The 72,089-nt window shown below is 33.0% G+C and overlaps 1 protein-coding gene and 1 pseudogene across 1 annotated transcript; both read left to right on the top strand.

Moving 5' to 3' along the window:
• Positions 1–29,448: 29,448 nt before the first annotated feature.
• LOC145957826 (uncharacterized) lies at positions 29,449–34,644 on the top strand. Its single transcript, XM_083074230.1, has one exon. The coding sequence runs from the start codon at positions 29,449–29,451 to the stop codon at positions 34,642–34,644; it is 5,196 nt and encodes a 1,731-aa protein (XP_082930356.1).
• A 5,707-nt stretch (positions 34,645–40,351) lies between these two features.
• Positions 40,352–41,193, top strand: LOC109806926 (ethylene-responsive transcription factor ERF023 pseudogene; annotated as a pseudogene).
• The last annotated feature ends 30,896 nt before the right edge of the window (positions 41,194–72,089 follow it).

The raw sequence follows: 72,089 nt of genomic DNA, 5'->3' as shown, positions 1-72,089 counted from the left end.
TCATCAAGTCATTCAATCATGAAGTCAAACATCATACACTTCATCATACAACATTCATGCAATTAAGCAACACATGAAAGATATCAAATGCATATCTATCATCTAATGTGTCGTCACACATATACCTAGGAGATATCCCTAACAACAGAACAATATAAGTGACATCCAAATCCTACCAAAACTACCCCAACTGTTTTCATGCCCAATGCGCCTGCTCGGTCACAGCTAAACAGGATATATATCCTCACTCGGGTTTACTCGAATGATGTCACTTACACAATTGGAAGTCCAGTTCCACTATCAGGTATAGTACAGTTGGGTACAAGCTTACCACGACCTTGGCATGCATTACCAAGTCACTTGTGGAGTTCGTCCACTGACTATTCGCAAGGAACCATGCACCTTCCCTAGTACTTGGTTAAGGGAATAACCCTCGACCTCATACTCTGCTCTAACACTAGCTAAGGACTTAGAGGAGACTCACTCAAACCAGTGGCCTACCTGAGCATCATTCTCACCCAAAACCAGTAGCCTACCTAAGCATCACTCTCATTTATAATAGTGGCCTATACAAGCACCATTCTCAAGAGACTCTATGTGAGCTCTTCCAGTTCGAAAATATTTCCCTCTCCTCAAGTCCTAGGCTAGACACATGCTATAAGGCATCACATGTAATAATCCATCATACACCATACATGGTCAATCCACCATCATGATCAAAATCATCCTCATATGAACATATACATACATGTCATATCTTATTAAAAAATTCATATGTATCATCACTAAGCATACATATGAATCATACACCACTATACATCATATATCAAACATACATGATTAAATCTTCAACTTTAAATATGCATAAGCATCACTTCAAAACAATCATTCATAATAGATTCACGCCCGACGCAGCCTGAGCGCGCCCGACCTAATCTCAACCCAAGAGTCCTAAAACTCATTCATGTCTGGTGTGCTCAGCTCACACCCGATGTCCTTGGAAGAGACTCATAGGAGTCTCCACACGCCGACGCGCTCTCCCTGCACCCAGCATCGTCCACAAAGAGACCTTCAGAGGTCTCCGCGCTCGGTGTGCTAACCCTGCGCCCGACGCCACATCAGTAAAACAACAACAAGTCTACTATCTGATATTGCGTCCGGCGTGGTTCCTCTTACGCTTGGCGTGAACTCATCCAAAGACCTCCTATTTCAATTCACGCCTAGCGTGACTAGCCTCGCGCCCGGCGTGAGTTTGAAATGGTTGCCTTTGATGAATGCACGCCTGGTGCAAGGAACTGGGCCTAGCGCAACTTCAAACAACAGCCTCCAAAACTTTGAAAATTTTCTCCAACACCTGAAAATCAGCAAATTTAGCCACATGCAAACACAGAAACACAATGCATAGGCTCCATACAACTCAAAAACAAATTTAGATTCAACATGCATCTAACATATGCATCCAAATCATCAAAATCCCTCATTTTTCTCAAAACCCCGAAAATGAGACGTTTCTTCAATCCAACCATGGATTCTCAAAATTCATGTATCAATTGAGTTCCTAAACTCACATGCAACCAAACAACCTACATTTTAGCTTCTCTCACCTGAAAATTGGCTCACAATGGCCAAGAACCGAGAAGAAGTAGAATTTTCTTCCGAAGTTCAACCCGGGAACTTCAATCCACCAAAAAGTAAGCTTCCTAGCTTGAATTCCAAGAGAAGATAGAAGAGATTAGTAGTCTAGAAGAGAAGAGGAATCAAACATAGAAATTTGGGAGAGAAAAGAGTTCACGGACCCAAAGTCCTTCTCTCTAAAACTTCTCTCTAAGTTTCCTTGAGAATGAACTTATGAAGTTCCATTCTCAGATAAATCCTTATATACTTTTCTCTCTAGAGTCAACTAAACTCTGAAAATCTACTCACTACGTTACAAAATAGATATGAATATTATTAACTAGTTAACTAGTACTTATTTATTTATTTATGATAAATTACTATACGTATATATATTTTATTAATTAGTACTACTTTTTATGGTTTATTAATTACCATTCGATGGTAATGATATGATGTGGTTTCGCATGAATATACGTTGGATGTATAAGGTGTACTAAATTTATCATTATTAATCGAGTAATATTATGTTTTCTTGTAATATTTTGAAATTTTTAATATTTTCTTAAAATATAAGCAATATATATACCTATATAAAAGGGAATAAGTTTGAATAATTATCTTTTTATTCTCATTTTTATATTGAATATTATTACTATTATATTTAATAAAATTTCTTCTTTCAAAATTTTTTCAAAAATAAATTTTTATTTTTCTATTGAACACTATTATCTTTAAATTTAACAAAATTTCTTCTTTCAAAACCTTTTCAAAATTAAATATATAGAAGTCACGAAGTGTCTCGTTTCTTACTAATTTTAGATAATAAAAAAAGTAATTAATACTACCTCCAAAATTGTATTTAAAACAAGCGAAATACTTTTTATTTTAATTATAAAAAACATAAATTTACATTTAAATAAAGCAATTATATATATATATATATATATATCTAAATTTTTTTGTGATGCATATGAACGATATATTTTTCAGTTTTTTTTCATAAAAATGAAGTGATCAATGGTGCTTAAACAATATAATATTGATCTAAAATATTATGAGTTATGTTATTTGATATAATTGTCACTTAAACCATTTAAATTTTTTTAAAATAAAATTCAAATTTATGATTAGTTTAAATGTATTTTTTTTTCCTTTGTAGTTTAACCATTTTTCTTTCATTTCTTCGTTGTTATGAGATTTTTTAATCTCTGACGTCAAATTTAGTTAAAAGAGTTAAATTATTAATGTTAAGATTATGTCATCATGTATTATGTTAATGAAATATTATATCACAATGATGTTTTTGTGTCTTATTAATATAATCTTATATCATCAAATTTACATCGATATAATAATATTACGTGAACAAAAATATGTTGCATTAATAATAATATCACATTAATTGTATAGCAAATGACTAATTTAAAAAAAAACATGGTTTAAAAAAAAGGATAAATATATAGTATGGATAAATATTTAAGTCTTAAATATAATATATAAATTTAATTTACAACTAATATAAAATAATAAAACTTAAATAATAAAATATCATTTTTAACTAGAGCTGTCAAAATGAGCCAGCTAGGCTCATGTGGGACAACCCACCTTGACCCACTTTAAAAATGGGTCAATCCAACTCGACCCATTTTTAATTTTCTCAAATAATTTTAGTTCGGCCCGGCCCACTATGGGTTGGTAATTATACGGGTCAGCCCACTAGCCCACCAAAAATTTAAAAAAAATTATTAACAAAATTCAAAATTATAAATTAATTATAAATTAACATAATAGTCATAAAATTGACATCATTAATAGCTATAAACCATAACTCATCATATAAAATTAAATATAAATCATGATAAAAGTCCAAAATAAAAAATTTTAATATCCCATCATACAAAATTAACTACAAATCATAATTAATTTTCTATTGCAAAAAGAATTTGGTGGGCTGGTAGGTTGCCTGGCCCACCACGGGTTCAACCTGGGTGGAGCAATTAAAAGTGAGTCGAGTTTAGATATACTCACCTACTATAAAACTTTTATTTTTTTTGCCCAACCTGTCCCGTTTTCAAGGTGGACTGGGTTGACTCACGAGCCACAACCCATTTTGACAACTCTATTTTTAACACTGGTGCAATCTATAATTTTTCATTATTTATCTGCTTTAACGAATAAAAAAAAATCATCTTAATTAACTTAAAACTAATATTACTTTAGTTTTTCTTGAGTCAAATACTCTACATTCTAACCTAAACTTAAAATTTTTTATTGAAATTTGTTGACATAAAAATCAATTGCTAACTATTAATTTAGTTGATTTTCGGATGACTAAGTTAATTTGGTCCAAGATAAATATATTCATGCTTAATGATTTGGATGCAAAAACAATTTAGTCACAATTATTGTAAGTCAACAAGGGAAAAAATTACACAACCCTTGTGATCCTTTAAAAAGTGGATAATAGATAGTTTTTGCTAAGAAAAATATCTAATAATTAATAGTCTTTCTTAGAATTTAGACTTAAACCTTAACTTTATAATACTGATTTGTAAAAGGAATTATGCTTTTCACATGAGCTAAAATTAATCTATGTACTTAACTTTTACGGTAACACTTGCCATCAAACATCTTGAAAAATTAAGGTACACAAGTTGAATTGAATTTATGGACAAGTTCAATTCAACCTATTTTACTGCTTTTTATTCATTTTTCTTATAAATGCTTATGAATACATATATATATTTTTCTTATAAATGCTTATGAATACATATATATATTTTTCTTATAAATGCTTATGAATATATATATATATATATATATATATATATATATATGACATTATTTTAAGAGTAACTCTTCATGGAATTATTCTATTCAATAATTCATAATTTATATTAAATTTTAATAATTAAATTATTAAATTAAAAGTTTAATAATTTTTCTTTTGTAAAGTTTGTAAACTATTATACTTAAAAAGATAAATTTGGTTTTGCTTTACTTGATTCGTGGTTTTTCTTTTCTGTACACTTTCCATTTTTTCTAGTACATTATATTTCAAAGTTTAAAACTGTCATAAAATATATTTTAAGATATTTTTTATTAATCTATAATCAGAGTTTAAAATCACTAGAAATGTCTGAAATTGTAGATTAATAAATAATATTTTAAAATTTACCTTCTTTCTTTCTTTCTTTCCATTAGTTTTATTTTATTATGTATCATTTTATGAACTAAATCCTGTTTGTTGATTTATTTAAAATTCACGTGTCTATTAAGAAAAATATACCTATATATTTCTTTACATAGAAAAAAAAAATCAATGTCGTAGAACCTGAAACAACATTTGCGGTAAAAAGAAATAATTTATCTTTGTCAAAATAGTTAATTTAATAATTATTTTTTTGGTGGTCTTTAATTATTATATGTTGTATATGTATAGAGTTAGTAGAAGAGGTAAAGGAGTTGAATGGAAATGGCGAAATTAGCTTTTGATCATTTGATGTGTAGGGGTGCTACAGAACAGGAAACACTAAAAGATGTTTTTCTTCTTAATGTGAAAGTAGCAATAATTTTTGGGTTTGTGAATGTGAAGCTTTTACAATGGTTGAATGGAGAAGTCAACATCAACGCGGTTTCGTAATTCTTGGTTTAAATTTCAACATCAAAGTCTACGCTGTGGAACAATATTATTCAGTCACTTTCATTTCATGAGAACACACATTCAAAACAATACTCTAATTATTTATTTGAAAGCTAGCAAAGAGGGTGGTGGGGTAAGGGGCTGTTCACACTTCACGGGTCACAGTGTTTTTTTTTTTTTTTTTAATCTCTTCATAAAGCCTTGATCAACTTGGGGACTAAGATTAGTGTGTCATTGAAGCATAGAACATTAATTATTGAGAGTGTGATAGGAATAAGCTTTCACCAACTTTTGTTCAAACTCGATCATCGACTTTGTCTTGTTCATACATCTTTTCAATTAAAAGTTGCAAAAAATTATGGATTTGATATTTTTTTTTTGGACGAGCTTCCTAAAAGTTATTGGGCTCTTGTTGGGCTAGATAAGCCCAATACAAAAGAGCTGCACTAAAAAATTGTAGACTAATGATATGTACACCTCCTTTATTTTTTTTTAAATATTAAAATATTCATAATTTTTTTATTCTTTAAATTTTAATTTTACATCTCTAACTTTTAATTTACTATTTTTTCTTTTCACACATCTCTTTCCTTTTCTTTTCTAGTTTTCATATGCATCATCTTGTCTTTCTCTAATTCTTCATCTATTTCAGTGGGTAGTTTTCGTTCTCTCGATTTTTATATTACTCTCTTGTTTTCTCACCTCTTTCACTTTTTCATATGCATCCAAATCATAGAACTGGTAAGTAACAACATTGTAGATACGTGTAGCTTTCTCGATAGTTTCTATCAAACTAGACACACATTTTTTCTTCCAACACTTCCTTTTCTTTCACCCCTCCAAAAACCTTAACATTAAGTTTAGTGTTATGAAAAAAGATATTTTTACTATTCTAGAGTACTACGCGGATAATGAAATGAACGAGAAAACTGAAAGAGGAAGAGAAAAATAATAATGTAAAACTAAAAGAATTAAAATTACCTACCAAAATAAGAGGGGTGAAAAAAAATTAAGGAGGTACATGTGAAAATAAGGGAAAGAGATATGTAAAAAAAATGTTAAATTAAATGTTAGGAGTGTAAAATTAAAAAAAATTAAAAATATTTTAAGAATTTAATTATTTTTTTTTTAAAAGAAGGTGAACTTATAAAAAAAAAGGAGGTGTATATATCATGATCCAAAATTGTATGAAATACAAAAACAAAAGGCTAAAAACCTATTTTAGTCCCTTATAATAATTATTTGTTTCAATTTAGTCCCACTTTTATTTTTTGTCTAAATTCGGTTCCTAATAAATTAATTGGTTGCAATGTCAGTTTTCCATCCAAATTATTTAGACGGAGTTAACTGTTGGCCACGTGGAAGCTACGTACATGCCACGTGGATGTCAAATTTTGTCATGCATCTAGAACCAGAACGACCCGTTCTGAAACCGGAACGGCCCGTTTCAGTTGCACTCATGGTGTGTAAATTTTGCATCTGGAACGACACGTTTCAGATGCATTATTTAACACCAACGCGTGCAGTAGAACATGCCGTTCTGAGACTAGAATGGGCCGTTTTGGCTTCCAAAACGGGCTGTTCTGGACTCAGAACAGGCCGTTCCAGAACGCCAACCAACATAGTGCACTAGTGTGATTCAAAAATCGAAAGCAAACCATTTACACATACACAAATTTTTTTATCTAAAAAATAATATATTTAAAAAAAATTATATTCTAATATATATATATATATATTTAAATTATCGTATGTATAAAATATAAATTTTGAGGAGTTATTCATTTATCTGATATTCGTCAAACTTTTGTACTTTTTATTTATTGTTTATGTTGATAAAAAAAATTAAAATTGTAAAATGACTTAAATATGTTTTTAGTCCCTCAAATTTAAGATAAATTTATTTTTGGTCCCTCAAATTTAAAATTGTTGTTTTTAGTCCCTGTAATTTTCAAAAATCTTGTTTTAGTCTCTTAGGTCACCAATAACATATTTGAAAGCGACTAATTCAGACAGTTATGCAATATCAACCGGATTTAATGTGATATTTTCACTAATAGGGACACTAATAGGTAGATTTTATGCAATAATGTTTGATAAATTTCTTAACAAAATTTGAATATAAGGACTAAAAACATATTTAAGCCTTGTAAAAATTTATATTACATATTAAAAACATATTTATATGATAAATAAATTAAACTTAATTTTTATAAGATTTAACATATTTATTTATATGTTTTTATTAGCGTTAAATTATTATTAATTAGGTTTTTAAGATTGTTATGTAACCAAACATTTTAAAAAATGTCTATGACAGATAAATATATAATATTTATAACATGTTTTTTTAACAAAAAATTAGGTTTAAATCTGTTAAATTATAATATAACATAATCTGACCTAGTTTATTTTCATCCTTAATCATAATTGTAGATATAAAAAATTGTAAAAAATAGCTATAATATATATTTATATTTTAAAAAATTATATATAAAATTTTTAATATTAAAAATATATGAATAAGTATTGTCATCACGATCTAAAATTTATGGATATAATCATTAACTATATGTGTGACATTCTGGAACCAGAACGGCCCGTTCTGGTTTCACTCCTAGTGTGTTAATTTTGCATCCAGAACGGCCTGTTCCGGATGCAAAATTAACGCACCAAGAGTGAAACCAGAACGGGCCGTTCCAGTTTTAGAAAGGTCGTTTTGGTTCCAGATGCATGACAAAAATTTTACGTCCACGTGACAACTACGTAGCTTCCACGTAGCATCCACATGGCCAACAGTTAACTCCGTCTAAATAATTTGAACGGAAGTCCAACATTGTAACCAGTTAATTAATTAGAGACTAAATTGAGACAAAAAATAAAAATAAGACTAAATTGAAACAAACAATTATTATAAGAGATTAAAATAAGCTTTTAGCCAAAACAAAATACATTCTGGGCCAGAAGCCCAAATCTCATTCATTCAGAAAACAAAATGGGATTGTTACCCGCTGATGAGTCTCCTGGACTAGCAAAGTGTCCGACAAACAAACTCCACTCGAAGGGCACAAAAAGGCCCAACTTGTTATCCCTTCAAATATGTTTTTATTTTCATGGGCTAAGCATTTTTTTAGGGAAAGTTTATGAGAGCTAAAACTTCGAAGCCCAACTGTCGACATAGGATGTTACGGAAAGTGGAAAATGATTTGGGATGCGTGAGATAAGACAAGTGTTAAAGTCTAAGTTAGTTAAATTACAATTTACAAGCATATATTTGATCATGTAAATGCCTCTGAAAATGGACGAATAGAAGAATACACTACGGGTAAGTTTGATTTTTTTATTTTTATTTTTAGTTTCAAAATTTATATTATAAAAAATTAAAAATTGTTTCTTGTAAAATAGAAATGAGAGAAGAGTGTAAAAAATATGCGCAATAAAAAACCTAAAAATACATAACTAAAACATTTCTTTTATTTGAATCTTCCATTTTAAAAATAAAAATGAAATACTAATTTTAAAAAGAGTTTTTAAAAGTAAAATAAAAAAAGATTATTTAGATAACTATATTGTTGATATGAAATATTCATTGACTTCGTTATAATTAATCTCTATTAAAAAAATTTAACTCATCACTCACCTTTAAATTTAATCATGTCTCTCCTTCCGGTCAGATTTTTTTCCATACCCATGCACAACATTGTGAAAATGGGATTTTGTTTTTTGGTACTACACATTTATCTTAGAACATAAAACTCTTGTTAATAATAGAATGGATAGAGAAGCGTCGACATGCAGTTAATTTAAATATCATCACGTTATAATAAATTTTATAAAATGACAAGATACAACCTGGTGATAAATAAATATACTTATCATTTAATTTTACCAAATATCACGTGTCATTTAATTTTGTCCTTACACATGTATGTATCTATATGGTTAAGACAAGGTCCCTTTTAACTGGTTATGCCCTAGATTACAAAATGGACAAAGGAAGGTAGCAAATAAATCTTGGTAGGGTAGGGTATCCTTGTGCTGTGAGTGAAAGGGTTTGTATACACTTGTGAGCATTTGAATCACAGAATCATGTGCCACACAATGGAGGCTGCTGTGTGCACAGCCAAACAATTCTAGCATAGTGCATAGCATCGTATTAAAAGACATTGAAATTTAATATAGGTGGAATGATGGGTGCATGGTGTAGGAAACCTAAAACCCTACAATCTTTTACAAATAAATCAAAAGACTAGTATAGTCTCTACTTGCATTAACCATTTGGGCCAATGCTTAGTTGGGAATAGTCCATTACTTTAATTTATGCTCTCAAATGCCCATTTTTCACACACCACTACAATAATTACATGTCTTTCTCAATTCTTACATCTAGTCTCCATTTACAATTTCAACACATTGTAAAATATGTGTATATGAAACAATATCTATTTGATAAAGTCATTTCACTACATAAACCTCTGTAATTTGAAAATTTTGTCTTAATTCTTTGTTAGAAAAGTACGTGCGTGCTTGTGTTAATTTTTGCTTATTTATACAATAAGTAAGATGGTACTTTAATAATATATTTAATTATATTGAAAATATAAATTGATTTGTGTTAAAAAAAAAAACTAAAATCAATAACTGTTTAAAATGTTACATTATTGCACTAAAAAATGTCATGTACTAACGCATAGAAAAGCTAAGCATTACAATTATCTCTGTGATGTGAAATAAATGGAGTTGAACTTAGCAATCGTGTGTTAGGCCAAAATCAAGTTAAATCAAATATTTTTTTAATTTAATTTACACATTTTATCAATGTCTTTTCCAACATTACGAAGGTTAGAGTCAAACTGAATTTAATTTTTTTTTAAATTTTGAATAAGAATTTTATGAAAAAAAGTTGTTAAACATTCATAAATAAAACACTGTCCCTTTATGATAAATCATTCTCCCTTAATCTTTAGTTTTTAATTTTGAAACAGTGAGGTATAGGGGAAAAAAATCATTCCACTTATATGTGTTTGAGTTAGTGTTAATTATGATTTTGACATGGCATGTTGGTGACACTCCTGTCTGTATCATTTCATAGCCATAGATTCTTAGGGTCTGGACCACTTTGTGTTAAGCGTTGGGCGGTTTGTTGAGTCATCATTCATGAAATCTTACCAAGTCAAAAATACTTCAATAATTTGAGGGGCCAAGCTCATGTTTATAAGTTCATGTCGACTCCAATGTTTTAGAAAATAGACATGATTAATAATCTCTCAGCTAAATTATACTAACATTTTATATTTCATGAAGCATCACGCAAGAAAAATTCTAACATAAAGCAGCAAAAAATGTGGTACATGAATGAAACATTATTTTTGATCACTAGATTTAATATTATAATAATCAACGATTGAGATTTGTTATTAATAACTTAGAAAATAATATTTTTGTATTTTGCAGATTAGTCCCTATTTTGGTTTTCTTGTGGTGGTGAGGGTGGGGGTGGTCACTGATGTCGGTGATGAGGACGAGGAAGAAAACGATAACGAGTGCGATAGCGAGGCCGTTAAGGGCGAGCTAGGGGCGGGGAGGGCCGAATTTTGGAGGTGGCAAGGTTTTAGTCGTAGCGGATGTAATTGACAACGGAGAAGGCGAAGGAAAGGCCCTAGGAGAGTTGAACGCCGCAAACAATAGGGAGGGGGAGGTAGCAATGAGGCCGGTGGCACCGAGGAGACGACGACGGCGACGGAGAGGCCTGCGGTGGAGATTTGGGGGATGGTGAAGGGCGGGGAGGCGGAGATGGCGACGGCAGCGATGGACTTCATGGGCCGGACGGGCATATGGAGGCCAAAGAGGAGGCTAGTGGCGATGTTGTAGAGATGAGTGAAGACAGTGCCGGTGGTGAGGACGAGGAAGACAGGGCGAGCCAGGTGCAAAGAAGGTCACACCTCCGCTGCCACCACTGTGGAAGGAGACGGCACCTCCGTTGCCACTACGCGAACGAAGCCATGCTTCCGTTACCATCGCTTGAAGGAGCCTGCGGCTCTGCTGCCATCGCGCTTTCGCTGTCATTGCCCGAAGGAGCCTGCACCTTCGCTGCCACCCGCGCGAAGGAATTCACGCCTCCGCTGCCACCACTGTGAAAGGAGACAACACCTCCACTACCACCGTGCCTTCGCCGCCACCGCACCTCCACCGTGCCTCCGCATATAATATAAGGACTATTTTACAAATATAAACAAGTTAAAAAACTTGCTATTGCTGGTAATTTTATAGCCTCATGGATGAGGCATATGCTCAACTACTTCATGTTATAAGCACTCTTCACACAGTCTCTCTCTCAAACACATATTTAAAATTTATAAAAATATATAGGTCGACATAATATACTTTAAACAATTGAGAGAGTTAGTGTAATGTTTAAGAAATGTTAGTATAACTTTTTTAAACAATTAAGCAGTTAGAGTAAAAATAAGAAAAAAGTATAAATTACATACAATCTCATAAAATTTTATAAAAATCAGTGTAATTTACTCTGTTTTTATATTTTATTTGTTTTACTTAATATTTTATACCTTATTTAATTATATCAAAAGTTTTATATAGTTAAATAAATTGTTAAAAAAAAGTTGATATGCATAAATTATAACATATATCTATCAAATGCTAAGTGATTGTGTTAAGAGTCAAAATTTACTGACATATGAGATTTAAGAAAATTAAATAAATTTAAATTTAATTCAATTTACAAAATGTTATGTAAGTCTTATTCTATTTTTATTGTTTCAATAGTTGATATAAAATTTTTAATATACTTTTTTATATCAAGAAATAAATATATTGAATGTGAAATTTGTAAAAGTGATTAAAATATATACGTGATATGATATTTGTGACTCAATAGACCATAAATCAATTGTTAGTTAGAATATATATACTCAAATACCATCTTATAAATATAATTTTACAAAATTTATAAGATAAAGATTATTTTTTATTCATATATTTTTATTTTCATTATATATTATTAACCAATAATTTATAGAAATTTTTTATTGAATATATCATTTTTAACTCTTTGAGTGTATTCATTTAGGACATATATAATAAAAACTTTGAGGATGTATTTTTTTTAACTTATTTTTACCTTTGACAACTTAAAGAACAACTTTTATATTTGATGATATTTCTTCAGGAATTCATTAAAAATTGTCATGTGAGTCGTGAAAGAACTTATTAGAAGATCTTTTATTGATAAAAAAAATTAGAAGATATTTTTGACAATAAATTTCTTCGAAAATGTGACGTTTGTTTGCATTGTTTTCATTGTTATACGATTTGTGTGTATGACTTCTATAATATCAGTCAATAATTATCTCGTCTATTGCCACGTCAGATTGAATCCTGGTCATAAAATACGGATAGTTGGACTGGTTTTCTTCAAGAACAGAACAATGGTGTACGTAATTGTATGCAAACTATATATCTATAAACCACACATTATTCCTTATTAATCCATATTAATATTTCATTCATCTTATTTTACTGATATACATATTGCACTGTTGCTCGATTTGATGAAAATCTAATAGGTTGGATTGGATTGGATTTGTATAAATAATCATTCAAACATAATAATAATAATAATAATAATAATAATAATAATAATAATAATAATCAATAATTATTATAAAGGAGACATATTTTGATAATTATTCTTTTGGTCTCAATTTTTTAATAGACTATTATATTCCTTAAAATATAAAAAAAATTATATTTTTTCTAATCTAAAATTATTATAAGGGGATATATTTTGATAATTATCTTTTGATCTTCACTTTTTATTTTACCATTATATCTCTTAAATGTAAAAAAAAATATTTTTTCTTTTATATTTTTCTAAATAATTATTTGTAACTTTTAATATTTTTTGTGTGTAATTATTAAAGGCACGAGGTGTCTCAACCTCTCTAATAATAATAATAATAATAATAATAATAATAATAATAATAATAATAATAATAATAATATATGACTAGGTTAGATCAGATCAATAATGAGTTGAAAATATAAAATTTGATACCGATTTGTGCAATAACAAATTTTGATCGGATTGAATTGGATCTGATTCAAATATTAAAATAATTCAAACCAAATTTATTAAATTAGTTTGAGTTGGTTTAGATCATATACTCTTTATGGTTATAGTTATAACAAGTGAATAGTGAGAGATAATTTGAAACAAAGAAATATTCTAAAAATAAAAAATAAATATGAGAGGAATACAAAATTTCCCTTTTACAAGCAAACAAAAGGAATCGTCAATGTTTGTTTCAAGTCAGAAAATAATAGTAATGCTTCCTCAATCCTCATGGAACTTTGTGTGCGCCGTTTGTTTTCGTTAATCATTTGGCATAGGAAACCTTGCTACTTTGTCTTCTTCATGTTTCCCATTTTTACTGTTTTTGTGTTGCCATTGGATGCATCTAATTCCAACATGTACATTAATTAATATGATATTATAGTACTAGCATTATTTTTTATTTTATGGTTATTGCCATATGACGCCTTCTTTTGCCAACTGTTCCAATTAATTTTGTGAAAAATGCTAACAAGTGCCCTTAAAACATTCAACATTGAACATTACAATATATATATATATATATATATATATATATATATATATATATATATATATATATATATTAATTCCTTAACTAATGTCTTAAGAATACTAGTTAATAAGATCCTAATTTTATTTTTTGATAATATTTTTACATATCTCGATAACTAAATTGACACAATCTATTATATATTATAAAATAAGATTTCGTTATGTAAGGAATGTTGCTTAATTAACACCATATCATTTTTTTTTAAAACGCCTTTAAATTATTTTTTTATAAAATATATAATTGTAGTACTAAAATAGACAATAAATCCAAATATCATATTCACATATATTTGCAGAATAATCAATTAATTAAAGTTAAATGCTAATTAAGAAAATACAAATTTGAGGGTTCAATTGCATAAAATAAATTATCTTTTTGTGATTTCAATTTCAAAAAGAAGATTGAGATAATTTATGATTCAAGATTTAAGGATGTTATAAATTAATTTTATTAACTTTTTTTACATGTTTTTATCTAATTATTCAATTAAATATTTGATTCACGTTAAGTCAACAGCTCATAATGTGTATTTTAGCTTTAATTCCTTAAGTAAGAAATTATCAATTTCTTAATTAAAATCTCAATTCACTGATAAAATTAATTAAGTGATTCACATTAAGACATTATTAAGATTTGAAGTTTTAAGTGCATCTTTTTTAATGGAATTTATTTTAGATTTTTAATGCACTTTTTAATGGACCCTATGTACGATTTAAATTTTTTTCTTTATTTTGCTCGATAAAAGAAACTAATTTAGGTTCTTAATTAATTTTATGTGGGTTCCAATATACCCACTTTCCTTCTTTAAAAAAAAAAAAAAACTTTTATGTAGGTTCTTACACCGTGAATGACACACTAGACTTCTCCAACCAAAAAATTTACAAAAACCATTCTTATATTTGAAAATCTATTTAAGAACTTTTATTGAAGATAGTTCAGCGTCAACTAATAATCCTTACATTAGTTTTAATAATAAGTTTAAAGTATTATTAGGATTCTTTTTTAATCATGGTTTTAAAAGTATTTTTCAAATAATGATTTTTTTCTTCTCAAAACCTATTCAAAGTAAACTATTTTAGGGATTAAAAAAATAGATATACTAATTACAAAGACTAAAATAAAACGGTGTGGACCAAAATAAAAAAAGGAAAATAAATTAGTGTAATATATTTTTAAATAATTAAGGGACTTAGTGTATATATATAGATAGAAAAGATCGGATGTGTACTTGCAATTTCATGAAATCTTTATGGTGTGTTTGGATGAGAAATTTATATAGGGTAATTCATTTATTTGAAGAATTTCAAATTCCTTGAGGTGAAATACTTTGTTTGGATGAGGAATTTACAAAGAATTTGAAATTCAAGCATTTGTGAAATTCCTTAAAATAGTAGAATTTCAAATTCTCCAAAAAAATGGGAGAATTTGAAATTCCTCATATTTGTTTTTCTTATTTCACCTATATATTTTATCTTATCTCTTCATTCTTTTAATTATTTGGATATTCAAAAATATTTTTATAATTGTTAAACATTCTAATATTAATTTTTTAAATTATTAAATATTTAAAAATGGATTAATATTTATTTTTATAAAATTTAATTTAAAAATCTCAACATATAAATATATTTTTAAAATCAATTTTACTATGATGGAATAAAATTATCATATACAACCTAACAATTTAAAATTTAAGAAATTTGAATTGACTCATCCAAATAAAATATTTTAAAAATGATAGAAATTGAAATCAAAGTAATTCAAATACCAAGAATTTAAAATTCCTTGAATTTGTAAAATTCCTCATCCAAACACACTTAGGGTTATGGATATAATTTACTTTTGTTTATTTTTATTAAATGCGTGTTCTAATTTTAATATAGATATGAGAATATAATAATTTTGTGATTAACATTTAATTTAAACAAAATCATTTGGAGGGCCTGCTTTTACTTAGCAACAAATTATATGTACCCTAGTCTCTTTCATTAGTACTCTGTAACGACCCGTCTGGTCAATATACACAACATAGCACACCAGAATACTATACAGAAATGAACAAGTATATATATATAGGATCTAGAATATATATATATACAAGGTCCAAATCCGTCTAGAATCAGAGTGTACAAAATACATCCAGCAAATGCTAACTAAGTAGCTAAATACATCAAAAGAATAAAAACTCCATCTGTTAGCTGCAGACTCTCCTCAACAAACACCAACCTAACCCTGCCCTGCTCCCATACATAGTATGATCATCGCAGTCCAAGCCACATGAAAACAACAAAGGGTAAGCTAGTGAAAAGAAACAACATACATATATAAATATGTGAATAGTAAACAGCTACAGTTATCAGCACATCAATCAGCACATCAATCAACTTAACAAAATCAGCTTAAAATACCACAACATTCAGCAATAACAGCACCGACTTAGTGGCTATAACAGCACCACATTAATGGCTATAACAACACCTACATAGTGGCTATAACAGCACCACAATAGTGGCTATAACAACACCGACATAGCGGCTATAACAGCATAAATAACAATAAAACATACAATGCGTCGTCACGCATATCAGCTCGGAGATCTCCTATAACAGCTCAGCCTTACGGCCTACAACAGCTCAGCCTTACGGCCTACAACAACTCAGCCTTACGACCTACAACAGCTCAGCCTTACGGCCTACAACAGCTCAGTCTTACGGCCTACAACAGTTTATATCAGCATACAGCACAACACAACTTACAGCAATATCAACTTACGGCACGACTAAACAGCTTATAACACAATAATATACATCAAATACAGCTTAAATCAGCATACAGCACAGCTCAACTTAACATCTAAACATAGCTCATAGCACAGCCTAAACATCCTTAATCAGCAATAACATCTAACAACATGGATAGCCAAGAAGATTGGATCAGGATAGCCAAGAAGCGGAATTCCCTTTCCGAAGCTCAACCCGGAACTTCAATCCTTCAAAAGTAAGCTTTCTAGTCCAGAGTCCTTCTCTCTAGAACTTCTCTCTAAAAACCTCCTCTCCTCAACTGCCCACAACCTCTATTTATAGACATTCCGGAGTGGCTAGAACGGCCTGTACCGAAATCGGAACGGCCCGTTTTGCACCCCTTCATCATGTGCAAAAATCACATGCAGAACGGCCCGTTCTAAAATCAGAATGGCCCGTTTTGGAACTCATCCAGAACGGCGCGTTCTCTATCCAGAACGGCCCATACTCCCCTCTAGAATGACCTGTTCTCCCTCCAGAATGACCCGTTCTCCCTCCAGAACATCCCGTTCTCAACAACGATTTACAGGTCATTTTAATAGCTTGGAACGGCCCGTTCCAGATTGGGAACGACCCGTTCTGAGCTACTAAAACACCAACATGCTACGTCACAATACCCCCCAACAAATAAGAATTTTCGTCCCTGAAAATAGACTTACTTGAGAATAGAAACAAATACCGCTCCCTGTACTACTACTCAACCTCCCAAATAGCCGCACCAGTAGCTGCATCCAACAACACCTTCTCCCGAGCAATGGACTTGCCCCTCAACTCCTTCAGCTTATGATCAACCACAGCTACTGACAACTTCTCATACGTCAGATTCTTCTTCACCTGTACATCATCCAGCTCCACCACATGACTAGGGTCATGAACATACTTCCTCGCTGGGATACATGAAATACATCGTGTAGGTTTGAAAGAGACGGTGGCAAGGTCAACCGATAAGCAACCAGACCCACACGCTGTATGATCTGCTAGGGACCAACAAACCTCGGTGTCAACTTCCTTGCCCTTAGAGCTTTACCTACACCAGAAGTCGGGGTCTCCTTCAGAAACATGTTCCCCTTCAACAAACTCTAAAGGCTTTCACCTTTTATCAGCATATGATTTTTGCCTACTCTGAGTAGTCTTCATCCTCTCCTGAATCAGCTTCACCTTTTCAGTAGTCTGTAGGATCAACTCCGGTCCCACAACCACTGACTCACCATCTTGATACCATCACAGAGGACTCCTACATCTTCTGTCATACAAGGCTTCAAACAGCGTCATCCCAATACTAGCATGAAAGCTATTATTGTACGTGAACTCAACCAGTGGTAGGACCTCCTCCCAGCTTCCTAAGTGGTCTACACAAGCCCTCAGTAGATCCTCCAAGGACTGGATTGTCCTCTCTGACTGACCATCCGTCTGTGGATGATAAGCAGAGTTAAGCTTCAACTTCGTGCCTAAGGCTTGGTGTAGACTCTGCCAAAATCTAGAAGTGAACCTCGGGTCTCTGTCTGAAATAATATCGAAAGGCACCCCGTGCAACCGTACTATTTCCCTCACATACAACTGCGTCAGCTTCTCCAAGGACCACTTGATATTGACAAGCAAGAAATGTGCACACTTGGTCAACCGATCAACAATCACCCAGATAGCATCACTATTCCTAGCTGACCTAGGCAACCCGACGATGATGTCCATAGTGATACTATCCCACTTCTATTTCGGAATCTCCATCTGCTGCATCAACCCACTCGGCTTCTGATGCTCCACCTTTGCCTTCTGACACGTCAGACAAGCCGCCACATATTCAGTTATCTCCCTCCTCATACTAGACCACCAGAAAGTCTTCTTGAGGTCTTGGTACATCTTAGTCATACCAGGATGTATGCTAAGTCTGCTCTTGTGGCCTTCCTCCAACACAGTCCTCTTCAGCTCAGCATCCTGAGGTAGGCAAATTCTGCCCTTGAACCTCAAGATTCCACCTCCGTCCAGCTCAAAACCAACAGCCTTCTCAGTTCCCAGCAAACCAAGAAGCATCACCAGTTCAACATCTTGGAACTGCTTAAGTCCAACCTGCCTCAAGAACTCACTAGTTATGGTAATCATCCCACAACTAATGTGATCCTGAGCTAATTCCACACAGAGATTTAGATCTCTGAACTCCTCAACTAGCTCCAGCTCTCTCACCATCAAACTAGGCATGTGGATGGATTTCCTACTCAGCGCATCCGCCACAACATTGGCCTTCCCAGGATGATACATCAACTGGAAGTCAAAATCCTTTAGAAACTCCATTCACCGCCTCTTCCTCATGTTCAACTCCATCTGATCAAACAGGCACTTCAGACTCTTGTGATCACTAAAGACGCTAAACCGAGCACCATAAGATAATCTCTCCATATCTTCAAGGCAAAAATGACAGCTACCAACTCCAAGTCATGAGTGGGATGGTTCCTCTCATGGTTCTTCAGTTTCCTTGAAGCATATGCCACCACTTTCCTGTTTTGCATCAGCACGCACCCCAGACCCTGATGGGAAGCATCGCAGTACACATCAAATGGATCACCAGAGTCGGGCAACACCAACATAGTAGAAGTAGTCAACCTTCTCTTCAGCTCATCAAACTCTGCTCACGGCATCTGTCCAAATGAACGGCTGCTCCTTCCTCGTCAACTGGGTTAAAGGCGGTACTATCTTGGAGAATCCCTCAATGAACCTCCTATAGTAACCCGCCAAACCCACAAAACTCTGAATATCAGTGACAGTTCTTGGATGTTCCCACTGCAGTACCGACTCCACCTTAGCCGGATCAACAGCAATCCCCTCAGTTGAAATCATATGTCCCAAGAACTTCACCTCATCCAACCAGAACTCACATTTTGAAAGCTTAGCGTACAGCTGCTTCGCCTTCGAAATCTCCAGCACTAACCTCAAGTGCTCTCCATGCTCCTCCGGGGTCCTTGAATAAATCAGAATGTCATCAATAAATACCACCACAAATTTATCCAAGAAGGGCCGGAAGATCCTGTTCATGTAATCCATGAACACTGCCAAGGCGTTGATCACACCAAACGGCATCACAACATACTCGTAGTGACCATACCTAGTCCTGAAAGCAGTCTTCGGTATGTCACCCTCCTTCACCCTGATTTGGTGATAACCTGACCTCAAGTCAATCTTCGAGAAAACCGATGCTCCCTTTAGCTAATCCATTAAGTCATCTATCCGGGGAAGTGGAATATTTGTTCTTAATGGTCAACTTGTTCAACTGCCGGTAATCCACACAAAGTCGACTACCTCCATCTTTCTTCTTCACCAACAACACGGGAGCACCCCACGGCGATACACTTGGCCGCTCCAACTGCTTCTCCAACAGGTCCTCCAACTGACCTTTCAGCTCAACCAACTCAGCAGGAGCCATCCTATAGGGAGCCACCGACACTGGCCTCGCACCTGGAACCAAGTCAATGCTAAACTCCATCTCCCTAATAGGAGGCAACCCAGGCACCTCATCAGGGAACACCTCAGCAAAATACCTCACCACATCAATCTCAGCAATGAGCCTCTCGGTCTCCACACTCATAGCAGCAAGCAAAAGACAACACTCTGCCCCATCCCTCAACAATGATTCAGCTTGACCAGCTGAATCAACAGCTCCTCCTCTAGTAGTAAGCATATGGTGAGTACCTCTCCACCAATGCTCAGCCTCCCCAACCAGCATGTAGACAGTAGATGCCAGCCTCCTCTCCTGAGAACATCCCAACACAGTGAAGATCTCCTCCAGCTCACAGATCCAGTGGTCAGCTACCTCTGGGTCTGCATCTCCTTTGAACTGTGGAGGGCGGCATTTCCGGAACTCAACTAGATCCCACTCTCCTGTGACCCCGTGGGCCTTGCTGCACCAGCTGTAGCTCTATCAGCATCCATCCTAGCAAAATAAGCATTTGGCTACTGCATAGCCATAGCCATCATCTCCATGGAACGGGCTATCTGCTCATTGGTTCTAGTCATTGTCTACAGAAGTAACAACATCTTCAGTATACAATAACTAAACCAAACAACCATCAACAGCACAACAATCAATGAAGAAATCAGCACAACAAAACAACACAGCAAAGCAACACAACACAGAGCTCAGCACAACAAAAGCCTAAAGGAACCACCCCCACGGAGTGTCCGCTAGACTCGAACTGCTCTGATACCACTAAAGTGTAACGACCCGCCTGGTCAATACACACAGCACAGCACACCAGAATACTACACAGAAACGAACAAGTATATACATATAAGATCTAGAATATATATATATATATATATATATATATATCTATATATATACAAGGTCCAAATCTGTCTAGTATCAGAGTGTACAAAATACATCTAGCAAATGCTAACTAAGTAGCTAAATACATCAAAAAAATAAAAACTCCATCTGTTAGCTGCATACTCTTCTCAGCAAACACCAACCTAACCCTGCCCTGCTCCCATACATAGTATGATCATCACAGTCCAAACCACATAGAAACAACAAAGGGTAAGCTAGTGAAAAGAAACAACATACATATATAAATATGTGAATAATAAACAACTACAGTTATCAGTACATCAATCAGCTTAACAAAATCAGCTTAAAATACCACAGCATTCAGCAATAACAACACCGACTTAGCGGCTATAACAACACCACATTAGTGGCTATAACAGCACCGACATAGCGGCTATAACAGCATCACAATAGTGGCTATAACAGCACCGACATAGCGGCTATAACAACATAAACAACAATAAAACATACAATGCGTCGTCACGCATATCATCTCGGAGATCTCCTACAACAGCTCAGCCTTACGGCCTACAACAGCTCAGCCTTACAGCCTACAACAGCTCAGCCTTACGGCCTACAATAGTTTATATCAGCATACAACACAGCACAGCTTACAACGATATCAACTTACGGCACGACTAAACAGCTTATAACACAACAATATACATCAAATACAACTTAAATCAACATCAACATAGCTCAGCTTAACATCTAAACACAGCTCACAGCACAGCCTAAACATCCTTAATCAGCAATAACATCTAACAGCACGACATATTCATCAATTACAACTCAACATCATAATTTAGCATTATCAACTAGTCAGCACGACAATATTTAACAACTACAGCTCAACTCAGCATATCTATCAGCACATTTATACACATAACAGCTTAACATCAAATATCATGTCCGCGTCCAACGCGCTCATGGTCGCGCCCGGCGTGGCACAACTAGAGAGCACTAGGGCTCAGCACGCCCGGTGCAATTCCCATTGCGCCCAGTGTACTAGGAGGCAGAGACCTCAAAAGGTCTCACACGCCCGACGTGCAAACCCTCGCTCGGCGCAGGGTAAGCAGAGACTTCACCAAAGTCTCACGCCCGGCGCAATATAAATTGCGCCCGGTGCCACCTCTAGTAGAGACTCCCAAGGAGTCTCCATGCCCGACGAGACAAGGTCACGCCCAGCGCCACACCAGAAATCCCCAAGCAATGTCACTTACTGATATCGCACCCAGCGCGGTCCAACCACGCCTGGCGGGCTTGCCCAATGGAGCCCTCTGATGGTCACGCACCCGACGCAAAGAACTGCGCCCGGCGTGATACCCAGCAACAACCATCAAACTTCGAAAATCTCTTCCAAACCTACACCAAATCAGCTTTCCAAACACATGCAATCGGCCCAAAACATCACATTTTCATCCAAAAATCCCAGCTTTACCCACATGCAACCACAATCAAGAAAACCTCAAGATTTTCATCAAACCCGAGAAACCCCACTTCTTTCAAACTCAGCTTAAAATCATCAAACATTTACACAATCAAGGAGTTCCTAGAACTCGTTTTCAGCCAAAAATCTACAAAAACCTAGCTTCCCTTACCTGAAGATTGGATCAGGATAGCCAAGAAGCGGAATTCCCTTTCCGAAGCTCAACTCGGAACTTCAATCCTTCAAAAGTAAGCTTTCTAGTCCAAAGCCCTTCTCTCTAAAAATCTCCTCTCCTCAACTGCCCACAACCTCTATTTATAGACATTCCGGAGTGGCCAGAACGGCCTGTACCGAAACCAGAACGGCCCGTTCTGCACCCCTTCATCATTTGCGAAAATCACATGCAGAACGGCCCGTTCTAAAATCAGAACGGCCCGTTCTGGAACTCATCCAGAACGGCCCGTTCTCCCTCCAGAACGACCCGTTCTCAACAACGATTTACAGGTTATTTTAATAGCTTGGAACGACCCGTTCTAGATTAGGAACGGCCCGTTCTGAACTACTAAAACATCAACATGCTACGTCACATACTCAATCATATAAGCTTTTGTGTAGTTGTATTTCATGATTAAGATGAGATAATAATGATAAAATATATAATTTGTTGAGATGTTTCAGCTTCATCTCATCAACTCATAATACAGTCTGTATATATGTCATCTTGCTTTTGTAAATATTCATTATAGTGAAGCATATTGTTGTCTATATAAATCCTACAATAAAATAAGTCAAACTATAGGTTTCATGTGAGTGGCTATTATATGTCGGATAGAATTATTTTGAAGCTTTATAAATATCTTATATATGATTAAGCCTGTATATATCCGAGCATGAATTGATTTATTTATTTTTATTCTTAACATAATTTATTAAACACTAAATAAATAGTGGAAAGCTTTTTCACAAGACTTTTAATTAATATAAGAAAAAGTAAATACATTCTTTTTTATAAATTCAAATCAACTTATATATTTCAATTTTAAAAAAATTAAATAAGAGCTAGATCTTTTATAAAAGTTAAAATACATAAATTAATTTTAATTTATAGTTTTTTTTTCTTCTTTTTTTTCTCCCTAATATATATTCACGATTTTTTTCTAAACGAGGACTGATTGAGAAGAAGTAAATGCTATGTAACTCAATAATTTGACATTGAGAAGCAAAACAGACAGAGACAATAGACATTATATAATATATGAGCAGTTACATGTTATTAATGACACTACTATAAAGTAAAGAAATAATTTTTTTTAACTAATGAACATTATTTATATTCTTAATTTTTCTATAAATGCATTCATTTTACATAAAAAAGTAAATAATTTATTAATAGACTTTTTTTTAGAGGAATTTATTAATAGACTCATATTTAATTAAGGGTATAAATTAATCTTTTAATTAATACATTTTAAAATATGCCTATATGAAAAATGCTATTAAGGAATCAAAACAGAAAAATTTATATTTAAAAATATATTTGCACATTCTTATAATTTTTAATAAAAAAATTATTTATTTTTTATTATAAAATATTTAGATTAAGATAAGGTATAATCTCATGTAAAATGAGTCAAACATTAACTTCTTTTTTTTTTGTTGAAATTTTTAATAAAATTATAAATCGCTTATTTTATTTTCAATACAAATCCATATAGAAGTTTTTTTTAATTATTTATAGATTCCTTAACTAATGTTCTAAAGAATAGCCGGTAACAAAATCCTTCTCATAATTAAGAATAAAATAATACTTTTTTATATATAAAATTAGATGTATTATTATTTTTTATTCAAAAAGTTGTCAGGTGCGGTCAAATAATTATTCGCACCAACTTAAATATGACGTCACTTAGTGATAAGGAGGTTGAGGTATAATCTACATAATTTTAAATTTAAATTTTAATATTATTATTGTAATTTTAATGAATAAAAAAAATATGATCATGTAGAAGGGACTTCTCCCTAAATTCTCAAAATAATATTTTTAATATTATAAGTAAAACCCTATCGGAAGTACACACAGGAGTTTTGTTAAACTGCATGCCAACATACGTTCTGAACTTTCGATAGTTTTTTTTTTTTTTTTTTTTAAATATCGTTAATTTTTTTAATTATATTATCAATATGAAATATTTATTAAATTTTTTATGATTAATTTTTTTTGACAAAATATAATTGAGCACTTTAAATTCTTCTCCAATCATTTTTTTTCCTTAAAAAAGAAGGTCATTGTTGGAGGGTTAGCATATCCATTATGCACATATGCTTAATTATCTTTCAATATTTTATTAATATACTAAAGATCCGAACTAAGATAAGGGCTTCAGGCTCAGTTGTTTGTGTTTTATTTTTTTGGGAGCGTTGAGAAACAAAAAAGGGGTAAAAAAAACGTAAACATAATATTTATTTTTCATTTGGATCCACTATAAAAATATTGAGTTAGAGTTTTTCTTGTATAAAAGAAATTAATAAACACTAGAAAATAATAGCAAAATAAAAAAAACAGTTAATTAAACTAATCCCAACTAGATGATGTAACAAAGCTTCTAAAGCAAAAAGGGGGGAGAAAGTAGAAACTGGTGTTGAGGTAGAGTTGAAGAGACAGCACTAAGCGTGTCCATATATAAGTCCAATATCATACATGAACAATTCGGTTGTCTTTTTCCTAATAAATGCTCTGCTGTATACCATGGATCCCCATTTTTTTTTGTTGTTGTTTATTTAGCACGTAGGAATCCCACGCTGAACTTGTTCCACGTTCACAATATATATGTATGTGTGTGAACCAGAATAATGAATTTGAGTTTGGATATAAGTAATGGGTTGAATTTTCATCTTTATTTAAATTTGATTCAATTTTTTTTATCAGGTTATTTTTTAAAATTTAAATTTAATCTGATTAAAATTCAAAAATATATATAATAAGATCATAATATATTATATTATTTTTAATATTATGTATCGTTAAAACAAAAGAAGTATATACTTTAAATTACAACATTTTTTATAATTGTTTCGGTCTAAAAAATAACAAGGTTAATCTAATTGTTTAATCAAAATCAGAATATTCAAAAGTGTATTCTCCCCCCTTTATTCTAGGATTAGGATTTTTATATATGATCATTATCTCTTTATGGCCCTTGAGGATTTTGGAATTTTATAAATGTTTTTACTCATCATCAAATATGTGATTTTGACTAGTAAAGATAAGATTTTGTGTTAGATATGACTCTCAAGTCAAATTTGTGTGGCATTCCCTAGGAATCGAGTTACTCAATCTATTAGGGGTATGATTGGTGGAGTACTTGGTCATAATCTCTCGACTAGATCCTCTTAATCATAACCTTTCAATTAGACCTTCTCATCAAAAGGCCTGGAAAGTACACTTGCCCACCAACCTCAAGCATGAAAGACTAAGTCGAAATACACTCTCAACGAATGTTTAAGGCACTCAACCAAAACCTCTTGGCTAAACCCTATGGACTAGATCTTCTTAGTTAGAACCTCTCGGTTAGACATTCTAGACAAAAGTTTGGAAAGGTACACTTATAAAGCAGATTCTTAAATAATGTTCAAGGTACTCAGCCAAACCTTCATCTAGATCTTATCAATCAAAACCTATCGATCAAACCCTCTCGACTAATGTTGTTGTTGATTGTTTAACAATTTCGGGAAGTTACAATATGACGAGAGAGTTTACTGTCCCACCTTTATTTGTTTTAAAGATTTACTTACATGACTCAATGGTCATAGGCTAGTTTTTTTGCTTTTTTATTTTATTTTATTTTTACTTTATCTTTCTTGCTTGTAATTTCTTGAATCTATCAAAAAAAAAAACGAATCTGTTTGAATTTTTTGCACACATAGTAAAACATATGTGTGCGTGGCTAACATATATGTATGCGTTTGTAGTTAAGACAAATTCCGTCCATGAAAATGGTAGTCGAGAATTTTTTTAATTTAGGAGTCAACTAATTAAAATTTTTATAAGATAAATTTATTTCATTAAATTATGAAAAGAAATTGAAATAAGCTAGACTTTTAAGTTTTCTTAAATAAATTATTTTATTGCGTGAAAAAGTCTTATATTACTTATAAGTTGGGACTAAAAATAATTTATAAACATTTTTATTTTTTAATTTATTGAGACATCTTTGCAAGATAAAATTGTAACATGTCAAAAGAGATAATAACGCAGGTATAATGATTATATTAAATCAAAACTAAAAAAAAGTTGGTGTTATATTAAAATACTTAATTTTTGTTTTGTTTATCAATTATTTTGGACTTTGTTATAACTAATATTTTTATAAATATATACATATAGTATAATTAATTAATGGAATAAAAAAATGGGTGTTAGTCAGTCTATTTCTAACATAAAACCCCCTTCACCAAAAGCCTAATCCATTTGTATCCATATCTAAATTAAACCAGTGACAAGATGTTGGTAGCAAATTATGTGGGTTTGAAAATCCCAGTAATGATTGGAGTGAAAATACAAAAATAGAAAGAGATAAGAGGGTTGATGGGATCCATAAAATAGCTATCGTTTTCAAATTCCCTATCTCAATGCTCAAAAGCTAATTGGCCAACTCGATGACATTTGGCAACAACAACGACACATGGGCTTTTTGTTTGTCCATATCAAACCCATAATTCCTCACCAACAAAAAGTCCACCCCACCCACCAAAAGCCCATAAAAAAAACACTGAAGCACAAAAAGGAAGCAACACACTCACCCTAATCCCGTGCAACCAAACCAGTGGGAAAAAAGTGAGTTCCCTCGTATGCCATTTTTTTTCTTCCTTTTATATTCATCTTATGTTATTCATCAATTTCACCGACGATTGAAAAGAAAAATTGATTAATCATTTTTAATGGATTTTTTTTTAATTACGTTCACTCGTCTACAAAACTCAAACTAAACATTACTTAAAGAGACTTAATTTAGTATCACTTGAACCAATGGAATTGTTGGTCCTCACTTTGGTCACTCATTCTTGTGCCACCATTGTCCATTACTTCTTCTTTCCCTTGACCCTTCGGACTTTGGAGAGGCAGTGGTGATAAATTTTGTGGGGTTCACCACGCGCCGTTTGTTCGTGTGGGTCTCACGGGTCCAATTTTGTTTCCCCCTCGTTTCGAATTTCACGTTTTCTTGTCATTACAACTCGCAACCATGCTTGTTAAAATGTCCAAATCATTGGAACAGATTGTTCTTTTATCCTTTGGTTTTTGCTTTTCCAATTTTCACCCTCTTCTATTCATTTTCATTTCAACGTTTGACTCGAGAAAAAAAAAAAAAAGGTGACAATTTATTAATTTGCTTCTTCGTTTGTTTAAGTTATAATAATCGAGCCTTAATTACTTTAATTGGAAAGTGTCACGTAGCTTCGGGCTGAAGCTAAATGAGTTATTGGGTGTTAATTTCAAACTTTTCAGGTGTCTTCTCCAAAATTGTCACCCGTGAGTTTGATGATGTATTTTTTAAGGTTGGATTGATAATCTATGTTCACTATAAAAGGAGGAAAAAGAAAAGTAGCTACCCAATGTGGTTAGATTTTGGCCATGATTATGGATTAAATTGAGGCTTCACTTTGAGCCAATATCTCACCTCTATTAACCAATTTTTGCAACTCCGCAATTACACGTTACGCTATACTTTTTTGACAAATCATTGGATGATAATTAGCATTGGACAAGTTATCATATCATTATATTCATAGGAGATCTAAACTCTATGTAAGTAAATTTTATTCACCACACATTGAAATATTTTAATGTTACTAAAAATATCTCATAATTAACCTAGATTCTAATAATCAAACATATGGATTAAAGGTGAGTTTGGAAAAATAGTTTAATTGATTATTTACTTAATAATTTTATATTAAATCAAATAAAACATTATTTATAAGTCGTATTGTAAAATACTAAAATTTGTTGAAATAAATTTTAAAAGGTTATACTTCTTTTGTGTGAAATTTATTGGAATAATTAACCTGAAAAACACTTAAGAAAGCCATGAAAGTTATGTCTATAGAAGTAGTTCATAAATCAGCTAAAAAATAAAAGTTAATTTTAAAAAATTAATTTATTGAATTAAAAGTGTAGTAAAATCAATTGTTAAACTAGTTGAGAAATATAAACAATATAAAGAAACATGTTTGTATGATTTATATATAGAGTGAGACAAAAAAAAATACTTTAGTTAAATATAATTTTAATTTTAATCTTTTTATTTTATTTTTTGATTAATGGGAAAACAATATTTTTATTTTATTTAAAATAAAACATTTGATTTAAAAAAAATGAACAGGGTTACAAACAAAATAAATAGTGTATGTTATTGGACTGCCCAGGTCGTAATCCGACTAGCACATCGTCTAGGCAAAAACCCGACTAGCACATCGTCTAGGCAAAAAACCACCGACTAGCACATCGTCTAGGTAAAAACCCGACCAGCACATTGTCTAGGTAAAGACCCGACTGGACCTTCTACTCGTCTAACTCCCGACTGGACCGTCACGGGGTGTGGCGACTCGGCTATAACGCCAAATTACATGCACCCGAGAGGGGATACGCCTTTTTTCCCGATAGGTCCTCTTGTAAAGGCATTCTCGGAAAAATACCGATTTGGAAAACAACCACTCACTCCCTTGGCTTCAGGATAAGAGCGGTTAAGGAGAATCCCGAAAATCGCGGGGTCCACGAAGCCCATAAACACAAAAGTATAAAACCTAGAACCCTAGAGCTAGGACGGCAGATTACACTTTTGAATGCTCTGGCTTCGCGGCTTGACCTAGAGAAAACCCTAGTTCGTCCCGTGGCCGGAACATTTTGGCGCCCACCGTGGGGCCACGGTAAAACTTTTCCTACGCCCCAAGAAATACAGAAAGACCTACACTTTACCATGGCGAGAGGCGGCAACAACAGCAATTCACAACCCCCTACCATGGAGGAGATGATGGCCATGATCAATGGCCTACGGGAGGATAATGCACGATCCAGGGAGAGAGAGGAGGCCATTCAGCGCGAAAACGAGGAGATCAGGAGGCGAGCGGATGAGTTACAGGCCAGGATAGAAGCCAACACCAGAGCGTTGGAGGAGGATGTCATGCAGGAAGTCCCAAGGGATTTTCGGCCTTTCTCGGAGGCCATAGAGGCTGAGGCCATCCCCAGGGATCATCGGATACCGCAGGTCGAACCTTTCGATGGATCACAGGATCCCAGTCAACATCTAACAGATTTCCGAGCTCAGATGCTGATTTGCGGAGGGAGCATGGAAGTCCGTTGCAAACTGTTCATGGGTACGCTTAAAAAGGCGGCGCTCGATTGGTTTAGTAGCCTCCCCGACCGATCCATCATCGACTTTGACGTTTTCAGTCGGCTGTTTATGGCTCAATTCGCTGCCAATAAGAAGAAGCCACCGATCACGTCGGATTTATTTGACCTTAAGCAGCAACGGGAGGAGTCATTGAAGGATTTTCTGCAGAGATTCAATGAGGTGGCTCTGAAAATAGCATCCTTGGATGAGAGAATGGCGGTCATCGCCTTCCAGAAGGGTTTGCGGTCTGGAGCGTTCGACATTGCGCTCGAGAGAGCTAACTGTCAAACAATGTCGGAGGTAAGGGCTTTTGCTTTAAGCCACATCAAGACGGAAGAAAACCAGATCATAAAGAGGGCAGCCGAGAACCGAGAGGCAGGGGGCAGTAATAAGGAGAGTAACAAGCATCTCCGACCGCGGTCGGACTGGAATAAGCGAAGCGATCGCTACAACGCAAAGGAGGGTAACTATCGGCAGTTCGATCATATCAGTCGCCCAAAGGCCGAATGGTCACGAAGCAAGGAGGAGGAGAAGTTTACGCCACTTAATGTTCCCAGGCGACACATTCTGCATGACGTAAATAGTGCGTCATTATTTGACTTCCCAGAGGCAACTGACCGGCAGTTGGGGCCCTACAAAACTGACTGGTGTGAGTTTCATCGGGCTCATGGACACAAGACGGAGAATTGTTTCGTTCTTGGGAGGCAAATTGAGCGCCTTATCAAGGAGGGTCGGTTGAAAGAGTTTATTGCAGGAAAGAAGGGTGAGAGCTCGTCCGACAGGCGACATAGGCAGGAGGGAGAAGACAACAGGAGAGGAAGACGCGAGGGGAGGTCTCCCCCGAGAGACCCCCCGCAAAAATCTAAGGAGGCTCACCAGCAAGCCATTCATGGAGACTTCAACACCATAGCAGGGGGATTTGCTGGTGGAGGCTCGACTTCTGCGGCAAGGAAGAGGTACTCTCGGTCAGTACTGTCGGTCTCCGAGTTGCCGAGACCCTCCCGATCAGCCATCACGTTCTCGGACGCCGACTTTGAGGGTGTATCTCCCCACGAGGATGACCCCATAGTCGTCTCGGCAATCGTCATGGGGTACAACGTGAAACGAGTGTTAGTGGACCAAGGCAGTTCGGCGGATATAATGTTTTGGGAAGCTTTCGTCGGGATGAAGATTCCGACTGATCGTCTCATGCCGTACGCAGGTACGTTGGTTGGTTTTGCAGGTGATCAGGTAATAGCCAGGGGATACGCCGACTTGGAGACAACGTTCGGCCAGGGAGACAATATGAAAACTGTCACTATCCGATATCTGGTGGTAAACGCTCAATCATCTTACAGCATACTAGTCGGTAGACCAACACTAAATAAGTTGGGAGCGGTCGTCTCCACGCCTCATTTGAAGCTGAAGTACCCTTTGCCCAGCGGAAAGGTGGGTGTCGTCTGCGTCGATCAAGATGTAGCGAGGAAATGCTACGAAGACAGTTTGAGGGCGAGGCGACAACTATATGTGACACAGGTTGATCGGGGTGTTCAGTCAATAGAGTTGGATCCGAGAATGAATCATTTCGATACCCGACCAGCCCCAGCGGAAGATGTAAAGGAGGTTACCCTGGCCGAGGGGAAAATCGTCAAGATTGGTGTATCTCTAAACAAGGAAGACGAGGAAGGTCTAGTCACCGTGCTAAAGAGAAACATATCGGCCTTCGCGTGGAGTGTCGGGGATATGCCGGGCATTGATCCCGATTTCTTATGTCACCACCTCATGGTCGACCCCAAGGCGAAGCCCGTGATCCAGAAAAGGCGAAAGTTTGGAGAAGACAAAAGGAAGGCCATAGTGGAGGAGACGAGAAAATTGATGGCAGCTGGTCATATTCGGGAAATCCAATACCCGACGTGGCTGGCGAACGTAGTGATGGTACGAAAGAGTAATGGAAGTTGGAGGATGTGTACCGACTTCACTGACCTAAACAAAGCTTGCCCGAAAGACTCATACCCACTCCCCAACATAGACTGCCTGGTCGACGGCGCCTCGGGGTACGAGCTGTTAAGTTTCATGGACGCCTACTCCGGTTACAATCAAATCCGAATGCACCCAGCTGATGAGGACAAAACGGCCTTCATAGCCGATCAGGCTACTTGTTGTTACAGGGTCATGCCTTTTGGTTTGAAGAACGCGGGAGCGACATACCAGCGGCTCATGGACAAAGTCCTGGCAAAGCAGCTGGGAAGGAACGTTGAGGCATACGTGGACGATATGGTGGTAAAGTCGGACAGCTTCTCTCGGCATTACGCCGACTTGCAAGAGAGCTTCGACACTTTAGCGCGTTATCAACTCAAGTTGAATCCCGCGAAGTGCTCCTTCGGCGTCCAAGCAGGAAAGTTCCTCGGTTTCCTGCTGACCCATCGTGGTATTGAGGCAAATCCCGAGAAGTGTTCCGCGATCATCAATATGAGAAGTCCGGCGACGGTAAAAGAGGTCCAGCAGTTGACAGGAAGGATGGCTTCCCTCTCTCGGTTCCTCTCCAAGGCGGCGGATAAATCGCTGCCTTTGTTCCAGTGCTTGAGGAAGAACAACCGCTTTGCATGGACAGATGAATGTGAAAAAGCGTTCGGTGAACTCAAACAGTCTCTCACCTCGCCACCAATACTCTCTAAACCGCAAGCCGGTCTCCCTTTACTGATGTATTTGTCGGCATCTGATAGCGCCATCAGTGCAGTCTTAGTACAAGAAAGAGGTAGTTCTCAATTGCCTATTTATTTTATTAGCAGGGTGTTGCAAGGCGCGGAGACTCGTTACCAAAAGATGGAGAAGCTAGCCCTCGCGATACTGGTTACAGCACGCAAACTGAGACATTACTTCCAGAGTTACGAGGTGGTAGTTCGAACAGATCACCCGATTAGGCAAATATTGCAGAAGCCCGACCTGGCAGGAAGGATGATGAAGTGGTCCGTGGAGTTGTCGGAGCATTCCATCAAGTACGAACCGAGAGGAGCAATCAAAGCTCAGGCGCTGGCTGACTTCGTAATGGAACTAACCTCACCAGTGGGGGAAGTTCGAACTGAAGACACACAGTGGATCCTGTCGGTAGATGGAGCCTCGAACCTTGGAGGAAGTGGAGCGGGGATTGTCTTGGAAGGACCGGGAGGAATTTTGTTGGAACAGTCATTGCGATTTGAGTTCCGGGCAAGCAATAACCAGGCCGAGTATGAAGCATTGTTGGCCGGAATGACATTGGCGAAGGAAATGGGGGCGACAAGCTTATCAGCACGAAGTGACTCCCAATTAATCACAGGACAGGTAGCCGGCACCTTCCAAGCAAAGGACCCTCAACTGGCCAAATACCTAGAGAAGGTTAAGCACCTTTCGGAAAATTTCCGAGAATTCACACTTAACCATGTACCACGAGAGCAAAACTCCAGGGCCGACCTGCTCTCCAAGCTTGCAAGCACAAAGAAACCAGGAGCTACTCGGTCAGTCATCCAAGAAACGCTGTCACGGCCGAGCATAAACGAGGCGCAAGGAAATATCCTATTCATCCAGGAAGAGCTAAATTCTTGGATGGCACCATACATTGCATATCTGACTCGGGGGGAACTACCGGAAGACAAAAAGGAGGCATCGTTAGTGCAAAGGGAGTCGGCCAGGTTCGTTGTCATCAACGAAAGGCTGTACCGAAGGGGCTTTAGCTCTCCTCTCCTGAGGTGTTTGACCACGTCGCAAGCGCAGAGGGTGATGGACGAGGTACATAGTGGTATGTGCGGCAGTCATATCGGAGGCCGAGCTCTAGTGTACAAGGTCGCCCGCGCAGGTTACTTCTGGCCATCTTTGAGAAATGACTGCGTCAACTGGGTCCAGAAATGTGATGGATGCCAAAGACATGCTACCCTGCACCATTCCCCCGCCGAGCGACTACATTCGATCCTGTCTCCTTGGCCTTTCCACAAATGGGGGATTGACATTCTCGGTCCATTTCCGATCGCTGTGAGGCAACTGAAATTTTTGATAGTAGCAGTAGACTACTTTAGCAAATGGATCGAGGCGGAACCGGTTGCAACCATCTCAGCAGAAAAGGTCAGAGCATTTCTTTGGAAGAATGTGGTGTGCAGATATGGAGTCCCTCAGATGCTTGTTTCCGATAACGGGACACAGTTTGCAAGCGCGAGAGTTCGTGATTTTTGTAAAGAGGTCGGAATCAGAATGGCATTCACGTCCGTCGAACACCCTCAATCTAACGGCCAGGCCGAGTCGGCCAACAAGGTAATCCTCTCAGGCTTGAAGAAACGTGTACAAGACTCAGGCGCTTCATGGGTGGAAGAGCTTCCCCGAGTACTTTGGTCGTACCACACGACTGTTCACTCAACGACCCAAGATACCCCCTTCAATCTGGTATACGGAACCGACGCCATGATCCCGATTGAAATTGCAGAGCCTTCAGTACGCACTACCGCTTTTTCTGAAGAAGAATCTGACCAGGGACGACGAATTGATTTAGACCTGATCGAAGAAACAAGAGAAAGAGCAAGAATAAATCAAGTAGCGGCGCAGAGAAGAGCAGCCTTCAAGTACAACACTAAGGTAAACCCAAGAGATTTTGTCGTAGGCGACCTAGTTTTGAGGCGCGCTCAACTTACACAGATGAAAAACAAACTATCGCCTAAATGGGTTGGCCCTTACAAGATTGATGATGTGGTCGGCAAAGGGGCCTACCGACTTAGAACTTTGGATGGAGGCAGGATACCGAGAACGTGGAATGCTGCAAACCTACGCTTCTATTATAGCTAGACTTTTCTCCCCCTTTGTATTAGGTGCACTCTTTTCCTAACTCAGTATTTTTTCCCCGTAAAAATATGAGGGGTTTTTGCTGAGGAGGTTTTTAATGAGGCACCACCCTCCCCAATTCTAATAAATGTCATCTGACTGTTTCCTTTTCATGAGCTTTTTCTCTTTACATGGATAAAAACTCGTGATTGTCGGCAAAAGTCCGACTGGGCGAGTATAAATAACTTGAAGAACTCGTGATTGTCGGCAAAAGTCCGACTGGACGAGTATAAATAACTTGAAGAACTCGTGATTGCCGGCAATAGCCCGGCTGGGCGAGTATAAATAACTCGATTGAAAAAACTCGTGATTGTCGGCAAAAGTCCGACTGGGCGAGTATAAATAACTCGATTGAAAAAACTCGTGATTGTCGGCAAAAGTCCGACTGGGCGAGTATAAATAACTCGATTGAAAAAACTCGTGATTGTCGGCAAAAGTCCGACTGGACGAGTATAAATAACTTGAAGAACTCGTGATTGTCGGCAAAAGTCCGGCTGGGCGAGTATAAATAACTCGATTGAAAAAACTCGTGATTGTCGGCAAAAGTCCGACGGGGCGAGTATAAATAACTTGAAGAACTCGTGATTGTCGGCAATAGTCCGGCTGGGCGAGTATAAATAACTCGATTGAAAAAACTCGTGATTGTTGGTTAAGTTCCGACTAGGCGAGTATAAATAACCCAGAACGAGCAGTTCACACAAATCAGTGACAACAATGAATCAGTGCTTAGTTGTAGGTTCAAATTACCACGACTACAGCTTAAAGTTTTTATAACAAGAAATGCTTTAGAAGTACTCCTACTTTGAAAATACTGATCGACCACCGATTGCAAGTCATCTGAATCCACGGACCAAGATTAACATCAACCTCGGCCCCCTCGCATGATTAGGGTGGTATATAGGAACGGGTAGTTCAATCAATACATTCAAGTTTAATACTTAGTTTAATTTCTGATGTTTATGGTCGGTATTTGGACGACCAGTATTCTCAACTGTGTTTTTCATTTAAGTAAATTATCGGCGTATTCAGTCGGTATTGGGACGACTAGATAGTTTGAAAGTTGATTCAAACTTGGAGTTTTCTACTTGGCATTTGGACGACTAGGTAATTTTACTCGGTATTTGGACGATTAAACTCGTTGAAATTCAATTTTTAACTTAGAAAAAATACTTGCATCTTTCCGAGTCGGTTTTTTGACGATTAGATAGTTTGAAAGTTGATTCAAACTTGGAGTTTTCTACTCGGCATTTGGACGACTAGGTAAATTTACTCGGTATTTGGACGACTCGGTGATTTTACAGTTATTTACCCTAGTCGGTTTGCTGGCGATTAGACGGAAAATTCAATTTTTAACTTAGAAAAATATTTGCATCTACCCTAGTCGGATTTTTGGCGATTAGATAATTTAGATAGTTGATTCAAACTCGAGGTTGTCTACTCGGCATTTGGACGACTAGGTAATTTTACTCGGTATTTGGACGATTAAACTCGTTGAAATTCAATTTTTAACTTAGAAAAAATACTTGCATCTTTCCGAGTCGGTTTTTTGACGATTAAACTCGTTGAAATTCAATTTTTAACTTAGAAAAAATACTTGCATCTTTCCGAGTCGGTTTTTTGACGATTAGATAGTTTGAAAGTTGATTCAAACTTGGAGTTTTCTACTCGGCATTTGGACGACTAGGTAAATTTACTCGGTATTTGGACGACTCGGTGATTTTACAGTTATTTACCCTAGTCGGTTTGCTGGCGATTAGACGGAAAATTCAATTTTTAACTTAGAAAAATATTTGCATCTACCCTAGTCGGATTTTTGGCGATTAGATAATTTAGATAGTTGATTCAAACTCGAGGTTGTCTACTCGGCATTTGGACGACTAGGTAATTTTACTCGGTATTTGGACGATTAAACTCGTTGAAATTCAATTTTTAACTTAGAAAAAATACTTGCATCTTTCCGAGTCGGTTTTTTGACGATTAAACTCGTTGAAATTCAATTTTTAACTTAGAAAAAATACTTGCATCTTTCCAAGTCGGTTTTTTGGCGATTAAATTCGTTGAAATTCAATTTTTAACTTAGAAATTGTACACAGTATATAAAGAACGAAGCAAGTTCTTGAAACACGAAAGTCAAAATGGTTACACGTTTAAGAAACACGAAATTAAACAAGTGCAAAAAAGACAAGTGCAAAAAGCAGGAAAGTGCAACATAGACTTAATCATCCTCGGGAGGATCCACAAGTTGCCCATCGACAATCTCTTTGAAGTAGCCCATGCCCCCGATATCGAGATCGGTATACAGAATTTTTATTTGGGAAGTCGCCGCGTCGAAGCCTTGAACATATTTCTTCATAGAATCCACCTTTGCGGCTTCAAGGTCATTCTCGAGTTTCTCGACTTCCAGCTTCGCCAAAGACAAGTCGTTCTCGAAGACACTCGCGGCATCGGCTGATTTATCTCGAGCTAGGCGCGTCTCGGCCAACTCGTTCTCCAGCGCCACCTTCTCGGCGAGCCATGCTTGCTTCTCATCTTCGAACGTACGGCGACCTTCCAGTAACCTATCTCGCTCACTAGACACCCACTTGCACTCGGATTTGCTCTTGTTCAAATCATCCTCCAAGGATGTGATCCTTTTCCCCTGCAACTTAGTCTCCCTCACTAAGCCGCGAATTTTGTCCTCGTTGATCAACGAAAGAGCAGAGAGACGATTTGTAAGTGACTCGACCCCCTTGGCAATGGTAAAAGCACTCATTTTTTCCAAGTCGCCTCGGTCGCCCTCAAGCCAGTCGGTATTTCGAAGGTGCGCGCTATGATTAAACTTCTCATCCCAGAAAGAGGGGAGGTCGCTGCGACCAGCCCCATGGTCAACTGGTTCCCAATTTTCGCCAAGACATACACTCACGGTCCTCTCGGCAGATTGAACTTCCGTATCGCCCTTGTCCATCTCCGCGGCTACGACCGTCTCAAGGTTAACTACCGATATAGGTTTGTCGGCTTCGCGGCGACGCTTCTGCGGGTTCTCGCCAGCAGTTCTCGACTTCCCCACTGGACTATCGGTCTCCGCCACCTTCTCGGTCGCCGACTCATCCACCGCAGAAGCTTGGAGCCCCTTTTGTCGTTTCCAGAGTTTCATCATTTCCCGATTGCTCATGCTCGCCATTTTCGCTACAAGACATAAACAAATTATGATAAAAGTACAGGTTTAAACAGACAAAAGGAATTCTCAACATTCAAAGCGACATTATACCTATATATATTTTCAATTCTTGAGGCCTACTCTCTAGGTCTAGGAGTTTCCCAGTGTTGAAAAAGGTTTTCAAATCTTCAATTTTCTTAATGTCGGCCTGATCGCTCTCGGAAAGCTTCTTGGAATCTAGTCCACCAAATGCTATTGTTCCCCGATTCCAATACAAAGGAAACCCTTCGAACACACTCTCATGACCCGGTATACTACGCACTCGGAAAAATGATTTCTTGAAATCCTTGTAGGATGACTGAAACAATGACAACAAACCCCGACCTGACACTCCGCTAACGGACACCCAGCTCGTACGTTTGCTAACCCTACTCTCAAAAAAGTAGAAAAACTTATCTGCAGTCGGAATTATCCCGATCCCCTCACACAAAATCTCAAAACCCCGTACAAAAGCCCAACTATTTGGGTGTAGTTGGGTTGGGGCGACATTCAAAGCTCGAAGTACCCCTTTTTCACAGTCGGTTAGGGGCCATCTCACTCTAATCTTAGAAATGAGAGTGGTGTAACAAAAGGTAAATTTTTCGGTTGGGGGAGGACAAATGCATACTGGTTCCTTATCAACACAAGGCTCACACGCGACCACTTCATCCCCACCCCGGCAAACTACATAGTCTCTACAGAAGCTATCCATGGCTTCGCAGGAATTTATCAAAGATTCGCATTTCAATGCATCATCCTTAACCCATCCATATAATTCCCCATAAATCGCGTTAGCCATTGTGAATATAACCTTAGTTTTAACCTAAAACTTAAAGGCTTGCAAGAAAAATCCACTAAGAGGGTAAAATAAATACGAGCGTACCTAAAGGTTTCCTCTCACAACTCCACCTACCAAAAGAGGGGCACAAAACCACCGCCAGCCGCCGTAGATTAGAACGGAGGAGAAAGCCACCACCGGAGGAAGAAAAGCTATGGAAAGGGAAATGCAAAATTTTAACAACATAAGGGGCCACCCCTATTTATAGCAACGAAGGGCCGTGTGTGAGGAGGTACTCCCAAGAGTCACAACGCGCATGAAAAAATACGCTCAAGAGTCACGAAGCGCGTGGGACGTTTTGGCATTTAATATTTCGTGATAAATGCTGCCACGTGGCACCACCTTTACTAACGCCTCTGCAACGCCGGCTTCGCAATAAATGCATGTCCCACCTCGAGTAAGGTGAAGAGACATGACCTGTCAGACCATATGTACCGTCTCGGCTATTGGCCGAGACGTTCTCTCAATTTATGTTCGGAACGACTCAAGTGTGCCATCCAGGTAATGGCCCGACTTGATCTCTTTTGGATCGGATGCCGCTTGGCCCACGACCGAGTTCATCTCTCCGATCGACTCGCCCCTAACCCAACTCCACTCGCCTATAAGGAGGGTCACTCGGTTTTTTGCCTGATGGGATCTTTGGAAACATATGACAACTCGACTTCAAGCCCTCTCGCCTCATGAGGCTCAGAGCTGAAGGGCAAGTGGACCGTTCAGGTCGTTTTCCGACCTGATTCCCTTCTCGGTCATAGGACGTTAGCGACCCTTCTCTTGGCAAATAACCGACCAGGTGGCCATGTCTTGAGCCCTATCGCCTTTTAGGCTCAGGGCTGAAGGGCAAGTGGACTGCCCAGGTCGTAATCCGACTAGCACATCGTCTAGGCAAAAACCCGACTAGCACATCGTCTAGGCAAAAAACCACCGACTAGCACATCGTCTAGGTAAAAACCCGACCAGCACATTGTCTAGGTAAAGACCCGACTGGACCTTCTACTCGTCTAACTCCCGACTGGACCGTCACGGGGTGTGGCGACTCGGCTATAACGCCAAATTACATGCACCCGAGAGGGGATACGCCTTTTTTCCCGATAGGTCCTCTTGTAAAGGCATTCTCGGAAAAATACCGATTTGGAAAACAACCACTCACTCCCTTGGCTTCAGGATAAGAGCGGTTAAGGAGAATCCCGAAAATCGCGGGGTCCACGAAGCCCATAAACACAAAAGTATAAAACCTAGAACCCTAGAGCTAGGACGGCAGATTACACTTTTGAATGCTCTGGCTTCGCGGCTTGACCTAGAGAAAACCCTAGTTCGTCCCGTGGCCGGAACAGTTATAGAAATTTATCATTAATTAATACAGGCGATATATGAGAAAACTTATCAATGTTCCGAAAGTAAAAGTGAAGAAAAAGGTTATAAACTCAAATGTTAATTCAAGTTCTATTTAGTGGAATCCCATATTTGATAAACTCATATTTTGGAGACTTATATTTTAGCCAAACAAATTCTTCCAAGCATTACCGGTGTTCCGATATAAAATGTAGATGGAGAATTAGGTTTAGGGTTAGGGAAGGAAAATTAGGAAAATAAAAAGAAGAGAGTTGAGTGGAAGTAGAGCGCGTGGTGAAGAAGGACCAATAATATATAACCCTTTATTTAATTGCATGCTGGTCCTTTACGTAGAAAAACAGGAGGAGTAAATTGAGTTGAGTTGCTCTCTCTCTCCGGAGGGGCATTTCCGTAATTGAGTCCGCACGCAATCGCAGAAGATCATTTATAAATGCGCAATGTAACGGAGAGGGAAGAGGCGTTGCCGATGTAAAAACACGGAATGGACCAACACCCGCACCAAGAGGACGCCGCCTCCTCCGCCACCACCCGCGGCGGCACGCGCCACCCGCTCTTCCGCGGCGTCCGCAAGCGCCGCTGGGGGAAATGGGTCTCCGAAATCCGAGAGCCGCGCAAGAAGTCCCGCATATGGCTCGGCTCCTTCCCGGCGCCGGAGATGGCCGCCAAGGCCTACGACGTCGCCGCCTACTGCCTCAAGGGCCGCAAGGCGCAGCTCAACTTCCCCGACGAGGTCCACCGCCTCCCGCCGCTCCCCTCCGCCTGCACCGCCCGCGACATCCAGGCCGCCGCCGCCAAGGCCGCCCACATGATGATGGCCTCCGCCGCCGCCCCCCCCGAAACCTCCATTTCCCCCGACGACGCCGCCGACGACTTCTGGCGCGAGATTGAGCTGCCGGAGCTCCTCCACGGTGGCGGCAGCAGCAGGTGGTGGACCTCCGACCTCCCGCCCTGGCCCGAGCCCGACCTCCCGCCGCAGCATCCCTTCACCACCGCCGCCTGCTTGTAGTACTTCTCTGTAATATTCGATTATGTTTGCATCTTATATTGCTCATCATATAATCGATTAAGTAACTCTTTGTCTACCCTTCGCAATAATTATTAATTTTAATTATGCTTAGCATTAGTAATAACATTTTCACTAATTAACTTACTTACCACTCCTTTCATTTTTATTCCCCTAAATCCTTATTATCTCTTACATCCGCTCCATCTCGATAAATTTTTTTATGCTAATGAAGCATACAATAATTTTAATTTCTCGTACTTGACATCTTTTAGCTCCCATGTCTTTGATTACAAGCATCTTTAGATAAATTTCTTCCCGACTATTATTAGCATAGGAAAATAAAATTATCATAAAATAAAATTAACTTATTGTTCATATATTACAAAACATATTTTACAAATTAAAGTTAATGTTAAAAGAATTCCAAATTAACCTAGGCTTTTTTATAAAAGAATTCCACTATACAGTAAGTGTTGTTTTCTTATCTCTCTCTGAAGCTTTTCTAGGTTCAATTTGCTCACGGATTTTTTCGCGATTAATTCATAAATGATAGTTTAATGATATTAATTGGAACTTTTTTTATTTATTATGTGTAGAAAAAAGTGTGTTTTTGATTAATGGAGGAAATTTTTGGAAAGAGAATTATGGATAGGGATTCGGGTATATATACTTGTTAGTTGTTTATTTGCTGTTCTCAAGTTACTTAGTACTAGTCTCACTGTCTCAGTACTGTTGAATCTTTTTCCGTGTTTTGAAGTTGGAGGGCACTCGATGATTCTCTCTATGCTCTAGCTATCTTTCACTTTATTTTATTCTCGTGGAAAAAGTGCATTTAGCTTTGTGCAGAATGACGGAGATGGTAAATGATTGCAAGCCTGTTTGTTAATTATTATTATCTCCGAACTAAGAGATAAGTAGTAAATGTTTTTGTCTCAATGTGTGCAAGTAACAGTGTACGAGTTAAGTGGTCTCTTTCGGATCGAGACATGTGGAAGAGTGTGTTGTTTATCAATCTAATTTTTGACTAATCATTATTTCAATGAAAATATATGTTCTCAGCGTGCAAGTTAATGTAACTGAGCAAAGTATATGAATTTATCTCTTTTGTGGTAATGGGGAGTTCCAAATTTTACTTACGTTTGCAAGAGTTTTTCCAAAGTTGAATCACCCTCCTTGCTGTATTTTTCTTTTCATGGGCATGTTTTATTGGGATGATACTAGTGCATTTTGTTTTCGTTTAACCCAGTTTAGGAATTTCGGTTTGAGAAGTCAAAGATTATTTTAAGGTCTAAAACGATTTGGGGAAATTCTAGAGGGTTGTGCCAACCATTGATTCTTCCTCTCTCATTGGTCATTGCATGGCCTACTTTGACTCTGTTATCAGAACCTATATTAGTAAATAGTAATCACCTTCTTAATGTCATTTACTAGATTATAAAAAATTACATTTGTGAATTTTTATCTTTACATGATCGATCGCCTAAAATTTATATATTGCTTGACTTAGACTTAAAACCTTTCAATAATGTATGGGAATTGTTACCTACCCTCAAAGATAGAGAGGTTTCAATATAAATTTTTTTTAATGTAAATTTATAAAAAAATTTAAAAAAAATTAATTTAATTATAAAATAAATAATTCAAATTATATTTATAAAATAAAAAATAAGATAAAATTATAGAAATTAAAATTATAAGATTTCAATAATGTTATAAAATATTAAAAAAGAAAAGAACTAATAAATAATAGAAATAAAAAATTATTAAAATTACAATATAGAAATTGAAAAATTTAAGACAAAAAGACAAAAATATACTTAAAAAATTATTAAAATTAAAATATATAAATTCAAAAATTTTAAGTGAAAAGATAAAAATATTCTTAAAAAATTATTTAAATTAAATTATTTAAATATATAATAATATTATTAGAAATAAAATTTAGACTATATAAAATAAAAATAAAATGACTAAATAATTTAAAAATTGAAAGAATAAAATATTATAAATATTATTTAAATAAATTATTAAAAATATAAAATATAAAATAAAATTGTAATTACAACTGTACCGGTATCCTCTCAAACAATATGAGTATCATAGAATTTCTCATAGTGTATCCTATTAAGTTTAAATCTTAAGTATATATAAATGTATTAAATTAAATATTTGAAAAAAAAATTATAATTTGTAATAATTTTACACAACTAAAAAAAATTTACTACAAATAACATCTGTTTTTAATTTATACCGATAAAACTTTCAAATAATGTATAAGTAAAAGTAAAGGAATATCTTTGAATATGTTGATAATAATTTTATTTTAATCATGTATCCATGAAAAAAGAAAAAAACTATTAAAGTATATATAATTCTTTACTACGTAAAAGACATCTAAATCTAAAGTTGAGACTTTTTAACATATTTTTATTTATAAAAAATATTAAAAAGATATGAAGAGGATTGAACTTGAGTTCTCTCATCTTTACCATAATCATTTCCCTCCAACCATTAAGTTAATTTTAATGGTCTATATTTTTCTTTTACATTATTACATATATTTGTTACTAGAGATAAACTTATTTCAATTGAATGAAATTATTATGGGTGATAAAGTATTTTTTTAAAAATATTTTATAAAATTATACACCTAAGACTCAAACTCAAAATTACGTTATAAATTATAATAATCCACATGTTTGATGATAGGATTTAGATAAATAATTACTTATATATATAAACATTTTATTTTTATAAAACTAACTAATCATTATAATTTTAATTAATTCTTAGAAAAACACATAAGAACAAAATATGTTTTCAAAACCCAATTAAGCAAACTGATGGGATTGTAATGACAGAAGAAAAATTGAATTCTAGGTATATATTATGTCCATGAAATGCTTAATCTAATACTGAATTATTAGCTCCACTAAAGTCAAATTTAGCACGTCATTAACTATTTTGTTATAGTCATTTCGTGCGGCAATGCAATGATGTTACGTTTGATCTATTGACATGTACCTTGTGTTTAGTTTGATAGAAATACAGATAAAATATAATGGAGAGTGAAAAAATATGAGTGAGGAAATAAATTAGGCAATTTGTTTAATAAGAAATATATTAAAGAAGGAATTTACAAACGTGAAATTTATATTTATAAATTTTCCCCTAAAAAGCAGGGGAAATAGCAAAAAAAATATTGAAATAAGTCTCTCATTCACTATATTATATTTAATCTGAGATTAGGTGAAATTATTTGTTTGATTTGAATTCTAGATTTGATACTTTTTTACATATCTTGACGGTTTGAAGGTAGTATTTGAATATCACTTGTTTTATTCGAATGACGACATATTTTATTTAAATATATGATTAACTATAATAAAATAGACTTTTAGTAGTATTTAATATATTAGTGTTGTTAAAATATTTATATATTTTTTTAATTATCTTATTAATAGTTGGTCTCCTCAAATTTAAGAATTATTAAGTTTGATAAAGGTGAGTCATCTCATACCAACTTAAAATATTAAATTATAGGTCTAACTCGATCCTACATAACAAACTTATAAGGTAAAAGTTATTATCCATTTATATATTCTTTAATTATCTTATTTCTAGTCGATGTGACTAAATTTTTTTTTAATAAATAATTATCACTAATAATAAATTTTAGTATGATATAAATACATTTTTAGTGATCATTATATATTAGTCATTAATACTTTTATTAAATAATAAAATAAAAGTAATTAATTTATTATCGTTAAATAATTGTCGGTAAAAATAATTTTTTTTTGTAATAATTTTTTTATTTAAATATGAAATCTAAAAATCTTGTATTATTTGAATGGTAGCACATTTTATTTGCATACTTGATTTCTTATTACATAATTTTTTATTTAATAAATCCGCTTTATTCAAATATATGACATTTTATTGGAATAAGTTGCATGGTATTTAAAGAAGGAGTTGTTTTATTCAAATAAATATATTGTTTATTTAAATAAACAACAATTTCACTGAGACATTAAAAAAGGTGATATTGTAACTTTTAATTAATTATAATTTTTCTCTCTCTCTTCATTTAAATTAAATAATTTTATAATATTATTTTTCATTTATTTCTTATCTATTTAATTCTCTCAAATCATATAATTTTATTTTTACCTTATTTATTACATATTTCTACTTATTTATTTATCTCTTTTTTGTTATATTTCTTTTTACTCAATTTCTCTCTTCATTACTAAACACAGTACTAATGTAAAACATAATTGCAGACAATTATCGATAAATATCTGACATAAACCTATACTGTATTAAGAAGGGATATATTATGCTACTTTGGTGGCATAACGTTGTCCAAGAATCAACCATTTGGCCTGAAGGCTGTTTCCGTTTTTTGTCAGGCCTGTAATATTCACACAACAAACATATGGCACAATTAACACTTTCATGGAAAATTAACAACGATAGGGTTTTCGTCATTTTCTATTTGTATTTTTCAGGAAAATTATGACAAGAAATTGACCTAGTACTTGCACTTTTCCTATCCATTTTTGGTTTTCAATTCGATATAAAGAATCTGGATCATGTAACACTCAACCATGATGCTTCGATTTTTAGAATATATATAACATCGCGAACATGGTTATTGGTTTCTGACTTTCTCCCATCCCCGTTCACATGATAAATGCGGCAAGATTTTCTCTTTGCTAAAGAAGAAGGAAAAGGTAAGTGTCTAACCTAACTTTGGGTCTATAAACATAGTGAAAATGAAATGAAAGAAAATTTAAATGTATAAATACAATTCCCCAAATGACAATATTCAATCACAAGAACCCGAACCAGGTAAAAATATTAAGAAAGTTAAACACTGTTAATCATTTAGAAAGAAGTGTCGTAAGAATTTTAAATACTTTTTTTTTTAACTCACGGAGATGTCTTTTAAAAATAAATTGTGTCTATTCAACTAACATTAATATTTCGAATGCAATAATTATATTGATGTCCGAAAGTTTCCTCTAATATATCAAAAAAGTTACATATGACTTAGAAATCAAGATCAATGATAATTTATAAATATACATCTCTTTTTTTTAACCTACTAAAATATTTTTTTCAACAGATCAATAAGTCAAAACAAACAACAATCTATATACAATTATCTAACAAACTTACGATAAACACCTATCATTTTAAAAAGAAGTATCATAAAAAAGAAATCAACCTCTATAATATAAATCTCATTTGGGTTATGACTTGTATGAATATTTATTATTATTATTATTATTATTATTATTATTATACTCGTTCTCTTCTCAATATATAATTATTTAACAATTATTTTGATATATATTTTTAAAATTCTTAACTGTTTCGAAAATTTTCTTTTATATTAAGATTTTAATTTTTAAATATAATGTTTGTATTAAAATTTCCTTTTCATATCAAATATTAATTACTTATACTATTGAAAATACTTTTTTATATTTATCAAATAATCTTACTTTTCTCTCTCTACTTTTATTTTTTCGAAATTAAAAATTATTTTTGTAATATATATGGTACTTAATAATTTTGCAAATGATTGTTACTTAAAGAGACTACGTGAGATATAACCATTTTATATGATAATTAAGATTAAGATATAATCAACTTTCAAATAATGCTTATTTACATAAGTGTTATCTAGTATCTATCCTCATTAGAATTGATTCTAATAAGCCATAGCAACTTGTATATCTAAATTAAGTTACTATATATATATGAATTTTAATCTTATATAGGTGTGGAATAGACGATCACTACTACATTTAACATCTTTAACAGTATTTACTTATTTATATTTATTAAAATGTTATTATAGATTAAATTAATAGGTTATTGCAATATTTTTTAAAATGTTATTAATTATAAATAGAATAATATTTTTTTATCAAAATATTGTTTGTTATAATTATCTGTCAAAATTAAGTTCGACATTGAGAAAAAAGAATGATATATAAGAAATATACTTCTCATATATCTAATTGTTTCCCAAAATAGAAGTCTTACATCAAGTAAAAGAACAACACATAAAGAAGATATATAACTATAAAGTGAAACTTAAAATAAATTAATTTTGATATGAGATCTAAATTTGGTGGTGACCAACTTAAGATATCTTTTTTTAGTTAAAAAAAAACCTTAGGATATCTTAAATCTTAAAGGACTCGAAAACAAAAGTTATAAAGTATAAATGATGATACAATATATTTGATAAGTGTTCACTTTATTTAGAAATTATAACATTTTTGACACTTACCTAACTAGGTTTAAAAGAAAATTTTGTTCTAACTCATAAAATATTATAAGAATCAAAGTGATTTGTATATAGGATAGTTTATGAAGAGTTGATGAATTTTGTACTTATGAACTATGGTTTTCTCATGCAGATTTAATTAAGGAGGTTTCAAGACTTCAAACATCCATTAAATTCGTTCAATCAATCTACAAGGGCTCAACGAATCAAAAACAAAAAGCAAGGGTTGGCTACAAAGCGAAATCTGCTCCGCTGCTTGGAAAGAGCTGAGCATATTTGGTCCAAAGAAGGATGAAAATTAGGATCCTCAAGGGCTCAGCGGATTAGAATTGGTTCAGCTGATGAAGTTTTCTTTTACACTTTCTATGTATATGGATATTGCTCTCATTATTATGAGTAGTCAATCCACTCTTTTGTTGGGATTCAATGTAATCCATCAAATTCTTCTATAATCATTTTAATTTATATATATAATATTCTATTATTCAATGTTAATGATTTGATTTTATTTTTAATGTTTAAGGATAAATGATCAATCATCTTTTAATCTTTAATTTAGATTTTAGTCAGAAAATATTTTTTAAACGCGTTTTGAATCAAATCACCTAGTAATTCTAAAGATTAGGAATAAATTCAAAGTCATTAGTTGAATAAATACTCATACTTAATGCAAGGAATCCAATTTAGTAAATTGAGTAAATAGATAGTAAACTAAGATCCTTAGAATTTTTAAAGACAAAGAATTGATTTAGAATGATCTTTGAAAATTCAATAATACTAAGTGATAGAAATCATATGTGGATAATCTTAGGAGAACAAAGCGGTGAGATAGATGAAATTCAATCTCAACTATTTATCGTAGTGTTACCTTTCAACTTTACACTTGCTTACTATTATTATTTCTTTTACAAATTCATTATTAAAATGTACAACAACACGATTAAATTAAGTGTATATCTTTCTTTTACAATTTTTAATTAAGATATTAGAAATTACAAATATCTTTCAAATCCTTGTGGATCAACAACCTATAACTATAGCCGACTTGGTATATTGGCCAGAAAATGTTACAAAATATATCTCATTTTATAAAATTTACAAAAACTTAACAATATTATTAAAATGTTACAAAATACCTCTTTGGTAGCATTTTTAAAAATTTCATTAAATTAATATGTAAAATATTATTAAAAGTCTTTAGCAACATAGACTTTATTTTATATTTGATAAAATATTATAAAAGTATATTAACAACTTTTACTCATAATTTAGTAACATTTTTTTAATGTTCCTAAAGCAAATTTTGTTGTAGTGGGTGTTGAGAAGAGAATATCCATATTGTATACACACTCATGATTTCGTATCAATATTATGATTAAAAATATTAAAAAAAAATTAGTATCTACCTACCCTCTAATAATGCTTATTTAAAAGTGTATAATTTTTAAAAAAAAATATGTAGATGGTGCTTACTTGAGTAAGCGTTATCCAGTGATCTTCTCAGACAATTCACGCACTTTGCCCTCTTCTTTTGCAAGCTTACTGAATAACCCACAAAATTGAAATCCCTCTCTTCAATTTTCAAAACCTTCCTTTTTCTCTTTTCAATTCTCATTATTTTTTGATGTCATTCTTTTTTCTAGATCCCAAATCCGTCCTCGTAAGCTTTTACATGTTCACTCGATTTCACCCACTTTAAGTATCTAGCATTGCATTTTGTTGAATCAAAATATAGTGACCAAGTAATGTATGAAAATCAAGGATTATATATATATTAAGAGGATCTTTTCTTGACAAAGTATTATCCGATGATGACTTAGATAGAACTTTATCAAGAAATACGATGACAAATGTTGTCTAATTATTGACTTAATTAATGACAACAATTACTTTAGTGACACAATTAGAAATCATTCGGTTTGACAAAGTATGGTGGCAAACAACGATTTATGTGGTTTGTATTGATGGTATTCACATTTTGCATTGTGAAAGTATAGTAAATTTAAACTTTTGATTTCTATTTTCAATGCATAGTTGGAACTTCTATCAACACGTCTAAGGAATTTATTATCTTTAATGAATAAGTAATACTATAATATGTTGTAAATAATAAAATCTACCTGTCCTGAGTATCTTCATGTTCTTTAAGTATCTCTCATATTCACCTCCTAGAGTTGGTCTTTCAAGCACAGTAAGTAGAAGAAGAAATAAATTAGGTCTTAAATAAAAGGTCTATAGATTCACCTATTTAAAGTTTGATTTGATTTGATATATTTAATAAAAATGTCAAGTTTAAATTTTAAAAAATTATTTATTTTAAAAAATTTAATAAATCAACTTATTTATCTATGATATAATAAAAAATTATATATATATATATATATATATATATATATATATATATATATGCATACACATATACATAATATTATTAATAATATAAATAAATAAATAAATAAATTTGTAATACAAAAAATTACATTATCAATATTTTTTTTACATTTTCACCATATTTAAATATTTTACATTTCTTATTCGTAAGAAATCAAGATATCAAAATAAAAACTCTAATAGCCACATGTTCGCTTACTTTTTTCTTTTATTTTCATAATTGGTTATTTAGAATACTTTAAATGTAATATATGAAATATTTAGAAATTTTTTTAATAAGATTATCTTTTTTTATTACCATGAACGTACTTTAGTATACATGGATATGCATAAATTTTCCCTCAATTAGTTTTTTATCTTTTATTTATTGAACTCTAAATTTTAATAATAATAGAGCAAATTATTTTCTTATCATGCAAATTAAAAAATAATCATGAAAATTAAATAAAGACTCACATATATTTAAAAATATAATTATTGACTAGTTTAAAATTAAATTTATTGACATATTTAACGTTGTTAATGCAAAATAGATGTTTAAATACACTGATTGCAAAATAGGCTTTTAATAGGCTAATAGGTCAGACCAAACTTTTAAAAAGGCTAGATTCGATCTATAAAAAAAAGTTTATGATTGATAGTAGGTCAGACTTAGATTTTGATTTTATATAACAAGTTTGGCCTCTATATTCAAAGTCCAGCCTATTCTCACTCTTAATAGTAAGAGTGTGAAGGATATCTACAGAAGGTACTTCGACGTTTAAGTAAGATATTCGTTTAGCGTAATAAATTCAAGTATATCATGAATAGTAGTTTTACTTTGACATGTGTCACTATTTATACTAACTGTTATGAGCCTTCAATCTCACAGGCTTCATGTAAAGTACCAATTAGGTAATATGCATCTTAATCTTCTATTTTTGTTATACTCAATTAATTAGGCTCATAATGACATAATTGTTAAGGGGGGATTGTACATGTTGAGGGTCGAAGGTTAGTAAGGTAGCTTGAACCTCTAGGCATCGAGGGCCAAAGGTTAACACAATAACACTAGGTTGTGCCTTAGGTGCCGAGGGTTGAAGGCCAACACTAGGTTGTACCTTCAGGTGTCAAGGGTCGAAGGTTTACACGTACCTATCGATCATTTCAAATTCCTTTTGATACACAGACCATATAGTCTTGAAAGGGAGAAGACAAAAGAGACTTCAACTACAAAAAGTTGTAGGGTTTTTCAAATAGGTGCCTTGTGCAATGTGCTACAATGTTGAGCATTGCCCCTTGCCTAACGAGGAGATAAGATGTTTCATCCAAAATGGGAAAATGTGTCTTTTAAGTGTTGTTAGATCGCTTTAGATCTAACGATTGGTGATGGTTGTGACATTTAGCCTTATATATCCTGGTGTCTATAAATAGGAGGGGAATATGGATTCCACCACATATTATTATTTATCGACTATTGAGGAAGTTCGATTATGCAAAAAAGTTAAATGTGACTGAAGGTGTGTTTGATTTATATTCCTACACACTCTAGCATCAAGAGGGTTGTCTCAAATGTTTGAAGGGGCAAGTCTATTGTCAATTAAAGGGTTTGTTAAGGTGTCATCTTTAAGTGTTTTAGGGTCTAGTGGGTCCTCTGATTTGGTTTCTTCCAATAGTTCAAATGTTAGTGTGGATAGTAGAAAAGCTCATGATGCTCAGGTTGTGTCGAGGGTTGAGGGAGATGTCATGCCTTGTACAAGGGTAATGTTTTTGGTCAAGACCGAGGCGAGTCACCATATGCGTTCAACAAGTCATGGTGTAAAGGTGTAGCAAGAGAGGCCAAGGCCAAGGAGAGAATTGAGAGAATTTAAATTTTGTCGTTGTTGTGCCTAGATACGACTAGGTTCACGAGGATGTAGTTTCTCATTACTCTCGTTATAATGAGAAGCAAGAGATCAATGATTTCTTAAGTTATGAGGACTTTCTGGACTTTCAAATGGATGAGAGGTCGTTCCCCATTTGTTTGAAGGTGTGTTTGTATGACGAATGGCCAAATTCAGAATTAATTTGTTTTTCTAAAGAAAGTTCCTAGATGAATAGGACTTTTCTATGTATATGACAATTGGTTTTGAGACCTTAAGGTACGTCTGCCTTTTATGAGTGTATTGGGCGAGCTAAATGTGGGGATGACCTAGCTCCATCTGAATAGTTGGTTTGGTAACTTACCATAGTTGCTACCCCTTTGTTATTTTTTCACTTTCATACTTGTTACCTTGGGGATAAAGCAAAGTGGGTGTCGTTAAATCGTATCCTTGATTGTTGTCTATTGAAAACCTATATTTCTTGATATAAAAGGTTCAAAGTAGGGTTTTTTAAAATATTGGTATGATTGAATGGCTGAAGATATTTTCTAACGATCAAGATAATAACGGTTTTTCCTTTTCATTGGACCCGCACGTTGAGGCTATAAGAAGCCTTCCCTACCTTTTATCTTTCGGTTGAAAAAGATGTTGTTGTCGTGTTCTTAAAACAACTCCCTTGAGGTCTTTCTACCCATAACCTCATTAATTTGCTTGAGTTTCCAAAAATTGAATATGATTTGCTTAGTAAGGTTTCAATCCCTATGTTGGCTATCATTTGTAAAACTATTGATTTTGGCTTTGTTTTTTTTTATGGAAGAATAATGGTGAGTAGCGGAAGTGATAAGCTTGATGCCACCCAACTTTTAGTGGGCCGAGTAAGGGATGTAATGAAGGTGAGGTTGACGATGCTGAAAAATACAGAGAGGTTACTATGACCTCCTTCTATTGATCCTAAGTTCCCTAAAGTCGAATGCAAAAGGAAGAAATGGCATAAAGAGCCTTGTCGAGGGTCACACCACTACAACAAAAGGAGGTTCGAGGAGAAGGCTCCTCAAGCCTTGAGCAAGAAGTGCAAACAACAAAAATTACATGATCACCCTTAGTTGACTCTATTTGTGTCACCTAATGTGGTTGGGATGAGCTTCTTGGTTTTGAAAGTTGATTCTTGCAAAGTCATGAAGTAAGACATAATTTCTTTTGAAGGTTGTGATTATCTAGATCAGTTGGATCCGAAGACCAAATGGAAGCTCTTTTGTGAGCTATATACTTAGGCATTGATGATAACACATAATTTGGTCTTAAACTTGAGTGTGGATTTTGTGGAGATCCGCAAGAAGTTGGAAAAAAAGGAGAAGACCTTGGTCAAGGTTGTGACTACCAATGTTGATCTTGTGAAGAAGTGCAAGAAGCACAAGGCGGAGTTAAATCGTCTGCGATGAATGAATGATGATCTAAGCCTTGCCCTTCAAAAGGCTGAGGAGAACAAAAAAAAAAGGCTAAGAAAGTTATTTGAGCCAGGGTTGCACTTCAAGCTTACAAAACTAAAGTGAAATTAAAAAGTTTTAATCAACATGATGTGAGATTCCAACATGTTTTTCGGTAGACTCATTATTTTTGCGAGGTACTTGGAGATTTCAATTTTGATGTTAATAAAGACTTCTACCAAGGAGTTTTCATGAGCTATGATGACTTCCCCCCAAGCGGGAAGCTTAATACAAGTGCTCCTCCACCTATAATTTTTAACTCCCCTCATAATGCTAAAACAACTTATGATGACAAAGAAGGTTGTGCTTATGAGAGGGGCGATGTCAACACTGATGAGGGTGAAATGAATGAGAATTTTGCTAAGGTGGATGAAGAAAATGGGAGGGTGTAGTTTGTTGTTTGTTTTAGGTTTTTATATATTGTTCTTATTTTGAGAATGTGGCTAATAGTGCCTTTTATTTTTGTAAATTGGGTTGGTAATGTCTCATGAACAATTTAAGTATGAGCTTTTGTTAAATGAATTTTTCTAAGTGTTAAATGAACAAAATTGTTTTAGCTTTCATAAATTGCGCTAAGTGATGAATCAAATTTTTATATGATGAGTCTATGTAGTTGACCAATAGGTATTCCAAATGTTTTTTGTTTTTGCTAAGAAGATACATCCTTGGCTAAGAAGTATCCCAGGAGGAAAACCTTTTGACAAAGTAAGTTATTTTGAAGTTGAAGGTACATCCTTGACTAAGGATGTCAACTGGACAAGACGAGTACAAGTAGCAACTCCCTACTACCCTCCTCATCAAAAAAATATTTGTCATGTACCCATCCCTATGTCTGTGTGGGTGTGGGTATTCGTTGAGTGGGTACCTACATATTTTTTCAATATCTACAGATACCCATGAGTACCCGCAAGTCTTTACTAAAAAAAATATTTTAAAAATATTTAACAAAATATTTTAACTATACATTTTAGTTATTTGCAACATTTTTTTTAAAGTTGTAATAAGTTGTATAAAAAAAGTTTGAAAATTATAACTAAAATTTAAATAAAATCTGCATAAAAAAGTTTTAAGATTATAAAAGTAAAGTTCAAATATTCTTCTCAATTATACTAATAATAATAAGTGGATTTAAAAGTTGAATTTTAAATGTTAAATCTTATAAGTTTAAAATTCAAATAATGATTGTTAAAATAAAATATTTTGATTACACATAAATCAAAATAAAGTACAATACTTTACTATTATGAGTCCAAACAAAATTCAAATAAAATCAAATTCATACAAGTCCAAATATTCGTACTATGATACATGTACCCTCTCCGTTAACATGTTTAACTGCGGGTACCCACTTTCAATATCCATTTTCTATCCGTTGTAGATTTTATTTGCAAATATTTGTGGATACAAATTTTTTTGACATCCCTATCCTTGATCAAGGCTAAAAAGGGTCTCGGGAGGGAAACCTTTATAAAAAAAATGTAGTTCATTTCTTGTCGAAGGTACATCTTTGGCCAAGAGAGATTTCAGTAGGAAAACCTTTGAAAAGTTGTAATTTTGAAGTCAAAAGTGCATCTTTGGTTGAGGTTAAAATAAGTTTCAAGAAGGAAACCTTGTAAAAGTTATAGTTGATTTTTAGTCAAAGGTACATCCTTGGCCAAGGTCAGAAAGGATATCGAGAGGAAACCTTTGAAAAAATTGTAGTTTATTTTTAGTATAAGGTAAATTCTTGACTGAAAGGGATTTCAGAAAGGAAACCTTTGAAAAATTGTTATTTTGAAGGCAAAGGTGCATCCTTGGCTGAGCCTGAAAGGAGTATCGGGAGGAAAATCTTGTAAAAATTGTAATTCATTTTTATATGAAGGTACATCCATGGTCAAGAGGGATCTCAAGATGAAAACCTTTTAAAATTTGGTATTCTGAAGTTGAAGGTACATCCTTGGCTAAGGTCGAAAGGAGTCTTAGAAGGAAAACCTCATAAAAAATGAGTAAATAATTGACGAAATAGATGTAATGCAATTTCTTTAATATAGATGAAATGTCTCATTAAAAATTCTCTTAGCCAAAACCTTTTTATGTTCTTTTAGGGGGAAAAACCAAGCAAGGAAAAAATGCACGTTTTCATATATGTGTCAACTATAATATGTTTTCAAATGGGTGAAATTTCACGTCCTTAGAATGACTTTTCCCAATAGCTCCTATAGCTTGTATGCTTCATTGTTAACGTTTTGCTGAATTTGGAAGGGGTCATCCTAATTGGCATCTGATTTTCCCTCCCCACAATCTTTATCTTGGAACCTCTTGGTCATGGACTATTTACATGCCTTGGTGATAATACAAGCTCGGTCGCAACATTAATCCACTAGGTCAAGCTTGATCCCCATCTCTACGTTGTTATCTTCTACTTAAAAGTTCAAGCACTAAAATGATGGTTCTCCAACTTTCACTGATAACATAGCACCGATTTCGTATGCCAGCCGAAACATAATCTCCCTGGTAGTAGACTATGAGATGCATTTGTAAGCTTAAAGCACCTGCAATAATTTATTTCCCAAGCTCCTTTAGCATTACTTAGACGCTTTCAAAGTTTTGCTAGGATAACCTTGCTCACTAACTTTGTTTACCCATTGGATTGGGAATGTTCAACTAAGGTGTATCGATGCTTGATACTTAGGCCACTCACAAAATCATTGAACTTCCTATCAATAAATTGGAGTCCATTATCCATAACAATGGTGTGAGGAATACTGAAGCAAGTGACTATGTTTTTCTACAAAAAATTTTGTGTGTTATATGTCAAGATCTTTGCTAAGGGCTTGACCTCAATCCACTTGATAAAGAAGTCAATAGTGATAATGAGAAACTTGCATTGCTTCTTAGCTATTAGGAAAGGCCCTAAAATTTCCATATCCCACACAACAAATAGTCATAGAGATGAAATAACATGCAACCCTTTAACCGATTAGGGGATGGGGTTTTCGTGTTATTGACATTAGGTGCATTGCTTAATGAAAACGACATAGTTAGATGGGGTTAAGCATTTCAACAACAGTGTTGTAAAACCCTTTCGACACAACTCACCAACTATTATCAAGTAACGAGTGGATTAGGTACAAACTTTCTTTACTTGTTCAAGGAGCATCAGGGGTGATTCTATCCGACAAATACATAAGGATTCCTTGTGTCCACAACTTCAGTTCTTCAACAACTTGCATACATTTTGTGGGGGTGATAGTAAATGGATTATAGAGCATAATTGTCTAGATTTGGAAGAACTAGTTAAATGAGCCAACTGGTTGGCTCCTTCATTGTTATTTTGCGAGTTTAGGGTTTAGGATTTAAGATTTAGGGTTTAATGTTTAGGGTTTAAGATTTAGGATTTATGGGTGTTTCAGACGTAAACTTCTTGGAAATTTTCTCTAAGGCTTTGGAAGGCGTGGAAGTATTTTATAAGGTGAGGCTCTTTGACCTAAAAGGAGTCATTAGCCTACTTAATGGCGACCTTGGAGTCACTCAACATATGATCGTCTCGGCACCCATCTCTCTTACCAACTAGTAGAGGCTCATATTAAACCTAGTTGTTAGAGTCCTTGAAAGAAAAATGTAAAGGGTGTTCTAACACAATGTCATTTAGTCCCTCTAAAATAATTACAGCATCATTGTCCTAGTGATTATAAAATTCACCCACACGTCACATCCACCATTCATCTTCAAATAGCCCTTAAGGATGTAACTCATTGAGGAAGTCGACCATGCATTGGGATTTGATAGTACCACACAATTGAAAGTTGATGTTGAACTTAGACAACTCCATCAACCAAGACATCATCCTACCCTCAAGTTCGAGTTTCCTAAAGACTAGAAATTAGGCAATTTGTCCACACCAGAATGTGGTGGCTCTAAAAGTATTGGCATAAACGTCTAGCTATGTGAATTAGACCTAAGGTGACTTTCTCAATCAACCGATAGTGAGTCTTAGAATTTTGCAAGATACGACTAATGAAATAAATCAAACTCTGCCCTTCAAAATTTTCTTGGACTAGGACAAAGTCGACGACTTCATCGAAGACTAAAAGGAAGACCACGAGAATGCCATGACTTAGGTTTTGACAAAATAGGAGGTAATGCTAAGATTTCTTTGAGAGCCAAGAAAGCTTTCTCACACTCTTTGTCCTAATAGAAGCATTTTGCATTTTTGAGTAGGGCTATCATTGGCTTGATTCACTCAACCAATTGAGGGAGGAAACGAGCTAAAGAGGTTAGTCGTCCTACAAGGCGTTGAACCTTCTTTATTGTTCTCAGACTATGCATCTTGATTACTACTTGGTAGTTGTTCAGATTAGCTTGAAGCCCATCGTGGTGAGCATGAATCCTAAAAACTTGCCTTTAGATACCAAAGACACATTTTTTGGGTTCAAACGCATATTATGCTTGCATAGCTCTACAAAAATCTCATACAAATCTTTGATGTGTTTGACCATGTTGTCCGACTTAACAATCATATCATTGATGTAAACCCCCATACTTCAACCAATTTGCTTCTTGAACACTTTGTCCATGAGGCACAAATATATTTTTAATCTGAATAACATGATTTGGTAACAAAAGTTGGCCAAATCAATTATGAAGACAGCCTTTTCTTCATCTCTTGCATACATTCTTATTTGATTTTACCTGGAAGAGGCGTCCAAAAAATTTAACAATTGGTGTTCAACTGCCCCATCCACAAGTTGATCAATGCATAGGTGAGGGTAAGTATTCATTGGACATGCTTTGTTTAGATTCGTGTTTTTACACATTCTCTACTTTCCACTCGACTTTTTCACTATGACCACATTAACTTATCATGTTATATGTGTTATTTCATGAATAAAGTGTGCATTTAGTAACCTTATTTGAGAGAGAGAGAGAAATATATAGATTAAAATATAAAGGATTTTTTTAATTAAAAATGTTTTCTTTTCCATTTTAGAATTGAAAACTTTTACATAGTTTATATTTTTTTTTCTTCTTTTCTATTTTCTCTCAACTAACCAAGTGAGAAAAGATGATATATGGATATTGATGAAGATTTTATTCAAAACTACAAAATTTATTTGGTGACTAATAATTTTTATATCTAAAAAGAAATTAGTCTTCAACTATATATCAATTTAAATATATCTTTAATGTAAAATAAAAAGAGATACAATGAAATTATTGGAAAAAATGAATTATAAAAAAATGTGGTTAAAGGTATAAGCTATAAATTAACAAAGAGGTTTTGTCTCTTTTCTAAACCATTTTAGGAAAACTAAAATTCAAGGACTTCTTGTTGCAAAAGAATAAAGGACAAAATGGAGGAAAACTAAAGAAAAGGAAAAAAAAACATTTTTGATTAATAAGAATTACAATAATAAAAATAAGATTTAAATTTAAAATCTTATAAATTATTATCCTAACTCCTGTCATTACACTAATCCTAGAGATTTAATGAACAATATTTTACTAGAAATTTTGTTTGGTTAAGAAAAAAAAAAGAATTTTAATGAAAAACATTCAATATTCTTCTTTTTTGTTTTACAAGAATATGAAAGAGACTTTAAAATTAATTTATCTTATTTTATTTTATATAATATTGAATTTCAAAATACAAATAAAAATATAATAAATACTATACTTAAGATTTTTTTAAAAAAATTTCATTCCTTCTGAATGCTTCGAATATTGAAGGGGAACGAATTTGGTTGATAAAAGATTTTGTTCTTTTTTTTCTCCTATCACCGCCTCCTAATTTTTTTAAAAGAAAATTATAAAAATTTCTCCCTTCTCCTGCATTTTCCCAAACCAAACACCATGATAAAAAATACTTAAAAGAAAAATTTATGAGTAATCCATCACTTTAGTCCTGATTAGTGATTTTTGTTGTTAAATTATTTCTCGAAACTTTGAAAATGTCACATAATTCCTTAAAGTGTAATATATTTTCTAATGAGTTAATCACCTATATATTGTCAGTGTAAAATTTTTTTACACCGATAATCAATTATATCTTTTAATTGTACCATGTCACTATAAATACATTTACTTTTAACAGTGACATGACATAATTAAAAGATATAATTGGTTATCAGTGTAAAAAAAATTTATACTAACAGTGTATAGGTGATTAATTCTTTTCTAATGCTTATAATTATTTTTTATCTTAAATATAATTATTATTATCACTCCAATCACATGTTTTTTGAGTTATGAATTAGAAGTTAATTATGAACTAGTATAAATATAGATTTACATTTTCAAAGACATGTTTAACATTTTTTTTTAAAATTTTAATAACTAATATATTAGCATCTTTCAAGTGTACAAATCAAAACGATTATTCCATTTATTTCATAATAAATGTCATGTTTAAAAAAAAGGTTACAAAATAAGTGTTATTTTAATTTTTTAATGCAATATTAATATTTTTTTATTTATGTCTCTCATTAATTAGTTATATTCTTTTCATTCTATTTTATTTGACGTTTTAATATTCTTTTTCTGTTTTAATTTGGTTCTCGACTTGTCATTTTATAATATGAACGTAATAAATATGCTATTTTTATTAAATTTTTAACTATTATTTATATATATATTTTAATTATTGATAAAAGTTTGAAAGATTTAAAGGTTTATATATGAAAGTTACATGATTTATTTTATAAATAAAACATATTAATTATATTTCTTAAGTAACTCGATACTAAAATATTAACGTCAAACAAATTGAAACGAATGAAATAATAATAGAATTAATTTTAGAAAATTATTATTATCTTTTATATATTTACTAATTTTTATTTGTATAAAATAATTAAGAGATCCTATTAAGAGATTGAAAGAGTATTTATTAAATAATAATAATTAACGGTAGCAGATAGCAAATGCCGAAAGGAAAAGGCAAGGACGATAAATAGGCGATAGAATCACACTGTTTGGCCAAAAAATGAGCCTGCAAGCATTTAAACCCATGACTATAAAAGCCGAATCAGTATTAAAATGAAGCAATAGTTATGCCATATTTAATATTTTGACGCATTCAAACTTCAAAGGATTAGGCCTTTTTTACGGACCAATTAACTCACTTCTTTATTTCACATACATTTAAACTATATTTTTCCCTTTTAATTTTAATTAATAACTATACTCTCTTTCTTTGGCATTGAAATACAAACTAACATTTGTAATATATATGATAAATATTTATTTTTAAATAATTAAAATTAATAATAAGTATATTATTTTTTATTATAGGATGTTATGTCATTTCATTAATCATAATATAATTGATATAAGTAACTAGGTGACTACACTATATGGACTAGTATGAAATCTAGACTTTTACTAGAATATGAACAACTTAATTAACTTGTTTATAAACAAATCTCAGTGTATAGTTACGAATCAAACTAAACTTTCATTTATAAAAAGTCTAAATAAGGTGAAACTAAGTATTTATATATGTCATCAAAAATTTACTTGCAATAGAGTTTCAAATTGATATTTTATATATATACCAATGATTGTTGATAATATGAATTTTAGTCACTATAAAAATAGTGATTGTGAATGTATATTTTTTAAGTATATAAGTTATTTTTAAATATATTTTTATTTACCGTAAAATAAAAGAATTTTGATTTTAATTATTGTTAAAAAAATAATTTTTATCTATAAAAAAAATGAAATCATTATTTTTGTTCTATTAAATTTATCTTTACCCTCAAATAAGATTATTTTTTAATTATTAACTATTTATTTTAAAAGTTATTAAACTTTAATTTATAACTAAATATGAAAATGATAGATTAAAAGTATCAGTGATTGAGTAAAATCAAGCATAAGGGTAAAGAAAAAAGGAGTGGCTTGAAACGGCTGAGTTTTCTTTTAGCTAATTTTTAAATTAAAATTAAGAATTGTATTTGGAAAAATAAAACTAATTAACTACGTAATATTTGATATATATATATATATATATATATATATATATATATATATATATATATTTTGCTCAAAAGAGTGAAAAACAACACTTAAAATTAATGAGAAATTCTTAAAAGCATTCTTATTCAAGAATAATTCCTAAAGATATTCTTATTTAAGAATAATTCCTAAAGATATTCTTATTTAAGAATAATTACTAAAAAAAAATTATCATTAAAAAATGAGTGTGTGTGTGTTTTTTCGATTTAGAAAATTTTAATTTAATCAAACTTAAAAAGAAAAATCCCTGCTCCTATCATTCTTAGCATGATATCGACAACTAATTTTTAAGTTCAAAAGGAGTATTTAAAGTTTCATTTCATAAAATCTTAAATTAATAATAAGTATTTAAATTAATTGTTATTGACAGTAAAAGTTGTAGAAAATGAGGAAAACATCTATAGGAAAATCACTCATAATTATGTGTGACTCTTAAAAAATTTCATTTATAGTAAAATGAACTAAACACTGCGGGTAATGTATTTTAAAAATTAAAATGAATGAAAGTAATTTTCTTTGTCTTATTACTTCTAATCTTGAGTCTATTTGATAAAAGATTAATTTTATCTGCGATAATGTAACTGTCATTAATTCCACGAGTTTTTACATATATAACAAAAATTGAATATAAATTTTTCATTACATGAATAAAAGGTGTGTAATGATTATTCTAACTCATGAGATTTGAATGATGGCATTAATTTAGGAAGGATAATGATCATGCAAGTTTTTAATCATAAATGATCTCTCTATATATGGTAAAAGGTAAACTTGTGTGTCTCCACAAATTAAAACGAACATTTGAGTTGCTGAAACCTGAACAAAGTTGAATAGGTTGTGATTAGAGTTATAATAGTTGTTGCTTTATTTTGAGTAGTTTGGGCCAGAGAGAGGGACCAATGTTAATAATGGAGGAGTTCCAAACTTGCAAGATTCTCTGAAGGAACCATTGCAGCCAATGACAAACAATCCACGTCTTTGGAGAGAAGCAAACAAATAATGCTCATGGGGCTGAAGGACCACTACGCTGTAGCTTAACTTGTCCTATAAGGTTGAATGGCATGATTCAGCTTGCAACAAGATTGTGATTTGTGAAGGTTCTAAAATGCACTTTTCAATCTTTCTGCTCCGTGAATGCATTTAACCACCTTTCCCACTCACGTACCTCTCAAGGTCAAAGCTGACACTATATATATGAATGCATGTGATAACTGGAATGAACAAATAAATAAATAATCCACAGCAACCTCCAAATATCCTCAACTTGTCACATCAATATAATTACTATAATAAAATTTATTATTAACGATAATTATTTAGTGACAATAATTTAATTGTCACCATATATAAAAATATTAATACTAATATATAGTAGTCACTAAAAATGTAGTTATATTACACTAAGATTTACTATTAGCGATAATTATTTATTAAAAAAAAACATAAATATATTAAATGTGAATTTTGTAAATTCAACCGTTAGATTGAAAGTTCATATCACTTTATATGTTTATATCAAATTTTGTTAAAATTGAACAACAATTTGAAGGTAATCAAAGTGTTTATATTTTAGTATATTTTGAAATAAATATATTACGTCAATTTTGTTTAATAAAATTAAAGTATCAAATCATCTTAGATTAATATAAAATTTGTATATATAATCTAAGAGTATTAAACTTTTAATATAACGGTTAGATTTACAAAATTCATATTTAATATAAAGTTATTCAACAGTGTAATACTTAGTAAAAATTACACCGGTGTTATTATAACCCTCCTTAATATATGTATGTGTGTGTGGGCGCGTGTGTATAGATCTATTTGACATATAGTAATATACATAATTTTAATATTTATTTTAAATGAGATTCAACAACATATATTGTGTATTACTATAGTTTATACTTATATTTTTTAATAATGTATCAACATATATTATATCCATAATACATATAAAGTATTTTTTAGTGATAAGTATTATGTCATTATAAAGTGTGTGTCATTACATGACAATTTTTTTTATAGTGATAAATGAGTATTATTAATTATTTCTCATAAATTGAAAAACATAAGAATATGTCACATAAAATCTGGTCAATACCATTACATGTAGTAGCTTCACACTACCTAATTTTGTTGTTGTTAGGGTACCTAGAGAAATTTAAGAGTTTTGCTATAATTATTTTTTAGTTGATAATTAATGAGTTTGGGCACCAAAGAAAACAAAAAAGAAAAAAAGAAAATCTCAACAACCATACTAATATCAAAGCCCTTAAATTTATGAGGATTCAAAAATGAAAGTCAAACACATCGTTAATTAGTAAAAACTTCCACCACCTACAAAATCCAGATACTAATTTTTCGATTTCAATTTCAACAATTTTTTCAAATTGTAGTTACTAAACACTAGTGCAAAAGGGGTATTTTACGTTTATTATTTTTAGGTTTTATGTCAGAAAAATGTCTGATGTAAATACGGGAGACGTAAATCTACGTCGGGTTTAAAATTCGGCGTAATATTACGTTGATTGTTTTCGAGCCTCGACGTAAAAGAGTTGAAAAACCAAGACCAGAAAGGCCCGTTCTGCTTACACTTGTTGTGTGTTAATTGTGCATCTGGAACAGACCGTTCTGGTTTGAGAACGGGACATTCTAGATGCAAAATTAACACATGACATATGCAAGCAAAACGAGTCGTTCTGGTTGGAGAACACGCCGTTCCAGATGCAAAATTAACACATGACATACGTATGTTTTCATTTAAAAAATATACCTACGGAATAACCATAAATCCTCCAAAACAACACACATAAACAATGTTTAAGTTCAAAAAATCCTCCAATCCAATCTATTTGCACTAACCTTGAATCCCAACACCTTCGAGTACCCTTACGCTAACTTAAGCAAGACGCGCACCAAAACTTTAATACAATCGGATAAAATGATCTGCAATGATGAATGGACGTCACCACCACCGTCGCTGCCATTCAACGTCACTGGAAACACCCAGGATGTGTAGAAACTCGTCGTCAGAGGTCACCTGAACGTTCTACAAATAAAACCCTAAAGCGCGCGCGAAGAAATGAATGAGAGGAAGGGGATATAACAAGTTTTTTATGTCGGACACCATGAGATCCGACGTAAATTTTTAAATCTATGTCGAACTATATAGAGGACCGACGTAGATTTTAAATTTTACGTCGGATCTAGTGGTGTCCGACGTAAAAAACTTGGTTTAAATTTTAAAAATATCACTGCATTTATTTTATGTCAGATTTTTTGTCTTCCGATAAAAAATAGTAACATAAATAATAGATTTTGTACTAGTGAAACTTCAATTATAATTTACTGGTATTGGTAATGGTTGGGATAATGTAAAAAGTCTTGTGTTCAAATTATCATTATTATAGTTTTGTTTGATAAAAAAAATTCAACTATAAATCCCAGTTTTATGGATGTTTTTCATGTGTCAATTAGATAACACGTGGTTTCATCCTAATTAACCTTAACTTGAAGTTAGATATTGAGATTAATATCTATTAATAATATAAAAAGGAAGAAGTTATGTAATTTCTTCCTTTCCCTCCAAATCCCCTTCAACATTTTTTATATTTATAATTATATAAATTTTATTATAAAATAAACTTATATTAAAAATAATTAAAAGCAAATAAATGTATCAAAATAATTAATACCAGAATAATTATAGTTTTAAAGTAATTGTAAATGAAAAAAAAATGACATAACTTGATTAAAATCAATTATTGTGTTAAAATTTATGTAAAATATTTATACTAATTATTAATATTTGATGGGAAAAAATTATTGAAAATAATATTATGGACAATTTTAAAATGCAAGTAATTTAATTAATAAAAATAATTTCTAAAAAGTTCATTTTATAGAGAATTTTAATTAATTATTACAGTTTTTTACTGCTTAATTATTACAGTTTTAAAGTAATTATAAATGAAAAAAGTCACATAATTTGATTAAAATAAATTATTGTATTAAACTTCATGTAAAATATTTAAACTAACTATTAATATTTGATGGAAAAAAATGATTGAAAAATAATTTTATGTATTGAGATATTTCTTTTCTAAAAAATTTCACCAAATTTTTTTTTTATAAAACTCACATAAATATATAAAAAATTTATTAATATAAAAAAAACTATAATAACATGACATAATAAACAATTATTTATAATAATTTTTAATTATGAACGGTTTTAAACTAATGCAAATAATTATGTATATTTTAAATTAATATAAATAAAAGATTTCATGATTGTTTTCTATCAAATTTACATAAACAAAATTTCATTTAATATTAATATTAAAAACTATAAAGGTATAATAAAATATATAATTTTTTAAGGATATTGATTATCATTGCATCTTTTAAAAAAAATTACGTATATAAAGGTATATGGATATTTTTATTAATAAAATTGTAAAAAGATATTATATCTTTATACATGTGAAATTTTGATATTTTGGAATATATAAATCTATATATATATATATATATATATAGACATAATGAAAGATTAATTATATTAATTAATAATTATTGAAGGTTTAATTTTAAGATAAACTAAAATTATAAAAAAATTTATAAAAATTATCTTTAAAAAAATTCGTTCTAGGGTGATATTTACACAAATATTTTACATTTATTTACAATTAATTGTATACATTAGATTTGGATGATAATTATTATATCATTTAATCGACTCATTAGAGGTCATTATTTTTAATTTTTGTTAAAATTATTGTTAGACACCAATAATAGTGATTTTATATTTTAGAAAGATAAAAATCAAAAGAAAAATATTTTACATGTTCAAAATTAAAATTTACACACTTTACAACGATCAAAAATATATTGCAAAGACTAAATATAATATCTACTAATTTTAGAAAAAACGAAAATAGAGAAAAAAATTTAGGAATTATGTAATGACCTTTTTGGTCTCTACACTATGCGACATATCTTCCAGCTCATACACCACTGAGTGACCTCTACAACAACTCTCCAACCATATTTCTATTATGTTCTTATATCATGTATGATCATCGTAGTCCAAACCACTTAAAAACATGCAAGGGCAAGTTAGAATAAAAAGAAACAACATATATATAACACAGGAACATCACATCATCATTTCATCTCTAACAATACAACAACAGGGCATCACAGTATATTACACAGATTAACTCAACAACAACTTAAATTCTACACAACAGCACATTTCATCATAGTTCAACACAACATATGAACAACACAATCAGTTCAACATATCATATGCTCAACACAACAACTATATACGTTGTCACGTATTTCAACTAGAAGATCTCCTACAACATAGGGTGAGCAGTTTAAGTGGCTTTACCCTACCGAACCAACAACATAGGGTGATCTTTTGAGGCTTGCTAGATTAACAACAAATTGGATAAAAATCCACAACATAACAACTTGGTTTCTTGGATATCATTACTTAAACAATGAAGTATAGTATTATTGTCAAGGTAGATATGTTGGGTGTGGGCCAACCACAATATTAGCTAGCTTAACTAAACCACCTATGGGATTAGCCCACCGGTTACCCTCCAAATATTACGCCCTTCCGATACTTGATCAGGAACTATATTTTCAACTTCGTACTTTACTCAGTTGGTCACTTGTAATCAGTATATTTACTTGTCACTTATATTGTGGTCATTTTATACACATGTGCCTCAACCTTGCCCACACATGGTACAATCAAAGTCCTATGGGAGAAACAACACAGTATCCACTCAAGGATCAACTTTCCAAGAAGGGTTTTCAGCAAATTGGACTTTCGGAGCACCATAACACAATACCCACAGAATGAGATATTCAACTTTCAAAAACTTCCCATCTAGTCCTAAGTGGGATCAACACAATTTAACAACAACACAACTTAATATATTTAACACAACAATAAAATCAACACACAAAATTTCATTTCACACAATCATCACAACTCATACTCAACTTTTTAACCAACAAACATATCTACTTATCAACCATACCACCAATATACAACTTTGTCAACACATAACTCAAAGCTCTTATCTACCTTTTAACCATCAACTCACAACATCATGTATTCTTCAACAACTAATGTCTGATGCTACACATTCAACGCTCGACACTATCCAGATAAGGACCTTTCTGTCTTACCCATGCCCCACACTACACAACCCACACCCAACGTGGCTAAGGTAGAGTCCCTTAAAACCTCGTGCTTGGCGTGGTAAAACACCATGCCCTGCCTCTTTGTTTGAGTCTCACCTCGTGTCACCACCTTGGCATCTGACGAAATTCAAATAGAGAGATCTAGCTTGGCCACGCTGAGCGCCACACAACTTTGGTCACCAAGTCTGGGAGCTCTCAAGGTTCCCTCACCCGATGCCATTCAACCACACCCTGTGTCATTCCAACCCGAGATGAGTTTCTTTCATCACATCTAGCGTCACCAATCCTACACTCGACGTGATTGAGATAGAGACTCTCAAGTTAAAATAGTGTTTGGCGCCTTGAAGGCGCTCTCGGTGTGACATTAGAGTTCTATGAATGCAAAACCCGATTTTGAGCCACAACTTAAATTTCAACAAAGATTCCACACATGCAACATGAAATAGTACTTACATACATTACAACCAACATATATCAGCACTTAAAACCTGTAACGTCTTAATGTATATAATAATAATTATATATTTCCTTATAACATATTCTCGCAATTATATCATTAACAATATATATTTATTTTAATGAAGATAAAGATAAAGAAAAAAAATATTTTATAAATTTAATACATGACATATCGTTCTAAAATATTGAGAATAACGTGCTATTTTACACATTATTTTTTTCTTCCACTTCTATTACAATATTTACATTGATAGTGAAAAGAAAATTACAATTGAAATAATATGGTTGACAAATAAAATTATAACAAATCCAACAAATAGTCTCCATATTCCAATTTCTTCCAAGTAGGACAGCGGTAATAACAACTACAAAATGATCTGGAATCCCAAGTAGATCCATCTATTTTATAATATATTTAATTTTAAAAAAAACAAAGAAAAGAGAGGAGTGAGAATAATATCCACTAAATACAATAATTCAAAAGAATATATAGAATTATTTATAATCAATATTAAACATATATATATATATATATATATATAAATATATATACAGATCATATATTAAATTTTCCTGATACAATAAAATTTGAATTATATTTGTAGTGACTAGTCAGGATAAATGAGTATTATCATAATATCAACCAATAAAAAGATATTTCACCTTAACCAACAATAGGATATTTCACCTTCATTTCTTACTTATTTAAATCCCTAAGGTCAAACCTCCAGCTACAAATAATTCAAACTTTATCTTCTATGGCCATAGAACAATATTTATCTTTATAAATATGTGAAGAAATAACAACAAGACGATTCCAAGATATCACAACTATATCATAGTTGATTATAAGTATATTTACAATAAATATATTAACGTAAAAAGAATATATTAAGAGTACCAATGATATAAATAAATATGACAATCATTATAAAATAACTGAATAATATAAACAGGGACGGAGCCAGGATTTCAATACTGGGGGGCCGAGAATTGGAATGATCAAATGAGGCGCTACATTTTTTAAAATAAAAAAAAATTCCAAAGTGATACCACATAGCAGGCCGTACCAGAAGTCCAAAAGTTGAATAAAAAAATAAATTTGGGTTATTCATTTAATTATACATATGAGTTTATATTAAAAATAGGGGGTGCCATATAGTAATATATATGTATATAAAAAAAATTAAAATTGTTGGGGGGGCCGTGGCACCCGTAGGTCCCCCCTTGGCTCCGTCCTTGAATATAAAATATGAACACCTTAATATTTATTATAAATAAAAATAATTATAAGTTAAGCAAATAAATGAGGTTAGGGACACTCCACTAAATAAAAATAACATAAATAAATAAATATAGTAGTATATAAAATTTTAAAGAGATAAAGTTCTCCTCCCCCTTACTTGGATAAGCAGGAGCTAACACTTGAGCAGAACCTCTCCCTCTGGATTCCCTCTTTCTTTCCCTCTCTTTCTTTCTCTTTCTTTCTCTCTCTCTCTCTCTCTCTCTCTCTCTCTAAGATTTTCACTTCTCACTCAGTTATAATTTTTTTCACCCCCTGCCTCCTATTTATAGGCATCCTGGCGTACCCGGAACGGCCCGTTCCGGTGCCTTCAAATATAGGCAAATTTTTCAACTGGAACGGCCCGTTCTAAAATCAGAATGGTCCGTTTTCAAAAAGCAGAACGACCCGTTCTAAAATCTGAACAGCCCGTTATGAGGTTCATGTTTGCACTCATTGACCATTAGTAGAACAACCTATTTTTAACAGATTTTTAGGCATTTTTGCATTCTTGGAACGACCCGTTTCACTTTTGGGAACGGCCCGTTCTGAGATAAGAAAAGTAGGCCTTTTTATAAATTTGGAACAGCCCGTTCCACTTTTGAAACGGCCCGTTCCAGGCCAACAAACACAACTCTTTTTGAAAATTTGGAACGGCCCGTTCCACTTTTGGGAACGGCCCGTTCTGAGCCCAGAATATTGTTTTATTATTTTTAATTATAAAATCCTTTTAATAATCCCCATAAATATTTAAAATACATAATAATCATTTATTAAAATCTCTAAAATATTCTATATAAAAAGAACCCTTTTTATTAATTAATAACTATAGGATTCATAAATATAATAATTAATCATTGTATAAATTTTGGGATGTTACAAAACCAACATGCAACCTCAATCAATTCAAATCATCACGTTCTTGCTCAAGAACACAAAACCCCAGCTTTCATCACCTAACCTATTCTGATTTTGATCAACAACATCAAAGAATTATAAGTAATTCATACGACACATATTCAGCACCTCATTCAACAACTCAACACTTCACTAGAAGCAAGGATCCAACTTCCCTTACCTTTGGTAGCTCAATTCAGAGGTAGAAGGAGAAGAACAATCAGTGCTCTACACGAAATCAACGAGTTGATTCAAGGTTTCCATTGCCTGAACAACAAACAATACGAATTATAAAGGATTGGAACACTACAAGAAATTTTGAAATTACAGACGACCAAAATCCGTGGGTAATCCAAAAAATTCGTGGGTCACATTTTATTTCTGACGGATTACAAACGGACAATAATTCGTCGGTAAATTGCTTGTTTGAAACATTTACCAACGGATTATAATCCGTGGGTAAATTTTCGACAAATTACCCATGAATTATTGTTGATAATATTTTTAAAAAATTATTTTAAAATTATATTAAATAACACCTTTATTTAGTGCAACATCACTCATATCTGACCTTTCAACAGCTCCACTCCACGACACTTCACGCAACTCCTCGTTGGTCAGAACCTTTCACCGATCAGAACCCTCCATGGCTAACCCTTTTTGAGATATTCATCCATTTTTAGGATCAAAGATTGACCTCCCAAAACCCCATAAATCAACACAAGACTTTTCAATGTGCCTTGTCGTCACTCGCACATTTTTCTGGAAAACTTCTTAGAAGATCACTCATTCCTAAATTACTCCATGTCAAACATGCTTAATTATTAAGTTCTTAAGGAATAAGCCACCAAAGAATAGATGCTTCTCATTGGTATAGATAATATAAATTAATTTTTTTAAGTCATCCTCAATTATACTATCTCATACTTGTACAATCTTTGGATCTCTCTCATTTCAATATATTTCACAAATTACAATATAATATAATATTATAATTTTTATGTAAATTTAAAATACTAATATTTTAGTCTATGTATTTCACAAGTTACATTTTTATTATATATAATTAAAATTTATAATAAATTATATATGAAAATAAATATTATAGTTAAATCAATAAATCATATTTAAAATTTGTATAAATATATATATTAAATTAAAATTAGTAACTAATCAAAGAATAATTAACTTTTATATATAAAGCATAAATGTCTTTCTTGTGTCATAGTGCTTTTAGAGACTTTTCTTTAACTAGAAGAATTTTATAACTTTTTTTAAAAAAATTTATCTAATTTAGTTTTTATTTATCATTATTACTTACAAATTAATTTTATTATTTTTAACATAAATTATTAATAAAAATAATTACCCAAGAATTTATCTGTCGGTAATTACCTACAAATACATCCGTGGATAATTTCGTGGGTAATTATCTAATTTAATTTTTATTTATCATAATTACTTATGAATTAAATTTATTATTTTTAAAATAAATTATTAATAAAAAATAATTACTCACGGATACATCCGTCGATAATAACGTTGGTAATTCTGTGGGCATTGTTGATAATATTTTTAAAAAATCATTTTAAAATTGTATTAAATAACAATCTTGTTTTATTAAAAACAATATAGTTCAAAATTGATAAATTTTTTATAAATGTTAAGAAATTATCTCTTAATTTTAGACTATCATGCATAAATATCATTTCACTAATTATATGTTTCTCAATTTAAATAAAATTAACTGTATAATATTAAAATATATTGATAGTAAATTATTATTTTATACTATCATTTAATTATGAGTTTTATATATATAATAGTTGGTATGGTAAATTAATTAGCATGAGAAAATTAGTTAAGTATTTAAGAATTTAATTTGTTAATTTTTTATCATTAATTTTGTTAAAGTTACCAAAGAATTTTTTTTACATTTTCTACGAACAACGTTTTAGACAGATAATCCGTGGGAAATATCTGTCTGAAATATCATAATTTTCTCACAGAAAAAATATGTGGGTAACATCCATCTAAAATTTCAGATGGAAAAAATCTGGGTAATATCCGTCGAAATCGTTTATGTTTCAGACGGACACATATTCATCGAAAAAATTCGTCGGTAATGTCATTTTTTAGAC

Source organism: Cajanus cajan, chromosome 5 (genome assembly GCF_000230855.2).
Source record: "Cajanus cajan strain Asha chromosome 5, NIPB_CcT2T_4, whole genome shotgun sequence".
Classification (NCBI taxonomy): domain Eukaryota; kingdom Viridiplantae; phylum Streptophyta; class Magnoliopsida; order Fabales; family Fabaceae; genus Cajanus; species Cajanus cajan.
Note: the sequence above shows the minus strand (reverse complement) of the source record. Positions and strands in the feature narration are given on the sequence as shown.

Bases quoted from the DNA above. Each gene is read 5' to 3' on its own strand.
- LOC145957826 (XM_083074230.1), top strand. From the start codon at position 29,449: ATGGCGAGAGGCGGCAACAACAGCAATTCACAACCCCCTACCATGGAG.